Below are 72,089 nucleotides of genomic sequence, written 5' to 3' on the forward strand. Positions count from 1 at the left end.
ACACAGAAATGAACAATTTCAATGCAAAATGAACTTGTCATTGTCAGGTTTCCATTGCAAATATGCATACATTAATGTTAATAGCCTATTTTAGACTGCCTCTTGTTTGGAAGGTTTCTTTTCATCAATTTGAATGCAATTTTTGAGGAAAAATAAATTGTTATTCCGCCATTATTGTTATCACTGTATATAAATTGCCATTATAGTTTTTATCTTCCTCTAGCATCTATCACTTATTTTCTCCATCTGTGACCTGAAGCCCATGCAATTACTCAAGGTATTGAATAATAAAATGTGTGAGTGCATGCTACAAAGCAATATTTTTAAAAGTACATTGTACACATGTTATATGAAGACCTAACGATGTTTCTTTCATTAAAAGATCCCTGCCTGGATTATGATATTCTGTTTTGTATATTAGCAGAAGTTTGTGTAGAATTGTGAAAAGAACACATTTCTGTTTAGAACACTGTGTGTAGAATATTACATTACATTTAATTGAATACAGTGCCAAGGGAAAGTACTGCAACCACTTAACCAACTATCTTACACTGTAAAAACATTTCCGTAATTTTAACGGTAAAAGACTGTAAAAATACAGTCTTACAAAAACGTACATTGGTTAACGAGTAGTTACCGTAAAATTTACATTAAACATTTTAAAAATATATTTAAAAAGACAATACATGTAGTTTTACGGTAAAATGTTGTAAAAATTAAATTTTTAAGATGTAAAAAGTTAACGGTTACATTTTGTTTAAGAAGAGAGTACATGTACTTTTTACTGTAAATTATTGTTACAATTATGTTAAAAAACAGTAACTGGGCATTCCCAGAATTCCCTGCATGACCCATTACATTTCATTATATTTTATGTGAATATCACTTACCTACATTAGGGTGTTCTGTGTTATATTTGATGTAGTTTAGTTAATGTTTACTGCATTAGTTAAATTTGACATGTGTTACCCTGATGGTGTTTAGTGTTTGTGTGAGTGGCACACTGTCTCTACGTGTTTATTGATCATTGCTCTTGGAAAGGCCACTATTGATGAACTTCATGTCATCGTGTGCCCTCCTGTAATTACTACGGTGATTAACAATACATTATAAAGTGAAAAGCAGATTTTTACAGTTTCAGAAAGTTAATATATTAAGATTATCATTTAATAATATAAATGACGATACTGCACCATAAAATATACTGTAAAAACAACAGTTATAAACTGTAATTTACAGGTTATTCTGTAAAGTTGTTAACATTTTTACTATATTGTTTACATTATTATTCTGGCAACTTAATATATTACATAATTATATAGCTGCCTTTTTTTTTTACTGTGTAGTTTTTAAATGACAAATGCAAATATTTTTAATATGCTAGTATTATATAGCAAATATGTCTAACACTGCCCACACCTAGAAAATAGTCGAAAATCACACCTGGACAGTGTGCGAAGCTGGCTCATAATTAGCCCAGCTGTCAATGCAACAAATGATGTCCCTACAAACTATTGCATTGTGGAATTATGAACGAATGCAAAAAACATCTTTCAGCTTTTAGTTCTGGTTGAATACTTTTTTGTAGCTGTAGACATTTTGAGCTTTTAAAGTAATGGTGCGCTTCTGTTTATTTAAATAGAATATCTCAGAGAACAATATGGGGTTTGTTAGTTGGTAAATAAAAGAAATGGTTTTGAGTTTAGACATTGTATATTGAGCTGAAACACAGGACTGAAGTTATTCTGCCTCTCGTCCTCTCTTGGTTTTAAAGCCTCAGAAAAGCAGCTGAGTCCCTGTTGAATAATAGATTACAGAAAGCAGAGCTTGGCTGCAGTCGGCCATGCTGCTTTTGTATCAGTCAGCTTGTCCGGCACAAAGCCCCTCTCTCTCTCTCTCTCTCTCTCTCTCTCTCTCTCTCTCTCTCTCTCTCTCTGCAGAATCACCTCCTAAACTCATTAAAAGACAACTTCAAACACTCCTCGCTTTCATCTGTCCTCACAATTTAACGGGCATATATGGCTTTAAATAAGCTATGCTTACTGTTTGTGTTCCTGGCTTGTTAAAATTACAGCATGTCTGTTATGCAAAGCTAATACGCGCTAGAGAATGAGCTAAAATCAGTCACTTGTACATAATTTGCTGCTGAATGATAATATGACCACAGAATCTGATAGATGAGAGATTTAAGTGTTATGCCATGCTTCAGAATTGTGTGCAGGAGGTAGTGAAGGAATATTGTGTATATAATAATAATAATGCAGGTTTATTGTGTCCTAGTGAAATACAATGCTCATCAGATTCACCCACAAACTGATTATCTTTTCAAATACAGTGGGGTCCAAAGATCTGATACGACTACTGGAAATGCTTCTAATTGCAGTTTTTATTTTTTATTAATCTGTTGATTTTCGTACGGGTAATACAAAAAAACAGAGAGAAGTGGCAAATGTCTGTCTTACCATATTACGATTTCAGACAAAACAACAACAACAACAAAATATTAATAATAATAATAAAAAAATACATATATATATATATATATATATATATATATATATATATACAGTATATATATATATATATATATATATATATATATATATATATACACAACAGTTAGTTCCGGTCCTTGAATCTGATTGGACGAGAGATGTTCAGTGAGTACAGATGGTCTCACACCATCAGCACTCCGACGATTCACTGTGTGTATCACTCCGCTTGTGTTCATGCCATTCTAAACTAAAGTGTAAGAGTAGTGCAGATGTGTTAAGAGCCATCTGTCTCTTTAGATGTAATTTTGTGACATTACATATTTGCCAGCAGGTGACAGCAAAAGACCATTTTTGTGTGTAATATGAGCCAGTTGGTGATGTGAAGTGAGTCAGCGTCAGTCAGTGTTTATTTTCAACAGCGCCCTGTGATCATTCATATTACTACTACACAGGGTTGGGAGGGTTACTTTTGAAATGTATTCCACTACAGATTACAGAATACATGCTGCAAAATGTAATTTGTAACGTATTCCGTTAGATTACTCAAGGTCAGTAACGTATTCTAAATACTTTGGATTACTTCTTCTTACTGGCCTGGGTAGCTCAGTGGTAAAATACGCTGGCTACCACCCCTGGAGTTCACTAGTTCGAATCCCAGGGCGTGCTGAGTGACTCCAGCCAGGTCTCCTAAGCAACCAAATTGGCCCGGTTGCTAGGGAGGGTAGAGTCACATGGGGTAACCTCCTCGTGGTCACTATAATGTGGTTTGTTCTCGGTGGGGCACATGGTGAATTGAGCGTGGTTGCCGCGGTGGATGGCGTGAAGCCTCCACACGTGCTATGTCTCCGTGGCAACGCGCTCAACAAGCCACATGATAAGATGCGCGGGTTGACGGTCTTAGACGCCGAGGCAACTGGGATTCGTCCTCCGCCACCCGGACTGAGGCAAATCACTATGTGACCACGAGGACTTAGAGCGCATTGGGAATTGGGCATTCCATTCCAAATTGGGAGAAAAAGGGGAAAAAACCCAAAAAATAAATAAATAAAAAAATAACACGTTCTCTGAAAAACCTAAATATCTTATGCAGTGTTGTTTCTAAAACAAGATAAATCAAACTGATCTTGTTTTAAGGATTTTTTTTTATATTTTTACAGGAAAACAATTAAAAAAATATTATCAAGAATATGATTTTTGCCCTAATATCAAAGGTCTTACTAGAAAAAATAAATTATGATCCAACGTGAATTTTCTTGATAAAAAAATATGATCATGCCTGGTAATGTGCATGTTAAATAACTTTATTTTAACTTATAACTTTGTTTTAAAATTTTAATTTTTAATCTTATAATTACATTTTAAAGATTTAATCCCACATTTTCAATGTTGACTCAGACTAGTGGACCCTGCTGTATATTTGGTTATATTTACCAATGTGCTTTTGGTGGTGCCAGACAGACGTGGTTCACTAGACCTTGATAGATCCTCTGTGTAATGATTCAAAGCCTGTATCACACTCAATTGCATCACAGTGTTCTTTCTTAACCAGGCAGCCTAAGGATAATAACCAGCAATCAGCCTGGCAAGAAAAAAAAAAAAAAAAAAAGAAAAGATCTGTGTAATCCTCACAGATTGCACAGTAATTCGCAGTCATTAATTTGGCATTCAGTGGGTATAATATCCAGGGAAATTACAGGATGAAATCTCTCTAGAAGCAACATGTTGAGGCACCAAGTATATGTGAACATTTTATGTTAGCTAATAAAATGTAAAAGCTATTTTTAGACATTTTTTAGGATATGAATATAAATGGTTTCTTTTTTTTTTTTAAATGTTGAACCATAATTAATGCAAAAATAATAACATTTCATTTGATAAAGTCAAGTTAAGTCAGACGAAAATGCAGCATGCATTTCATGGTAATCTATTGCAGCATTCAAAATGCAATCAAAAACAGCTGTATTTCACATAGAATTTATTTTTAACATGTAACAAAAATAAACATTGAAACTCACATGCCAACAACATATTTCTGTTTTGCATGCAACCAACACAGGTTTTCAGTATTTTCACAGTTCACTTTTGTTCATCTCAATCATTTGCAAAGCCTTAAGGAATATGACATCTTTTCCTGAAGGGCAGGAGGAATCAACTATCAAGGACAGTTGTGAACATGAATAGAAAAAATTCTACTGTTTGATTATCAGTCCACTTTTAATACATTTCTCATGAGAACCATTTCACATTTTCATTTCAGATCTATCTTTGTTTTTGTTTACCATGTAACACTTGATATGCAATCAAGTGAAATGTGTTATGTTTGTATTTATCATATTTATTCAGTGCTTTTACACCATTTCAAAATGTTCAATTTGAAATTACAAAGTAATAAGCAATTGTAACAATGTTGTAACAGTGGTTCCATCCACATCTAAATAAAATAACAGCAAAAGATCACAGTGATATTAATTTAGCCTGATCTCTTGAAATTTACGTGACAATGGCAACCTTTCTGTAAACCAAAATTATGTGCTTAATGACATGTTTGGCTGCAGTTTCCCAGTGAAATGTCCAGCGGAGGGTGCCAAAAGTGAGTAAAATTATGTTGTAATCAGATGAGGTTTTTAAGGTAAATATAAGATGGATGTTTTAATGAATAAAACATACCTCCTTAACCTAAAACTTTAACCTAAATCTTACAAATAGTGTCTTAAAAATTAAATGAGGGGTGAACAAAACAGACAACCATACCTTAAACCAACACCTAGTGATAGTGTTTAAAAAGCAAATTCAACATGAAAAGCACAATTACTGATCAACCATTTCATATCATGTCTCTTCTATGACACTTTTGCTTCACTTTCATTTTGAGCGTCCTTGGCAGGGCTCAAGGCTGGGTTTCTGAGTCCAAAGTACAACACTCTATCAGGTGAGCAACCACAAAGGTTATCACATTGTAATAAGTGTGTAAATGTAGGTGGGTCTGTTTTAGAAGCATTAAAATGTATCGTTTTTCAAATGATCCGTTAGAGTAAAAGTATTTTGATATAACAGCATAGCAGTGTGTGAGTAATACAGCAAAAAAAGTGTTTATAAAATCCTAAACAGCCATAGTGCCCGTGATTTGTGTGAAAGTGAATAAAACGCATAGGTGTTGTAGCGCCTCTAGTGTTCATTTCACCAGGAAACTGCATCAAAACCTAGAAAGTGGCATGCAAAACTCGGTTTGCAAAAATGTAGTTAAAGTAATGTTCGTTCTATGAGACTAGGTTGATTAATTTATACAGTACATTCAACAAATCAATGCTCAGTTATGCCATTTACTACAGTATGTCAAGCATAGGAATTATATTGGTTCTGCACCTTACTGAAACTATTTAGCTTTATATTTATGTAGTTTCTTGTAGCACCTTTGTAAAAGTGAACTTCCTACATTGTGCAATATGACAGCACACAGGTTGGTTGATAACTATAACAAGATCTGAGCATTACAAACACAAGTCTGACATTGAAATGTTAGTTCACCTGAATTTCCTGCACATACTCACAGTTTTGTCAGAAATCCCATTATCATTTTCTCTGAGATAAAGGGAACAGCTATCTGTAGTGTATTAATATTATGGGTCCTTGTAATTATTATTATTATTATTATTATTATTATTATTTAAGAAACTAGCACTTTGATGTGTTTTGAAACTGTGCTGTAAACAACTGAATTAATTTCAATAGAAATGTTGATTGGCAATGACAAAGTACCCCACATAAAAACATTGGGTAACAATATGTGAGGTTTTTTTTTTTTGTACAAACATACAAAAGTTTTCAGTGTCCTTGTTGCTCAGGGCGCCCTCCCTTAATCACAACATCACGCCTCTTATTTTTAATTGGCTATTGGGTTCTGATTTGGCTCCACACTGTGGGTGGAGTCTGTGTTCTGATTGGTTACTTCACTATGACTTGATTCTGGCATGTGCATGCTGTCTGCACCCTCTCCTGTCTCCAGAATGAAATTACACTCAGAGGCCCTCCGTGTTTGCTGATAGGACAGACAGAGCTCATCCCACTTTTTTCGGTTGGCATCTATTCCATCTACCATTGGGTGAAGCTTCCTATTCAATTTCACAAGAGCCTATAAAATACATTTATAATAATCATTGAAAAGTTTATTAGCTGAAATTTTATTTCTTTCTTACTTTATTCCACTGGTTTACCTCATACAACGGCTTACAAATCCCATCAATCCATTCCAACTGAAGTACAGGAAGCTCATCTTTACGATTACGGTCAAAAATGGCCTGAATGAGACAGGAGGGCATACATTTTTTTTTTTACTTAAATCTTAAGTTACTTTTAAAGACTCTAAAAGCACCTTTCATATCAATGATATTGGGACGACCTATAAGAGTGAGAGAGTACTTACTGCTGGTGTCAATTTCAGCTCTGATCTCTCCCTGTCACCCTGTTCAAAGAATTCACTTGTCACCAGTTGAGCAACCTGGAGTTAGAAACAGAGAGATGTAACATTATAACATTATGATTTGATGCCAACAACAAAATTAGTGATGAAACAGACAACTACTGTGTTTTACTGTGTCTAACCTGTTTTGAAATTTCCCATGGTCGAGTCACTGCACCCAAGTCACACGCAGTCATCAGCATAGATCTGGTATATTACATTGGTAATTTTTAGTATATTGCTAATACTTCGACCATTTACAGGAGCTCCTGGCATTTTACAATTTTACTCAATCAATGATCATGCATTTCTGCTTTTCGATCTACATAAATATGCTCACCTAAACATGTCTCTTTGTTCTTCATTACTCCAGATGAACTGTCCAGAGAGAACATACTCAAAGAACTTGGTTCTTCTCCTTTGATGTATCACAGAATATAAAGTTAACAAGAATGGAGAATAGAATTAAGACCTTGAAAACCAGTCAAATCTGTACATTAAGAGTTGTCTCACAGCCTTCAAGTTCATTTTATTTCATGTTTTTTTATGTATCTTTGGGAAGATCTCTTTGTTCAGGATCTGAGCAAAAGCCACTCATATCACCTCTTCTGCCTCTGTTCAAAGGGCGCCTCTCTGTGGCTCAAATATGAATTTCATGCACCAGGTGGAAAATGTTTGTTAGCTAGTATGTTTCCTGAGCGCAGCTACCACTTCTGAGCTTGTGGAGTGATTTATGACTATGTAAATAAATATGTGTTGTGACAGTAGCACTTACTTGAAGTACAAGGTGAGATCTGTGGATAGAATGGCCTGTTTCAATAGCTGCATCATGTTGCTGTACTCCTTAGAGCACAGATTGGCAAAAATGTTGTGACCCTGTTGAATGAATGAGATTATTTTTTTATATATAATGCAGCTTTTCATAACAAATTATACTATCAGTATAACATGAATATTTTGATTGAAAAAAATACATGAATTTCTGAATTTCCTAGTTTTAATGTAAATATTCTTAGTATTAGTACTTAGTTTTTATTATGTCCCCTTTCTTCTACTGTACTTTTGCATGCAATTGAGCTGGCATGAACACCACAAGTTTGTGCAAAACCTAAATAATGCAGAAACGTGGGGGGTCATGTGACGCCATGCAAGGGGCAGACGTGTGAGCGACGAGCTCTGCACACTTTGCTAAATTTGTAATTGTTTTCATGTTATAATCTGGTGAATTTTGATACACCCAGTCACACATTTGCTCTTTGATGCAAAACATGGCAAAGAAGTCAAAATCCTCGGGCTCTGGAGACATTAAAAGACACTTACGTGTTCAGGATGAAAGCCACGACAGTTGTCCAACATGTCGGTGATGTTGACGAAGATTCTTGCTGACTTGGAGGATCTCGCTGTAATACGTCGATCGATTACAGCGATGGAAACAAAATTCTCTGAGCTAGTTACAAGAGTGACTGATTTTGAGAGATTTTTTTGGAATCTTCGGAGAGGGAATTAACCGCTAATCCGCCCGCGACCAAAGTTGATTTGTAACATCTCCTTGAAAAGCTTGAAGATCTTGAGAATAGAAGCCGCAGGAATAACATTCGAATTGTTGGAATTCCTAAGCATGAGCAGGGCAGAGATATGGTGAAATTCCTAGACAAGTTTTTCCCGAGTCTGCTCGACATAACAGGTCACAAGCTGGAAATCAAGCGAGCTCACAGAGACCCAGCCCACAGATTTGCTGAGGGAGATAGGCCCCGATCGATTCTGGCCAGATTTCTGAGATCATCCGATAAAGATCTTGTGTTGTGCCAGGTGAGGAGCAAAGGGAAGCTTTCTTGGAAGAACCTTAATATTTTCTTGTTCCCAGACTTTGCGAACTCGACAAGAGAGAAATGCGATCGGTTCAAGGAATGTAAGAAACTCTTACATCGGCGGAAGATCACTTTTGCTTTGATGTTTCTGGCCAAACTGAGAATAAAAACGAAGGACGGTTGCAAAGTATTTACATGTCCCAATCAGGCAATGTCTTTTATTGAATCAATGTGTGAGTAAACCATTGGGTGTTTCTCATGTGAGTGGGTCGACTCGCTGTACTTACTCTTGAGGAAGCTGGGCGACATTTTGGTTTCTTTTTTCTTTTTGCGTTGGCTCCGCCGTGCGGCTGGAGCTTGTTTGTGAATAACACTTTTCCTTAAAGAAACTTTTGCATTGACGAAAGATTACTTTTGCATTGAAGTTCCCGGCCAGTTTGAGAGTGGACACTACAGATGACCACAAAATATCTACATGAATACCTAATGCTGATGATCAGGGCTTTTTTATAGATCTTGAAGGGATGTTGCAAACCGCTGGCACCTCTCATGATATAATACTGGGAGTAGACTTTAATCTATTGATGACTCAGTCCTTGATCACAGTGAAGCAAAAGTGTGTAAACCCCCTAGAGCGACACTGACGCTTCACAGGATGTGTAAAAATCTTGGTCTTACGGATATTTGGAGACTTTTGAACCCATCTGGTAGGGACTATACATTTTTTTCATCAGTCCATAAGATTTATTCTAGAATAGATTTTTTTTTATATCCAAATCCCTCATTTCATCTGTTGTGGATTGCACAATTGGAAACATTTTAGTCTCAGATCACGCCATGGTGAGACATTAGATTACATTAGATCTTCCTAAACTGACGATTGAGCAAAAAAACTCTCTTGATTCTGAGATAACCTTGGAGGAGCTTGACGAGGTAATTAAGTCCCTAACTACTGGCAAGGCTCCAGGGCCAGATGGTTTTGCAGCAGAATTTTTTAGATCTTATGCTATAGAACTGGCTCCACTTTTGTTAGAAGTTTATACTGAATAATTAAAGAATGGAAAGCTTCCTCCAACCATGACACAAGCCCGGATCAGTCTGATTCTTAAAAAGGACAAAGATCCAAGCGAGTGTAAAAGTTACCGTCCAATCTCCCTGATCCAACTAGATGTAAAAATATTGTCAAAAATTTTGGCTAACCGATTAAGTAAGGTTATGACATCTCTTATACATATAGATCAGGTGGGATTTATTCGGAGCCGTAACTCTTCTGATAATATTAGGCGTCTCATCAATATCATGTGGTCAGTAGCGAATGATCAATCTCCGATCGCTGCCATCTCACTTGACGCCGAAAAGGTGTCTGATATGGTAGAATGGGATTATCTTTTTAACATTTTGGAAATGTATGGGTTTGGGAGTACATTTATTGGTTGGATTAAGTTACTTTATAGACAAACTGGTGCAGCGGTACAAACAAATGGATTAATTTCAGATTATTTTACTCTGAATTACTCTTTCCCCATTATTGTTCTGTCTTGCCTTGGAACCATTAGCAGCCGCGATAAGAAAGGAGGATGATTTTCCAGGGGTGGTTGCCGGAGGTGTGGCGCATAAGCTTCTGCTTTACACAGATGATATTTTATTATTTGTCTCTGAACCTACTAGATCTATGCCTTGCCTCCACAGAATTATTCATTCCTTTTCCAAGTTCTCAGGATACAAAATCAATTGGTCTAAATCCGAAACTTTGGCTCTGACAGCGTACTGTCCAGTAACGGCTTTCCAGCCGGGCGCCTTCCAGTGGCCCAAACAGGGCATTAAATATTTGGGGATTTTATTCCCAGCAAATTTGTCTGATTTAGCTAGTGTTCATTTTGACCCTTTAATAAAAAGGTTTTTGAGCGATGTGGGCAGGTGGGCTTCATTACATTTATCGATGATTGGGAAGGTTAATGTTATTAATATGAATTGTATTCCAAAATTTAACTACCTGCTACAGTCTCTCCCTGTAGATGTCCCCCTCTCTTATTTCAAGTAATTTGATAGCATAGCGAAGTACTTCATTTGGAATGGTAAACGTCCCAGATTGCATTTTAATAAGTTACATAGGCCGATAGACAAAGGTGGGCTAGGCCTACCCAAGATTTTGTTTTATTACTATGCATCCAGTCTCAGACATTTGGCTCATTGGACACTTTCACCCGAGAGAGCCCCTCCCTGGTTTGTTACTGAACAGGCAGTTCTTGCCCCTATTTTGGCATTACAAAGCATCTCTATCAAACTAATCGGAAAGTTAAGTTACACCCCATTATCTCGCATTTACACTCAGTATGGACTAAAGTGTCCAGATTGTTTAAATTGGACACTTATTTAAATGTTGCCTTGAGCATATGGCAGAACCCAAGATTGTGTATTGGCAAGTCCCCTTTCTGCTGTCCAGAGTGGATTGTGAGGGGGGTTGCTACACTCGGTGACCTATATGAAAGTGGAGTGTTGAGATCGTTTGAAAACTTGGTCCAACATTTTGGGATCCCCAGACCTCAGTTTTATAGGTATTTACAACTGCGCCACCTGCTTTGTACTATTTTTGGGAGTAGCACACACCCCCTTAAGGAGGCAGATGCTTTGGGAGAGGTGATTGCGGCTTTTGGAAAAGGTCATGAGGCATCAGTGTACTACTCCCTGTTAATTCAGAGCATGGGGGATGGAGCCTTAACTCCTCTCAAGTATGGGAGAAAGATTTCAACTTGGCACTGGAGGAAGGAGCGTGGGCTAAGATTCTTAAAAACATTAAGTCTGCACCTATAGATGCAAGGGTGAGTCTTATACAATTCAAAATTTTGCATAGATTTTATTGGACCCCCTCTAGACTGTATAGGCTTGGTCTTAAAGACATACCCACCTGCTGGAGATGCCAATCGGAGGATGGAGACATGGCCCATGTTTTTTGGTGGTGTGTCGAAATCAAGAAATTGTGGTCGAAGGTTCAGAATTTTGTGTGCAACGTGGTGGGCTCTCGGGTTTCGTTTTGCCCCAGACTTTGTGTTCTGGGCGATGGGGCGGTCATCGATGTGGAGGATGGCCATATACAGAACTGGGTTCTGACCTGTGTGATGATTGCCAGGCAGGTTATTTTGAGGGGTTGGAGGTCAGCTGGTGCGCCCCCATATCCGGAGTGGTGCACGGAGGTGGGGAGGATGGCAGCTTATGAGGAGGTGTCATCGGGAAGACGGGGTGGCTTGGATACGTTTATACAGAAATGGGGCAGGTATTTGGAGTTTTGGAGGGCTCTCAGGTGGGTGTGGAGAGAGTAGTGTAATATAGTTAGTATGATTATTATGTGTGTGTATGTATATATGTATGTATGTATATATTTTTTTATATATGTTAATATGTGTGTCTGTTTGATTTTTATTTCTATATATTTACTTATGTTTGACCACAGGGTTGTTTTTTTGGGGGGGAGGCGGGGTCGGGGAGGGGGGGGTTGTGGGGTTTAAATGTTGATTTTATATATATATATGTTTACATTTCATTGTTATTGTATGATTTAATTAAAAAAAATAATTACAAAAAAAAAATTATGCAGAAAAGTAAATATTTGTTCTCCATTTTACGTCACAAGTTTTCTTTGTTAAAATGTTTTCAAAATCCCTAAACTTTTTTATTTCGATATTTAAACTATAAACATTCCAGATTTTCAATAAGGTCCCAGACTTTTGGACCCCACTGTTTCTAATGTCTGAGGTCTAATTGAAGGTTGGGGACAGCACATCTCTCATTCAGAAATTCATTGTAAATATACAAATTCCAGCTAAAATAAAGCCAATCACAAATCTGGGAATCACCCCTGACTATCACTCATAAACAGTGTGTCTTTAAGCACTTAAGAAGCATGTTCAGCCTCTGTGAAAGCAATTTCTTTCTCTCTTTGCTTCAGTGCAGCTGACCCAAGGGGGGAATCTCCTTAACACAGTTAATTGGTGTTGGTTAAAAAAAGCTCAACAGATGTACACAGAAAATCGATACAGAGCTTTGTCATGATTAAACAGCTCAGAGCTAAAGCAGCCACTTAATCAAATGCTGACAGCCATTTGCATTCTTCCATCCACTAAGACATGAAAATGTAAACAGAGATAAATGGGTAAATTCTGCAAATCCATTACGAGAGAGGTGTGGGAGAGGCATAATATTAATCCATTGCTTGGCAATGTTCATTGTGCTTATCTTCAGAACACTGTCTTTAATTCTTCTGATTTTGTTTAACTGCCTCTGAAAAGTACATGAAAAATGTTTCAAGTAAGTAGTGTATGGACAATGGACTGTATAATCTTCATGAAAATACAATTCAGCACCTCTAGTATTTTAGAAGTAAATTTGTGTGATTTAACCCTTTAAGCTCAGATGGATAATAATAATTATCAAAATATTAATAACTACAGCCTTGACCAACACAAAATAGGTATTGTTTTGAAGCTTAGAAGCTCTACCTTACAATGCATGTAGGCATTATGACCAAAACTGAACAAGTGCTTTGAAATTTGCAGACAAATCAGAAGTGTTCCGTTTTGATAATTTATTAAAGATTTTGCACCGTACATATTGTTGTAATAGGTAAACGAATCAAACACATTAAATAGCCATGTGTCATACACTGATCAGCTACAACATTAAAACCACTGACAGGTGGAGTGAATAACATTTATTATCTTGTTACAATGGCACCTGTCAAGGGGTGAGATATATTATGCAGCAAGTGAACAGTCAGTTCTTGAATTGTTGGTAGCAGGAAAAACAGGCAGGCGTAAGGATCTGAGTGACTTTGACAAGGGCCAAATTGTGATGGCTAGACGACTGGGTCAGAGCATCTCCAAAACGGCAGGTCTTATGGGGTGTTCCCGGTCTGCAGTGGATAGTGTCTATCAAAAGTGGTCCAATGAAGGACAACCGGCGAACCGGCGACATGGGTGCCCAAGGCTCATTGATGCGCGTGGGGAGCGAAGGCTAGTCCATCTGGTCCGATCCCACAGAAGAGCTACTGTAGCTCAAATTGCTGAAAAACTTAATGCTGGCCATGACAGAAAAGTGTCAGAACACACATTGCATCGCAGCTTATTGCGTATGGGGTTGCATAGCCCCAGACAGATCAGAGTGCCTATGCTAACCCCTGTCCATGGCTGAAAGCGCCTACAATGGGCATGTGAGTGTCAGAACTGGACTGTGGAGCAATGGAAGAAGGTGGCCTGGTCTGATGAATCACATTTTCTTTTAGATCATGTGGACGGCTGGATACATGTGCGTCGTTTACCTGGGGAAGAGATGGCAGCAGGATGCACCATGGGAAGAAGGCAGGCTTGCAGAGGCAGTGTGATGCTCTGGGCAATGTTCTGCTGGGAAACCTTGAGTCCTGGCATTCATGTGGATGTTACTTTGACATGTACCAACTACCTAAAGATTGTTGCAGACCACGTACACCCCTTCATGGCAATGGTATTCCCTGATGGCAGTTGCCTCTTTCAGCAGGAATGCGCCCTGCCACACTGCAAAAATTGTTCAGGAATGGTTTGAGGAACATGACAAAAAGTTCAAGGTGTTGACTTGGCCTCCAAATTCCCCAGATCTCAATCCGATTGAGGAACAAGGACCAACAAGTCTGATCCATGGAGGCCCCACCTCACAACTTACTGTACTTAAAGGATCTGCTGCTAACGTCTTGGTGCGAGATACCACAGGACACCTTCAGAGGTCTTGTGGAGTCCATGCCTCAATGGGTCAGAGCTGTTTTGGCGGCAGGAGGGGGACCTACATGATATTAAGCAGGTGGTTTTAATGTTGTGGCTGATCTGTGTATGTCATTGGAAAGCTCTCAAAGAGCAGAATAAAACCAGCCTATTTGTTTTACTCAGAGACAAAAATACAGTGAGTAATAGCTAAGTATATGTCTTTGACATTTCTGTTTCATGTGAACAGGTGTTGCTTATGTGACAGGTTTTGCTTATAACTTGACTAAAAATAAACAGAACATAAAATATCAAATACCATTACTTTATTAATGTATTAATAAACAATTTTTTTGGGGTGATTTTTGAGCAGTTTCTTAGGGTGAGAATCTCAAAATGTATCATAATTTACAGCTCACTGCTGTTCTTTTCTGCTCACAGATTACATGAGAAAGGACAAAGCAAACATGTTAGTTCAAAGGTCATTTAAACAAAACTCTGGCATGCTCACCTCACTCTGCAGGATCATGACAGCATGGTTGAAATGATGATGTTCAAGTGTAGCGGATGTACCATACAGCAACGCTAGTGCCGACCCAGACCTGCGAGAATACAACAGAGAAAATCTACAACCAGCATATTATGTTGCTGTACACACACACAAGCTTGTCTGAAAGGCCAACTGATGGGTCGCAAACCAAAAATTGGTAACAAGTCTGTTCTGATAGGGTTGTGATGTTAGACCTACTGTATGCAGTTTATTGTAATATTATTAAATATCAAAATTAAATGTTTATTTACTTTTGCAAAACAAACTTTGGTACTGTACTTTGGTATGAGAACAACTATTGTAATTTACACTGGAAACTCTTGACTCACTTGGCCTGAAATGCATTATTTGTGCCACGATGGTCCAAATCATGGCAGAGGCACCCAACCATAAGAGCCAGAGTCTCTGTATCTGTCAGCACCTCCTGGAAACCAGCAGTCTGGATCACAACAGAGAAGCCCCGAAACATGAATCATGCAATTCAGTGAGTTAATTATGTCTTGAAAGATCATTACTGATTCAAACTGTGTGCGTTTGCAGCCTTTACATGAGAAAATCATTAACACATTAAAGAAGTAATTGATACAGTGTTAATTTGGCACTCAAATCACATATCATGAGTACAGAGAGCCACTTTGATCATCATCTGTGTGTAATGACTCACAGTAATCATAACAAACATGCACTGTGAGACGTTGAAGGCATGCCTCCAGTTGTGGTAGGCAACAGTGCGGTAGTTTTTCCTCACAGTAAGCAGCCAGCGGCATAACACCTGAACAGAAAAATAAGTAAACGCTGTAGTCAGGGATTGACCGGGAATAAAAAACAGCCCATACCAACCTACAGTGGAGAGTCCCCCATAATATGTATCACATACTGTATGCATGTAATTAGCTGTACTAATTAGTTGATGTATAGCTGCATTAAAAAATAGCTATTTTTTTAATCCAATTTATATCTAATAATTTGTATTAGTATATAGTGAAATAGAAAAATGCTATACTGTCTACCATGTTGTTGTCAAATTGCAGATGAAGTTGGCTCTATTATTGCCAATAATAAATTGATTAAGATTAGACAGGACATTTAGTTTTTTTTACTTTACGCCCTAATTGTTATCATAAAAGTCATAAAATGCTCTTGTTGAAAAATTAAAAAAATATTTTTTTTTTGCCTTAAATGTTTGTATATTTATGTGGTATATTAATTTGGTTTCTACAGCAGTCCCACAAGTTGACCGGCCGACCGGAAAATGTCCCTGGGCTCCTTAAGGCCAGTATATTCATAAAACTCAGTATTCAGACCCCACACTGTTCCAGGAACCAACATGCAGCACAGTAATATCTCACAAATCTATAAAACACAGCACTCCCCTCTCCACCACGCATACATAAGCAGCATTTCACTCATGAAATCAGAAGGGTTGGCGTTTCACCCCTGTCTCCAGGTGATTGCCTTACCTCATAATCAATTTTGAATTTCTGCACGACACCAAGCTCCAAAAACATCCGCAGGGAGGCAGTGATCATGGCGTCATTGTCCAGAGAAAAGTCATTAAAGTGGAACTCATCGATCCCGAGCTCACTGCTTAGGGGAATCTTAGCAGCCTGACGGAGGAGAGGGGACAATCTCAGTACCTCCAGTAGCAAGGCAATTAAATACTAGAGCAGGGCCTTATACACTGAGGGCTCAGAAAGAAAGAGTATATTACCCTCTACCGTTTCAATTATTAATACTTCAACTCTCTCAAGTCTGGGACCCACAAACTATACATTTCTGGGAAATGTAGAGGGCTGAGATGTTTCCACACATCTATATCTGTAATGAATGAGTTTAATTTAAAATTTTCATCATTTCTCATTAGAAAAATGTTTTAAACATTATGAATTCATTTTCTACAGATCTGTGAATCTTGGCTTTAAGTGGTGTGGTGTATTTTGCAATACTACAAAATCTAGTTCTGTACTGTCAAGATTTCACTTCACTAGTCATATGATGCAGCAGGTTATGTTTCAGATTTTACATGTCATACTATGCTGATAAGAATAATCATGTTGTTGTTCAAGACTGTTATCTATCTATCTATCTATCTTAACAAGAGAAAAAAATTATTAAAATAAAAAGTTATTAATATAAGAGTTATTTTTACATATTATACATTTATGTTAAATGAATAAATATTGAATTAAAAACATGAATATATATTTACATCTCTGAAGCATCTAATCTAATAAGCACCTAATATGACTTTATTTCCATAATTTATCTCTAGTTTGATTTACCTTCAGCCGATCAACTTCTGCCTTGGAGCATGTAGCATGATAGGACAGCATCTGGGAAAAGACAAAAAACAACAACAGATTATGCACACAAAGTCTTCCATTACCCACATAGACTGTAACCACACCGAGCATGCATACTAAATTATCTGTTCTGGTTTGACACATTATTTGCAGGCAAAAAAAATTTAGATGTCATGTTAATGAGCTCAGTAACGAGAATCAATATCCAATAAGATAAATGACCCACATCTAGAGCCACAGACTGCTTGGCCCAAGTTTTCTTCACCTGGTTATACATCATTGTGTTGTTAATGCCCAGACCACAGAAAATAACAAATGCCTTTAAGGAACAAGGGAAATTAAAATTACTCATGCGAATGATTTACAGTATGAAAACATAACTGGCAGTAGCAGAAGTAAATCTCTAATTCACTTACAAAATATTGATAGGGTCATTTCTTTCCAATGTCAAATATGAAAATAACTCTCTGAACTAAAAGTCATACCTCAAATAGCCTCTGATCTGCATCATTAAATGTCTTCCTGTCCAAACGATTTAGTATCTGGGCAACACCTTATGAAAGAAAGAAGTTGTTTCAATTGTTGTTTTTTAGTGGGTGTGTGTATATGCAATTTAAAAAAATAGTGTGGGAAACTTACCAATAATCTGATGTGTCCGATTCCAGATGGGGACACATAAAACTGATCTGATATGAAAACCAGAAGCTTGGTCTGCCTGAAAATTAAACACATTGCTTACATACATTACATGTGTGTGTGTTTGAGTACACTCAGTTTCATTCAGTTTGTGTGTTTTAATGACATTTCCCTCATTAAAAAAGGCTTATACATAAAGAAATGAATAGTACATAAAAAAATTTATAAAAAAAAAACATAAAATCACGTACACAAACATGAGATGATAACTCCAGTCATATCAGAGTGCACCTTTAAGTGTGGGTTTGAATTTTGTGCATGCAAGGCAATGTGTGTATTTTTTATGTTGAATGTCTGTGTGTTCTGCTCACTTCATTATCAAAGCGGGGATCCTGACAGACGTCACTGATGTTAACAGGAAGCCCAGTAGATGCTACCAACTCAGCAATGCTATTATTGATCAGCCAGTCTGAGCATGACACCTTCTCCATGCTAACTTGGTCAAATGCACACACACACAAACATACACACACACACACACACACACACACACACACACACACATACTGAACATGGTGTACATTAATTTACTTAGCAGCTCACGTTAAATATAGCACAATATTAAAACAAAAGTAACTAGTTTGTCAAATTCTGTCATCATATACTCAGCCTCATGTAGCTCTACAGCCATTTGACTTTATTTCTTGATAATTTTAGTCAGAGACTTAGTCTCAGTCACTATTCAATTTCAGTGTGTGGAAAAAAGATGGGTAGCACTTTCTATGAAGCCCATATTTATAATGCATTGTAAACGCATTATAAATGCATTATACTGAATTCATAATGTCTCATAAAACACCTTATATAATAAGTTATAACTTCTCATAAATAATTAAAACTTCAGTTGTAATACATTATAAGACTTCCCCTATTCATAATTATACTTTAGAGTATAATGCATTATAACACAAGCAACATCCAATTTTAACACAGCAGAAGCTAATAAAGATAATCGTATAAGTGCTGTGTAGTGAAAAAAGTAAAAAGGTTTATAATGTGATCATATTACAAGTGGTCTTTGTATGCTTTAAGTTATAAAAGCAATATCTTCTTATAAACAGCCATAACATAATCTTGTTACAAACAATACATTAAAAGTCAAACTTATATAATGGAAGTTATTAATAAAATAACTCTCCAAATAAGATGCACAAACATTAAAGTTTATTGAATGGAGTCCAGTACAGATTTAGTTGATTCTATTTATTTATTTATTTTAATCTTGGATGTGTTTACACCCAAGGAAATTGGCTACACGTGTGATCAACATACATATTTTACACTGAATGTGTGTTATTTTGTATTTTGTGCATGTCTTATAACCACTTAAAAATATCTTATGGATGTTTATAAGAAGACATTGCTTTTATCACTTTACTTAAAGCATACCTATTATACATATTACAAACATATATATATATATATATATATATATATATATATATATATATATATATATATATATATATATATATATATATATATATATATATATATATATATATATATATATATATATATATAATACATTATAACTTCTGCAGATAAAATTGGATGTTGCTTGTGTTATAATGCATTATACTCTATAGTTAAGGTATAACTATGAATAGGTAAGTATTATAATGTATTATAATTGTGGTTACAATTATTTACGAGAAGTTATAACATCTTATAAGGTGTATTATGAGACATTACTAATGCATTATAAATATGGGCTTCATAGAAAGTGTTACCAAAAGATGCTATGAAAGTGAATGGTGACTGAGACTAAAATTCTTACTAACATCTCCTTTTGTGTTCCACAGAAAAATAAAAGTCATACAGATTTGGAATAAAATTATGATGAGTAAATAATTACAGAATTTTAATTTAGAAACTATCCCTTTAATGGTCTTTAATGGTCTTGTTATTTAATATATCGTAAAGTGAGCTGTGATTTCACAAGTACGATGAGCAGTTCTCACCCAATGTCATGGTCAGCATTGCACAGTGGAGACATCAGCTCAAATGTTTGTGAGAACTTCACCACCTGACAAACATTCAAAAGTAAAGAATTGTAAGATTTTTTTGTACTTTTATTATTTTGTACTTTTTTTAAAGAAAATTTGAGTGGTTTTAGTTGCCTCAATGCCAGGGGTGTTAGGGGTGTTTTAGCACATTGCTATGTGGTTGCTAGGGTATTGCAAGGTGGTTGCTAGTGTGTTCTGGGTGGTTGCTAGAAAGGCTTCTTATGGGCCCAAGTCAGAAGAGCACACCCCCAAGTCTCAATGATATTCTGGTCACTACATATGGTTCGGGTCCCTCCTTCCATGTAAGTCTAATTTTATTTTATTTGTTTTGGTTATGCACCAAATTGTAATACTTACGGTTAGACATTTGTTCAAATCCCTAATCTAAAGAATAAGCAATAGTAATAGTGATGCTTGCCACTAAAAACACCACTAAAAAGACTTCAGTTAAAGACAGCAAGAGGACACTCAGCTTAAATAGTCAAGAAAGGTGGAATGGACAGAGAAAAAAATATTTTAGGATAAGAAAAGACTTAAATCATAATAGAAACGAGGAAACGAGGAGTGATCACAAAGTTTGTGATCTCACAGGAGAGTGGATGTCTTCCAGCAAAAGCACAGAGCAGCGCTCACACTGGAGCAATGTCAGCGCGCGCTGCATGATCTTCCTTACAATCTTCTCCAGGTCCGTCTGCTCCTCAAACAGATCGTTCACCACCTCTAGCAGGGCCTCAAGAAACAACAGCAACAACTTGAAATTTATTCTCATTGCACAGGCCTTCAAACGCCCTTAAGCTTTGATTGGACAGGTTTATTAAATAATTCAAACCTGAGGACCTGAGTATTGTAAACAATCTTGAAAAATCGAGCAACAGTGTCTGAGATGTCTAGATGTTAGAAGTCTAGAGGCAAATTTTGAATATGTCTGAAAAGCTGAGTTTTATTCTGCAATATTCCAGCAGGTCTTGACTCACCCTGCTCCTATCATACTCCTTGCGGGACTCAGAGAAGAGCTTGGCGTTGGAGATTGATATTCCGCAGAATGGTAGATACATTTGTAGCACCTGTGGAGAGAGGTGTGATATTTTGAAAGCTTGAGTCAGAGTGGTACATGATGGTGAGACATTGAGAGACATTGAGAGGAACAACACAAGAAGAACTAGAGGCATCGTTTCAATTCTATAGCTTTACATTAATGTATTTCTAGGGCATTTTTAACAGTGCAGTAGCCTGTGTATCAGTGTCTGCTTTCAAATTATTCTAAAGAGAAACTCTCGATTACTGATTACAATTTATAAAGAGATGTTCTGAAGCAGCAATGAAAGTGAAGGGATGAGATGTGAGGGCAGCCCTCAGACTGTAGTTATACGGATCTTCTTTACTGAAACTTCAGCACTGATTGTAGACTTAATTTACATGAATGTGCTAATTTAACCTACAACACATTAATGACCTGTTTTCAATATAATTATACTCCATTTAAAACTGAATTTAACCCCTTAAACTTTAGTGCATTTTTGGGCTGCTGCCTGCAATTTAAAAGCTCACCATTCACATATACTGTGGACTAATTGCAAAAAATGTGTCTAACTTTTTCAGAACACCCCCGATAAAAAAAGACTCTTTAAAAGGTATTATTTCTTTCCACTAAATGGGAGCAAGTACTAGGATTTTTTTCCCCTCTATCACCTTCCATCACAAAATGCAGATCTGAAATGTAGGTGGCGCTCTAACACATTTTAGGCATCACAGGTGTGCTTGTCCATAGACATTCAGTCTAATTTTCAGTTCATGTACCACCCCCATTGTTCCATCGAATATCTCAGCCTCTGAGAGGACTACATTCTTTTAATTTCTGGCTTTCTGCTTTTTAACTGCTCTGTCCATTAAAGGCAAAAACTCATAAATAAAATGTAAAACTAAAACATTATAAATTTTCTGCTTAATCCATTTTGTAATAATAAAGTTTATTATTTGATTTATTTTTTTTTTAAGTTTGGTTGATTGAAGAAGATGAAAGAAGAGGAAAATGTTTGAGATAAGAATGGTTGAGATAAGATCTTTCTGTTTTGTGGGAAGAACTTGCTTGTCTCTCGTTGAGCAAACATTAAATTCTTAAGTTCCAAAATTTTTTCCAAAATAATAATTTATTACATGACCCAAAATCAGAATCCAATGGGGTTTTTGGTCTGTCAGGTATGTTAGACACCACCTGCATTACATGTGTGTTTATTTCCCTTCTGTGAATCCTCTTAAACTGTGAAAAAGAACATCTTAAGGAAAATAACAGCAACAAAGATCTATCAGATCTACAGTAGCTTTGTATTATGCAATCATTCAGTATGGTACATGCACCAAATGACCTCAAATCAGTTGGGTTTCGCTCCCCAGATTATGAGAGTAAAACCATAAGTATAAATCTTCACACATTAATTTGTTCATTAGAATTTTATCAGCTATTCCAAGACTACTATATGTAACTCATTTAATCGATACATCCAGTAATAACCACAGCAATTATCTTCAAGCTCTAGAGTTTCATAACCATCTAAACATTTGGTACAATACTGTACAGTAGTTCTGGATAATGCAACAGGCTATAAATCCAGCAGATGGAGCACTTTGTTTAGAGTGTATCAGCAGGTAGCGAAGAGGAAAAGAGAACAGAGCTTACCTTCTCATCATCCTCAGTAAAGGGAGTTCCGCTGGGGTTCTTGTTGATAGCCTGCACTACACCGATGACTTCACCGTCACTGTTGCGGATGGCCATGCATAGAATTGACTGAGTCTTATAGCCCGTCAACTTGTCAATTTCATCACTGAATCGATGGTCCTACACATTACACAAGAGGCAAGAAACACCCTGCATTTTACCTGCAATTTTCACTGACCATGGAACTTTTCTGCACCTTTGTGATGGAATTGTAAAAATTAAAACATACTTGAGTCACCATTTTGGTTTTCTCAAACACTACAGTGGCAGAACCCTCTGGAGATCCTCCAGACACCCTTTTAGTTCTCTGAGAAACTTTGATCCCTGCAATAACTCAAAAGAACACTAAAGAACTTTGAAGACAGTCAATGGTTCCTTCAGTACCCCCATCATGAGGGAATGGCTTCAGGGCTCTGACAGTTCCATGAGTACATAAACAGGATATTTGAGGCTCTTTTAAAGGCTGTCTGAAGTATCTCCAGAGGGTTCTGCAGACAAAAGTTATTTCATATCAGTCATATCGCCTACTAAGGAACTGGTTACATGGGTGTGGGTGTTTAAACTGCTTTAATTCAGTCAGTAACCTATAAGATAAAACAAAATTAACTTAAAATTCAGAGTGACTGCCCAGGAAGAGTGGCTACATTCATTGTATTAATGGATCTCCAATGACCATATAGTGTACTGTGCAGAGTCTGGGGAAGGTTTGCCTGTGGCCATATTATAATGATGTGTATGCACGACTGGCTGGTAGCCCACACATGAAGAACAGGGAACAGTCAGCGATGTAACGTGTCTTCCCATGTGGAATGTGAGTTTCTCTAAGGTTTTGTCATAATCAAAATAATCAGACACTGATTCCAAAGCTATAGAGGTTAACAGTGCCCACCCACATTTTCAGTCGTCTGGGTTCTGGAAGTATTTTCCCCATACATTTCTTCCATAGACTTTTAACAATATCCTTCATAAAATAGTTGTAAGCCATGAACCAAACCAACCAGCTCTGAAGTGAATCACAACATTACAAACTTTGATTTGAAGCAAAAAATTATTTGAAAATCAGACAAAAAGACAAAGGTACAAGACTGTGTACTTACGGTCTTTCACGAGGGCATGAACTACAATCCCATTAAGCATTGCAAATGACGTGATAGAATAAAAACAATGTAAATATATAAAACTACTGATTTTAGGTTGTTGATTATAAGTATAGAAACAATATATTTTATGTTTACTGCAAAATAATCCAATATATACAAATATATATGTAGTTTGAGGGTGTAGGGAGACTGCATTTGAATCCCCGCCACCATTTCGGAAGTCCGTTTCACTTCATTAAGTGGGCAAGGAAAGTTTCTGCTCACTGATCTTCAACCGGCTGTGTCTAAAAGGTAACACCACTGCAGATTTTTAGATTTTCCAATAAGAATCGCTTAATAAGTGAGTTCTGGCTGACCGTTATTACCTTTCAGCCATCTGAAGCTCTCACAGTGGAGGGTAATTGTCTTTGAAGGGAATAGGGCATAGGGATGATCATTTCTGAATGGGACGTGTGAAGGATTTTTACTTCCAGAAACAGACTGTTGCAATCTATTGGCTGCAGAAACCCCATACTCAGTCCCCATATTCACTAACACTGGGTTGTTAGATTGGGAAAAAATTTGAAGGCACTTTTAAGTTTCAAAATTACTCAAGTAATTAAACCTACACAAATCGTCTGAATGCAGTAAAGATTTTTAGGATTTTAGAAGTATAACATTCTTATCCTTACAATGTTTTTGTGTCCTGGGTGATACAAATATTTGAGAGGCTGGGGAGAGGAGCAATGAGTGAGCTGGTCACATTTTTGTGAAACATACTGAAAAGATGGTCCCTGCAAATACTGAGGTCATGTGACTTCAAATCAACTTGCTTTCGTTATCTAAAAGGAACATGGCAGCATTGTTTAGAAGGCAGCGTATTTTGAAGCAAATGTTAAATGTTCATGATTTCTATGCTCAAAAATAAATAAATAAAAAATATTTATGCATACAACAAAATTTCATCAAATTCAATCGAGCAATAAACGAAATATTTATGTTTTATTCATTTCATTTATTTACAAATTACACCATTTAATTTTATGAAATTGTGTTATGAAATAGAAATGGATACATTTAAAAATAAGCAAATATTTACGGTATATAATACGGTATTATATATTAAAAAAAACTCAAAAAGTTGGTTCCCCCAACAAAATAACCAAACGGGACCCATACACTAACGTTAATGGGATGATATGTGTTTGCTGAATTTAAAGTTGCAGTAAGGGGATTTATAAACTGTTGGAAAATCTAGGCCTACCTCGTAGGCATTCGGGATGTTGACGGTTTCTCCGTGTTCGGCTACATAGCCAATGATGCCCTTCCCCCACGGAACCTGCACCTCGTTTGAGTTCAGGGTGATCGATGAGGGTCGCACCGTAGTTCCCGAGTGCACGTCAAAAAACTTGGACACGAGCGTCCTCTTATGTGACGGTCCCTCCACGAGAAACAGCGAACACCTGTCTGCGTTCACCATGATGCACACATTGATCAGAATCTTGTAACTGAGGTTTGTCATGTCAAGTTCGTTAGAAATGTCCTTAACCAGCTCGAGGAAGAACTCCCTCTCGTTGGACTCTTTGAGTCGGTATTTGTAGTCGATGGCGCTGGAGGCATATTGAGGCACGTTTACCCTGGACTCGAGCAGGGCGCCGAGGATGTGCGCGGTGGTCGGCGGCAACGAGCTGGCTTTACGCAGCAGCGCGCGCCGTCGCATGCTCGACTGGGAATCGTGAGCCGCGAGACTGACGTGTTCGTCGTAGGTCCGATGCGCCGTAATCGCTTTGGACCGCGCGAAGTTTCTGCGAAGCTCCATGTGGGACGATCTGCGCGTCAGTCCGTCGGGGTTCGTGGGCCAGAACGGATCCTTGGTGACTCTGCGCTTCTCTTCCGCCGGAGAGCTTTTGGACGGCTGGTGCTCTTTGAACCACCTGCCCAATGTGTCACATTTCCCCTTTCTGATGAGATATTCCTCAAAAAGCTCGGGATGGCAATCCAAAAATGCCTCCACGTCGGAAAAATCAAAAGTTGTCATGTCGAGTTAAAACAGTGAGTAAATCGTCTGCTGGAGTCGCCAAACGTTTGAATCTACCGTAATCCTCAACTCACTGTACACACATCCATCCATTTACACCTCACTGTTCTCCAGCCTTCCTCCACACACTCGTCTTTTATGAGGGCCGTAGAGTTGAACAATGAAATAAATAAATATGACTGGTGCCTGATGACGCTGAAGTACATTAAGCAATGTGTTCAGGCAGGTTGGCAGGTAAGACGGAGGTAACTCCTTTGGAAAGGGCCGAGGGCTCGTTTGCAGATCCCCGGCGAGCACTGTTGTCCCAAATAAACTTGAAAGCAAACGAGGTCTTGCAAGTTGTGTTCTGTTCAACGTCAGATATATTGTTCTGAAATGCGCGCAATTGACTATGCATGCTTCTTCCTCTATTTCTAGAAGTTTAATGAATTCCCTTCTTTTGTTTTGTGGATATCTTTTTTGCATGACCTCATCACACCTGCTTAAATGTGTGTGTGTGCGAGAGAGAAAGAGAGCGAGTGGGGGAGAGAGAGAAATTATTTTTAAATCCCTGCCTTATTTCATTAAGCACGAATGAGCTAAAGGCTTTTATGTGGCCCCAGTCTGAAAATCGTGACTGCTTTCATTTGTCATAAAAGAATCCCTTTAATCTAAACGGGTACACAATATGTATTCCAAAAGGATGAATAGCCCATTGTCTCTGTGTGTGCAGAGAACAGTCATTATGAATTTAATATTAAAAAGCTCATCACACAAGTGATAACATTGGTTTACATATTGTTTCCATCCAGAAGCTTAACCCAGCTAATTGAAGACATGTATTTTACTCCTTGGATAGCCCAATGAAACAATCTGCATGCCTTTTCTCATTTTTATTTTCTTTTAAATGTATTTATTTTTTAAGTTAGTATATATATATATATATATATATATATATATATATATATATATATATATATATATATATATATATATATTCCTAAGGAATCTGTAAAGAAACATTCTGGGTTCAATACAAGTGAAACTCAATTGACAGCATTTGTAGTATAAATTTGATTGCCCAAAAAAAATAGAATAATAATAAAAATAAAAAAATTGATTCATCCCTCCTTTTCTTAAAATAAAAAAAAAGAGGCAAAAATTGAGGTTATAGTGACGCATTTACAATGGAAGTAAAAGGTACCAATTTGTGGAGGGTTTCAAGGCAGAAATGTGAAGATTATAATTTCATAAAAGCACTTTAATTCTTCTGCTAAAACTCCTATCATTTGAGCTGTAAAGTTGTTTAAATCGCCATTTACCGGCATTACAGGGTTTTGGTGTAAATTACATCATCATGGCAAAGGAGTGGTATAACTGGATATAACTTTCCACAGAAAAAGTTAGTAAGTGATTTTATCACACTAAAATAATATTTACACACATTTGGTGGCTTTATATTTGAAATAGTGAGTATTTTAATGTTTACGGATTGGCCCCATTCACTTCCATTTTAAGTGCCTCAGTAAAACACAGATTTTTGCTTTTTGTAAAGAAATGGAGGGACCCACGTACAGTAAATACATCAGCTCTGTGTAAAATAGATCAACAAGTGTTTGTAGACCCTTCAAATTTAAAATACAATTTCGGTCACAGATGTAACCAATGCATTAAATGGCTTAAAGGGATAGTTCTCGAACTAGCAGAACCAGCGTCTCCAGCTGCCACTTATCATGCTCTCCCACTGATTCAGCACCGGCCATGCTCCATCACAGCCTGGCCATGCCCTCCTCATCACACTCCTCCCTCACCCGATTCAGGCCGGGGCACCACCGGTCTGACTAAATCCCCCCAGCCCCCCATCTACAGGGGGAGACTCTGCCCTTCCGGACGGTCTGTTAGCCGGTGGTTCACCCCGCCTCCTGTGAACCTGGGGGGAGAGACGAGGGGAGAGGGGAAGGGCGAGCAGAGACACACAGTAAGAGAGAGGAGAGAGAGAACTTGCTCGCCGGCTCCTGGATGCACTGTTGCCCGGTCCGCAACCGCTCCTCCGCCCTCTGACGGACACCAGCTCGCTCCTCCCCTGGCGGACGGCAGTGAGTCCTCCGGCCCCAGGTGGACGGAACCGCTCCTCCCCTTCTCAGCAGACGGCCGCGGTTCCTCCGGCTCTCGGTAGCCAGCAGCGACCCCTCCGTCCCCAGGCAGATGGCCCCAGGCAGATGGCCGCGGCTGCTCCCCTAGCGGATGGCAGCGGTGAGGACTCTGCAACAGCACATCCCTCCACCTTCCTGGGTTTCGGCACCACTATAACAGGTAAAGGATGGGCAAGGAGGAGGTGGGAACCGGCTGAACAGTCAACATAAAGTTTTAATATCAAATGCAACTTAAAACCAACATAAACAAACATGCAGCATGGCCGCGTGCGTCTCTCTCTCGAACCGGCTTCTCCAGCTGCCCCTTATCACACTTTCCCGTTGATCAGCTGATTCAGCACTGGCCGTGCTCCATCACAGCCTGGCCACACCCTTCTTGTCACAGCCATGTAATAGTAATAAATATGACTCCAGTAGGTTAATCCACATCTTCAGAAGCGATATGATACGTGTGGGTGAGAAACAGATCAACATTTAAGCACTTTTTGACTATAAATCTCCACTTTCACTTTAAAATTCTTTCGCATTTTAAAAGTGAAAGTGGAGATTTATAGTAAAAAAGGATTAAAATATTTATCTGTTTCTCACCCAAAGTGATTGCATAGCTTCAGAAGACATAAATTAAACCACTGAGGTCGTTTAGATTACTTTTATGTGGACTTTATGTGATTTTTAAACCTTCAAAGGTCTGGTCACCATTCACTTGCACTGTGAGGACCAACAGAGCTGAGATATTCATCTAAAAAACTTTGTGTTCAGCAGATGAAAGAAAGTCATACACATCTGGGATGGCATGAGGGTAAGTAAATGAGGAGAGAATTATCATATTTTGGTAAACTATCCCTTTAAAGGGGTCATGAAATTATCTTTTTTTTTGTGGTTTTATTATCTTCCCTGAGGTTTACTGATTATGTTAGTAAAGGTTTTTTTTGTGTGTGCGTAATTTAGTATTATATGATCATTTTGCACTCTGTCTCTGGCCCTCTTTCTGAAACGTTTGGTTTTGGCCTAAGCACCTCCTTTAAACTTCAACGTAAACGCCCACTGTTATGATTGGCTAACATCGTGCAGCCCCTCAAATTCAGCCATTTTTTAAGCTCAGTCATTAGAAAATGAATAAGCACCTAAACATTATAAAACTAAATGTCAGGGTTTACACATAATGCACATCCAACATATTGCATCCGAATATATTAAACTGTTCGTCTCAAGCACAACTGTTAACACTCACACCCTGTCTACAACGGATGCGAGAGTCACGTCAAAAGCAATAGAACCCATTATAATCAAATCAAAATCAATCAAAATCAAATCAGTTTTATTGTCACACAGCCATATACACAAGTGCAATGGTGTGTGAAATTCTTGGGTGCAGTTCCGATCAACATAGCAGTCGTGACAGTGATGAGACATATACCAATTTACAATAACATCAAATTAACACAACACAATTTAAACATCTGTTATACACATAATTACACACAACAATATACAAATAATGACATACACTATACAGTATACAATACACACAATATAGATACACATTATTCAATAAAAAAAATAAAAAAAGTATATATAGTAGTATATATAGAATGTACAGTAGGTTGTATTGTACTGTATTGACGGCTGATAGTAAGTTGTTAAGAGAGAATATAATATAATAATAATATAATTTATGACAGTCCAGTGTGAGATATAAGAGTAATAAAGTGCAGTGCTGATGTATTTTTATCGTGGGAGATCAAGAGTTCAAAAGTCTGATTGCTTGGGGGAAGAAGCTATCATGGAGTCGGCTGGTGCGGGTCCTGATGCTGCGATACCGCCTGCCTGATGGTAGCAGTGAGAACAGCCCATGGCTCGGGTGGCTGGAGTCTCTGATGATCCTCCAAGCTTTTTTCACACACCGCCTGGTATATATGTCCTGGAGGGAGGGAAGCTCACCTCCGATGATGTGTCTGGCAGTTCGCACCACACTTTGCAGTGCTTTGCGGTTGTGGGCTGTGCTATTGCCGTACCAGGTGGAGATGCAGCCAGCCAGGATGCTCTCTACAGTGCAGGTGTAGAACCGTGTGAGGATGTGGTGGTTCATTCCAAACTTCCTCAGCCGTCTCAGGAAGAAGAGGCGCTGATGAGCCTTCTTCACAACGACTTCAGTGTGGATGGACCATGTGAGCTCCTCAGTGATGTGGACACCCAGGAACTTGAAGCTGCTGACTCTCTCCACTGGTGCTCCATTGATGGTGACGGGACTGTGTTCTCTGTCTTTTCTTCTGAAGTCCACCACAAGCTCCTTTTTCTTACTGACTTTGAGGGAGAGGTTGTGCTCCTGACACCAGTGTGTCAGAGTGTGCACCTCCTCTCTGTAGGCTGTTTCATCATTGACAGTGATCAGACCTACCACCGTCGTGTCATCTGCAAACTTAATGATGGCATTGGAGCTATGTGTTGCCACACAGGGGGAGATGTTGCTGCCTATTCTAACCATCTGGCGTCTGCTTGACAGGAAGTCCAGGATCCAGCTGCACAGCGAGCTGTTTAAGCCCAGAGCCCGGAGTTTCTCATCTAGCTTGGAGGGCACTATGGTGTTGAATGCTGAGCTGTAGTCTACAAACAACATTCTCATATAAGTGTTCTTTTTTTCCAGGTGGGAGAGAGCAGTGTGTATTGTAGATGCAATGGCATCATCAGTGGAGTGGTTGTTGCGGTAAGCAAACTGCAATGGGTCTAGTGATGGAGGCAGCACAGAGCAGATGTAATCTCTGATTAGTCTCTCAAAGCATTTGCTGATGATGAGGGTTAGAGCAACAGGACGCCAGTCATTTAAGCAAGTTATTTTTGATTGCTTTGGAACAGGCACAATGGTGGATGTTTTAAAGCATGTGGGGACTACAGACAAAGAGAGGGAAAGGTTGAAAATGTCTGTAAAAACACCAGCCAGCTGGTTCGCGCACGCTCTGATGACGCAGCCCGGAATGCCGTCTGGACCTGCGGCTTTGCAGGATATTCACCCGTCAGAAGGATCGGGTTACATCCGCTACAGAGACGGACATTGAACTAACCTCTGTAGCTTCGGCCGCGAGAGCTCTCTCCGCGAGGGCGGTGTTATTTCCCTCAAAACTAGCATAAAAAGTATTTAGCTCAACCGGGAGAGATGCTGTCTACCATGGAAGCATCCGTTGAGCTGCATTGCGTTGCTCCGACAGTAAACAGATGTCCCGTTCCATTTTGCACTGCACACGGTGGCGCTACTACTGCCAACAACATAAATAAATGGTTTAGAAAGTTTGTGTCAACGCGCCTGGTGTAGACAGCCTCAAGCCGTTGCATCATGTCACATCAACAGACGGGCCCAGTGTAAACAGGGTGTGAGCACCATAAACTATCAAACAGTCACGAATAAAACGGTTTACTCATGGTTTTTGCGATCACATCCAAGTGTTTTTAACTGGACGCTTTCAAATAACAGTTCCTTTGCAAAGCTTGAATCGTATTATGACTGGTATGATATGAGCGGAACATACAATCCTCTCTAAAACATCCAGTTTCCAGTATCATACCTTCATGTTTTCATACACCAACAACTAAAAATAGTGCAGATAGGTGAAATAACACAAACATGATGCGTTTGTGCCTAAAACAGCAGGAGGAAGCAGCTGAATGAGCAACTTCTCTTCAGAGATTTATTTAGACACCACACCTTTTCAAAGCCGCCTGAGATATGTATCAAGCAGTCAAAGACGTCTGTCTGTGCATGTTTATGTAGAAAAACATTTGAATTCAGACAAGAACATAAAGGTGTCCTGTGTAAGTCCACTTTGGATGAATCTCCCATTACAGGCCCCATCTCTTTCCTCTTCACTTGTGTGACTGACTGAGCACCAGTGGGCGGGACCAAGGGTGCAATGACGGAAAAATAGGCATTGCATATGCAGATGTATTTGGTCCTTGTGACGTCACAAGTTCCAACAATTCTAACAAGCCATTTTTGCAGCTTGGTTTAAATAAAGGCTCTTTTCTATTAAGGAGGAAGTTTTCAGTTCTGAAACTTATAGCATACTTTTATAGTACAATGACCTCTTATATGTCAAAAGATCAAGGAAAATTTGATTCCTCATGTCATGGCCCCTTTAAGTTAAAATGCTTGAAATATTGTTATTTGTGTTATTTAGACCTGTATGTTCTGTTATGTTCATTTCTTATCTGTGCCTGTTAAAAATTTGTCACTGTATGTCCTCTCTTTCAATAGTTGTCATTTCACTCAGACCCATACAGACCTTCTCCTGAATAAGGCATTGTGTGTTTGTTCCAATATTGTTAATTCCAACTGAACTCTCTCTTTGCTTCTATTTTTCCTGGCAGACAAGGTATGCAACTGCTGATTGGTTCTGACAGAAGACAGAATTTCTTCACAGCTTGTAAACAATTTCTAAGATCTTCCCAGAGAGCATTTAAATGTTTTAATTAACATCAGTCTTTCATCTATGGGTGTGTGAAGCAGATGAGTCTTTTAACCAAGAGTTTCATCAGCTTGCACACAAATTCTGTTAGATTGTAGGGTACAAATGCAACACATGAACCAAGAGATGTTTACTGAAGTATTCATCATTTGTGCGCCATAAAAGAACAGATGACACACGGGTTAACCATTTAAACACATTTGAATTGTTCCTGGTGTGCACTTTAGCATGTACCTGTTGATACTCATTTGTAAGATGAGGCACTGCTACCGTTCTGATGTTTTAAAATGGCCTTAATGGCCCACAGCAGTATATTTTGACACAGGCTTATGAAACCTGCTCTCCATAGTTGAGTGTTAACAAGGAACCAAGGGAGCGGGATCACTGCATTACATTCATAATACAACAGTAGGAAACGTAATACAGCACCCCCTCCAAAGTGGAGAAGGGTAATTGGTCACTGAACATAAGTTTGATGTGTGTGATAAATCCCAGGTTTTCTGGAAACCTTTGACAAGGCGAATCCCAATTAAAGGTGTTATACTGAATATTGCTCAACGCAGCTTTATAAATAAGGCAGGTCAGTGGAAATGCTTGGCAAGCAGTTGGCTGCCTTTCTGTTAGATAGGATCCTGTAAATCGATCGATGTGTTCACTTTTTGTTTTTCCTATGGCGTGTGCATAGCATTTACAAAAGCAACAGTGTAGATGAATTGTATGCCTTATGTAATAGAGCTATTGACATTATTTCCTTGTCACTGAGATAATGTTGTTTATAAAACCAGTGGCAGTGAAGTGCTCCAGCACCACGGACAGCTCCCCCAGCAGTTTTCAATGGAGGGCATTGATGAGTTAGCGTTTCGATAAAGTGGGAATAAATCCATAGAGTAAACCAGTTATTAATCTGAATAAATTTTTTTTTTTAAGTAAAACTTGTGTATATAAATCATTGAGCATGTGAGTTTTTTATAATGTGATTTCAGAATGTTAAGACATTTTGATTATAATTATTTCAGACGCTTTATGACTTTAAACAAAAAAAATAAATTAAGCTGATTTTGTTTTTGGAAATAAGGACATGTTTCATTCAGATTTCATGTTACATTACAATAGAATCAAAATTAAGGCAAAAGTAATGTGAGGTTTTCTCAAATCTTTTCAGGATTTTGAGTGTCCTTTCAAGGTAACACTTTACAATAAGGTTGTATTTGTTAACATTAGTTAATGCATTTATCATTAACTAACAATGAACAATATTTTTTACAGAATGTATCTTATGGGGAATTTATATGTTAATTTTCATTATTAGTTCATGTTAGTTCATAATGCATGTTCACATTTCGTATATCAGTGATATTAATGTATTCAACTTTTAATAAAATAATAAAATAATTTTAATAAATAAAATCATGATAATAAATATAATACTAAATAACAAAAGTGTAGCCTATTAGTAGGCCTATTGATAGAAATTATCATTAACCAAGATTACGGTTGAATTCCTTAAAATTCTTTAGTTAACTATATTAGTTAACATGAACTAACAATAAACAATACTTTTAAAGCACTTATTAATCTTGGTTAATATTAATTTGAACATATGCTAATAATTTTTTTTAAATTTATTTATTAAAAGTTGTATAGGTTTTCATTAGTTAATGGAACAATGAATGATTGTATTTTCATAAATTAACAGTAACCAATATTAATAATTGTTGAAATAAACATAAATAATTGTTTGTTAAAATGTTAACAAATATTGTAAAGTATTACTATAAATTCTGTAAAAGTTTTGTTCATTATTAGTTCATTTTAACTATTGCATGAACTTACAGTGTGTTAACGTATTTAACCTTATTGTAAAGTGTTACCCTTTTCAGTACAGACAAAATAAAAAAATGTCAATGCTCAGTAAGCAAAACTGCATCCGTTTCTTCCAATGAGAGAAATTTGATTACAATGTGAAATTTTATGTTATTTTCAGGTCAACAAAGGCTTGAAGGCAAGTTGAGAAAACATTGTTATGTCCACATACCAACACATGTGTACATTGTTGGCTGATGTACAATAGCTCACTTAACCATAGGATTTGTCCATCCATCCATCCATCTTCTAAAGCCTCTTGTACTATATAGGGCAGCAGGTAGTGCTGGAGCCCCATAGGATTTGTGTGCAATGAAATAAATAGCTACTTTACACTTCACTGTAACCAGAGGCTGTTACACTCTCTGCAGTAATCTAGATCTGTGTGTCTTTGATAGGCTGCTCTGGTTTCAGCCTCTCTATTCAGTTCAAGCTCTGGACTGTGATGACTTTGTGCACTCACAGGCCAAGTGATAGCAGACTACATTCTAAACTCTGATTGCTCTCTAGAGGCTATTGATTTGTTGCATTATTCCTTACGAAAACATTCATTTTGGAATTTACATAATTAGCTTTTAGTGTTACAGTTAAAACCTACCGATGGGAACTAACAGCAGCCTAATTTGTTCAAAGACAACTTTTGCATTATATCTGCAATTTAGAAGTGAGTGTTATAGGTTTAGAGTTCTTGATAGTAGGATTAAGTCTGCTCTTTCAGCAATACAGGGCTAATGAGAATCTCGCATCACCAAATCCCTTCAACACAAAGAAAAGGCTCAGCTGAGCTTCCATAGTGATGCTGTTCAGACTTGGATAAGATGTCACTCTGTGGTCATGTGGCTGTTTGTAGAATCAACAGTCTAAGGATCCATGACTTGCATGCCAGCATCCTTCTGCCCAACATTCACAGTTTTTTTATCCACCAGAGCTGTGAAAGGTAACCTGCCCATATTTCAGTATGTGCCCTAGGGCATTGGCCAGGAGCGCTGTCCTCAGAAAGTTTTTACTTGGCCCATCTCCATTCAAACTCCCTGAGGTCACAAGGTGACCGTGAAGCAGCTCTTTTTTCCATATCCTGCCAAGGTGAGAATGTTCCAGAGAGTTGGATTTGTTGGATGAATGCAAGTATAGGTCTCTACAGAACAATAATGGGTGTTTTCCAATATGTGGGCGTTTTCAAACAGGGATGGGCGTTTGAAAGTAGGGAATCTCAATGTAGAAATCAGTGGACGTTTTCAAACCAGGATAGGTGTTTCTAAACTATCCAGTGAAAGTAGGGAATCTCAGTGATTTAAAAACGCCCACTGATTGAGAAAAGACCATTTTTGTTCTGCAGAGACATAAGTCTTGATGAATGTGTGTAGCCTAAGTTGTGTATATAATGAAGGAGTGTAATTTGTTATCAAATTCTGATGGCATAAGTCTATCAAATAAAAAGAAACTGCAGTGCAATCTGTCCTAAACTAAATTTTTTCACTTTCACACCATTTCATTACCTAAGGAATCATCAGCAAAACTAAAGCCATCAGGCTTACTGAAGTATGGCTTCCAGTTTTCAGATCGAAAGTGTCCCTGTAGTCATTAAGGGCCATCAACACTTCAGCTACGGAGGATCAGTGTAACCTAAGTGAGTAATCAAGACATATCTGATATATATTTAATATTCTGCTGTAAAAATAAGCAGATGAAATCTGTTAAATGCCTTTCAAGGCTTAAGATGTTTATCTTCTTTATTGTCTATCCAGGTCTGTCATCACAGAGCAATATTATGACCTAACCCCAACCAAGAAGCGTAATCTCCGTATGAATGACCAGCTGTAGGTTAAACTTTTTTTTTTCACAGGCTCCTCTTTGTTAGTTCCATGCATTATAAATAAATAAATAATTTTAAAAAATAGCTGGTGCAAATGGGAACACAAACATAATATTGCTGTGAAAAGGGTCCATTAGTGGTGCTTGTTAAGGCTTGCTTTTCTGAGCGATCAAATGTGATCAGATTGTTGCCTGACAGACAATTAAACAGAGACATAAAATCACAGACTTCTATTGGGGGCAGGACCTGAGACAAATCGAGGGTCAATAATATCATTTGGGGGTGGTCTCTATTGACTTGGGCCAGTATGCAACTACCCAGCAACCACCCAGAACACCCTAGCAACCACATGGCAACACACTTAGAACCACTAACCTCACAACATTGACTTTGCAACCATCCACAATACCCTAGCATCATGGTGGCAAGTTTTGCATGGGCAAGTGCTGCTCATATTTTCTTAAGGAATTCTAAATATCTAGTTTTATTAATTTATTAATTTGTTATATTTTGTTTCAAGGCTTCCCAAACCAACAGACATCAACATGTTTTCTTTTTTATATACACTCACTAAGAACTTTATTAGGAACACTATGGTCCTAATAAAGTGCCAGACATGGTCTTCTGCTGTTGTAGCCCATCTGCCTCAAGGTTCGACATGTTGTGCATTCTGAGATGCTATTCTGCTCACTACAATTGTACAGAGTGGTTATCTGAGTTACTGTAGACTTTCTGTCAGCTCAAACCAGTCTGGCCATTCTCCACTGACCTCTCTCATCAACAAAGTGATTCCATCTGAGTAACTGCCACTCACTGGATGTTTTTTGTTTTGGCTAGAGACTGTTGTGTGGGAAAATCCCAGGAGATCAGCAGTTACAGAAATACTCAGACCAGCCCGTCTGGCACCGAAATCACTGAGATAAAACATTTTCCCCATTCTGATGGTTGATGTGAACATTAACTGAAGCTCCTGATCCATATCTGAATGATTGTATGCATTGCACTGCTGACATATGATTGGCTGATTAGATAATCACACGAATAAATAGGTGTACAGGTGTACCTAATAAAGTGCTCAGTGAGTGTATTTTTCACAGTGTGAATAAACTATTTTTACCTCAGAGAGAGTCACACATGCTCTTCTCTTCCTGTCCTCCTCCTTTCATGCTGTTCAGTAACTGAGTGACTCTACAGTCAAAAAGGAGAGTAACAAATACAGGGTCAAGGACAGAAAGAAAGTGCAACCTTTTTTAATGGAACTCCTGAGACTGTGATCTGTTTCTGTATGTTTCTGCAGTGAGAAAAAAGTTGTCATTCCAAGAGAGCATCCATACCAGTCCCACATCTCACGCTATGCCATGTTCCCATCTTACAGATCCCCTGATGAGCCTGACACAGGAGTGAGGGCTGCTTCTAAACTGCCCCTCAATCCTCTTCTGCCCTATAGTGCACCTATAGCAACCAGAAGAAATGCAATGACTTGGCCAGGGCAACATGGTTTCCAGAATGTGAGTTGCATAATATGTTCCAAATGTTCAAAAACATCCAGTAACCTCCAGAAATCATCATTACTATTTAGACATGTTGTTTCCCAACTAACAATTTTTGCTTCCCAGAACGTTCTGGGAATGTTAGTTTGTTGTTATAAAAAGAAAACCTAAAAAAAAATATATATATATATATATATATATATAAAGATGTTCCTAGAATTGTAGGAATTGATTTCCCCCAAAAAAGAACCAAATGGCAACCATACACTAATATTAGGGAAACGGTCTGTGTCGGACAAACTCTATCTATTGAAAGGCAACTACAAAGGTACAGTAGTCAGTGTTCTGTTTTATTCAAACTGTCTGTAATTTTTTTTAATTATTATTATTATTACTCAGCATATTAAGCCATTAAGGGTGTGTTCACATTTGTAGTTTGGTTCTCTTGGTCCTCTTGGTCTGGACCAAAAAAGAAAATGATACATTTAGTCCTGGTTCGCTTAGCGTTCACACTGGTATTTTTAACACCGAACCTAAAGATACAAAACCAAAGGCATCAGGAAAAAGTCACAACCTGACTGGACATATTTTATGACGTATATTTTTTGACGGAACTTGCCGATCATCCAAAACAATGCTGGCTGCTGGGCGAAATTCGCTCGTTATATTTATATATGTATATATGGTGGTATTTTTACCAAATGAGAACAAACGAAGAGATAATAAAATGTGTAAAGGAGTCAAAACAGCACCAGGAATTCCTCCGTTGCAGACACAAACGAAGATATGCTGCAAGGATGGCTGATGGCTGTTATGTTATGAGAACTGTAATGGGCAACATAGCTCCTATGATTAGAAGAACCAGGTATGATTGAGGTCAGTATTAGGCAAATTACTTCCTGTTTTTGGTCCATTTAGACGTCTTTGGTCCATGCTGCGTTCATATATCAGTTGAACCGCACCAGAGTTCGTTTGGAAACGGACCGAGAACCACTATTCAGGCGGTCTCGGTCCGCTTGTTTGGTGCGCACTAAGGTTCGGATGGCAGCGTTCACACTTGTTCAAATGAACCGCACTAACAGAGCAATCGCACCAGAGTTCGTTTTAATCGAACAAAACCTGCCAAGTGTGAACACACCCTAAAAGAGGAGGCTCAAGCGTTCTACCCCATGCTTCCGAAGATAGTGTTCCCAAATGCCTCTCTGCATGACTGGAATACCACCTTGTCTGAGCGTAATGCTAACATGTTGCGCAACTTGGAGAAAGCTCAGTGGCTCACCTCATACCAACTACACTATACAGGTACTGCATGAATGACTGTACCACAACAGGAACATTATTTGAAAGAAAACTGGTCTTTTCCATACAAAGAAAGTTAGTGGCGATTTACATTTTTGAGTTTAAAAAATTAGAGAAAACACCATAAAAGTAGTCCTATTTTCAGCACTATATTCTTCTTAAGCTATCTTCTTGTGCTGAACATTTAAGTCATTATTCGCTGATATTTAAAGAGATAGTTCACCCAAAAATGTAATTGTCTCATCATTTACTCACCCTCATGCCATCCCAGATGTGTATGACTTTCTTTCTTCTACTGAACAAAAAGAGTTTTGGAAGAATATCTCAGCTCTGTAGGTCTGTACAATGCAAGTAAATGGTGACCAGAACTTTGAATGTCCAAAAATCGCATAAATCAGGATAAAAGTAATCCATAAGACTCCAGTGGTTAAATTCATATCTTCAGAAGCGATATGATAGTTGTGGGTGAGAAACAGATCAATATTTAAGTCCATATTTTCCATTTTACCATACATTCTCCTCCCTGCCCAGTAGGTGGTGATATGCACAAAGAATGTCAATCACCAAAAACAAAAGAAGAAGTGAAAGTGGAGATTTATAGTAAATCATTATTTAAATATTGATCTGTTACTCACCCACACCTATTATATCACTTCTGAAGATATGGATTTAGCTATGGGAGTCACATGGATTACTTTTATGCCACCTTTATGTGCTTTTTTGTACTTTCAAAATTCTGGCCACCATTCACTTGCATTGTACAGACCTACAGAGCTGAAATATTCTTCTAAAAATCATTGTTTGTGTTCAACAGAAGAAAGAAAGTCATTAACTTTTTCACATTTTATGAAGAAAAAAAAAAGTTGGACATTTTTGGATATCTTCTTTTGTATTCCACATCAGAAAGTAAATGGTGACAGATGGTGTCATTTTGGAGATAACCAACTTTTGTTTCCAATGACTTATTTGCCAAGTACATATATCAAACAGTTTTAGCACTTTATTTTCACTAATTAAGCCATAAGGTACAAGAGACCATGCTATAATGTGAATATAGTCACAGCTAAAGGACGTTGTTAGGCATGACGCACAGCTGAGCTTTTATAAAACAGTTGCTACATAATAAAAAATATTCAGGATACATTCTTTCATGAACACTACTAAAGAAATTAATTAAATATATAGTTCGTATTTATTTATTTAGGGACAATACACATTCATTCACATCATGTGGATGTAAATGTGCCAGATCTGCTTCCCCTTTAACATTTTAATGTTTTTAATGACATGAAAATTAGATTTGAGAGTTACTTTAGAGCAATTTTCAGTATATTTCTCACAAAAAGCTATTGTATGTCTTAAGAATCTACATTTTAAAATTTGTGCATTTCAGTTTCATAACAAAATTCCATCAAATTGAATTGAGAGATCTTTAACAAAATAAAAAAAATAAAAAACTACACATTTTAAGTTTTACCATTATTTTTTTTTTTAAATAACACAATTCAATTTGATGGAATTTTGTTATAAAATTCTTATAATATGAGCTTAAATAATTTTTGAGTGTAGTGCTGAATATAGGATTGCTTTTATGGTGCTTTTTTGTCCTTATTGAGATTGTCAGTACAACTTTTGTTGTATGTAAGAGAGCAACTTGAACATTCTGCCTAACATCCCATTTGTGTTTGACTTTCTTATTTCTTTGAAACACGAAAGGAGATGTTAGGCAGAATGTTCAGTCTCAGACACCATTCACTTTCATTGTTTGGAAAAAAAAAAGATTCAATGAAAATGAATGGGGACTAAGGCTATACTGTATTCTTTCATGTTCTACGGAAGAAAGTCATATGGGTTTAAACATGAGGGTGAATAAAAGATGACAGAACTTTCATTTTTGTCTGAACTTACCCTTTAAGTGCCATCTTTCCAGTGGAATATATAGTCCTAGAGAGTAAACAATAACAAAATGTGTTGCCTATGGGTGCTGTGCAGATTTGTAGCACAGTTGGAACACTGTATTGACCAATCAGCACCTAGCACTGGAAGTGTTCTCTATATAATACTGTTTAAATGTTACTGTTTAAATATGATAACTGCAGTCCAGGATTTAACCTCTTCTATGTTTTATGTGACAGAGGGAGCAATCCTTTCCTACTTTTGCTCCTTCTCAGCCAATGGAAGATTTTGGATTTTTCAAAATCAATGCCCTCTGAAAAGCACCTACGTTCCATCCTCGTGTCCTCCTACCACCTCTGTCCCTTCATGGGCAGCAGACCTGGGTCTAACCGCACCCCGTACACTCTCCCCTTTGGCTGTGGAGGTCAGACGAGATGACACCACTGTTCCACAAAGATCCACAGAGACTCTACCAACAGATTACATATCTGTTGATGCATACATAAAAGAAATGGTGAACAGCTCCAACACAGGGCATATTTTACAGCACACTTTCCATTCTGCACTGCACGGAAAGGAGAATCTTCAAACAATGGAATCCCAACTTAAAGTCTACATGTAATCAAAATTGACCCTATTTACTTTGTTAGCGCACATTACTAGTCTAGTGGTGAACAATTCATTTGTGCAAGTTAATCCACAGAAAAAAAAAAAGAGTTTGTTTTCATAATCTTCAATCAAAATCTGAAAATTAGCTTCGCCTCTGGAATGATATTCCTTCTCTGATGACGTCAGTTTGACGGCTTGGACAGAACATCCTTTAACCATTCCCCTCCAACCGCCAGTCTGCTTTGAGCTTTGACAGCGAGTAAAAAATATGCATAACAAACAGAGATGGCGAAGAGGTGCGTTTTAGATTGTGGCTCTCCCAAAACCCTTTTCCCAGTCCCCCAAATACCCTGGTTGCAGGCCCAATGGCTTGATTTTTTGCATTTCAAAGAAGGAGGGATATCAGAGAGGTCGCGGTTGTGTTCGAAGCATTTCACCCACGAATGTTTAAAAATTGGACAGAACACGAAATGGGGTTTGTAAAATATATATCCTTAACAGATATGGCTGTCCCATCAGTGTACACCATTGGTACCTCACAATGTTTTAAAAATTAGTGTTACCATTGGGAAACATCGAGATGCTCTCGAGGGTGAACTTGCTCCTGAGCCTTCATGTCCAGGTCACCGTTAATACTCTCAGCTGGTAGTGGCTCATACATATAAGGCCTGATCCCCGCAATACAATGATCCTTTGTGTGCTCCTGCTTCTTGTCCTCCTCCGCCTGTGTAACGCTGGGTTCAAGGAGAGGAAGAGAGGAGATGCAGGAGTGGATACTTTCAATCTTTTAATAATAGATGCAGGAGTGGAACAAACACTGGAGTGGAATAAACTATAAAGCTAAACATCACAAAATAACAACACAATGTAACACTTCAAGGACTGAAAAAAGAATGGACAAAACTAGAGGGTATTATATACAAAAGGAACTAATGAGGGAATGGAAGACAGGTGAAGATGATGAGAAACAGATGGAAGTAATGAGGGCAGTTCACTATGGGAGATGTAGTCCGGGGGAACACTTCAAAATAAGAGTCCTAGGAAAAACATGAGGAAGACAGACTGTGACATTACCCCCAGGCGACTCCTGGTGCCTAATGGTAGAGGCGGCCACAGGGCAGGGACTGGGTCAGGAGGATGAGCCGCTGGTGGAGGAGTCTCTGGGGGGGCGGGCGGAACTGCTGGAGGAGGATTCTCTAGGGGAGGATTCGCTGGAGGAGGAGTCATGAGGGTGGAGCCGTGGAAGACTCTGAGGGTGGAGCTGTGGGAGGATCGAGGGGTGGAGCCATGGAAGGCGGACCTGTGAGAGACTTGAGGGGCGGAGCCAGGGAACTTGGTGCCCAGAGAGTAGCCGACGGCTCAAAGGGCCAGGGTGGAGCCAGAGGTTCGGAGGACCGAGGTAGCGCCGGTGGCTCGGAGGACTGAGGAGGAGCTGGGTGATCTGAGGACAGAGGCAGAGCTGGTGGGACTGAGGACCAAGGTGGAGCCATAGGGAAGCCAGAGTCAGGGAAGGCTCGAGGGGCGGAGTACATTACATTATCTGATACATTTACATTTAGCTGACGCTTTTATCCAAAGCGACTTACAGTGCCCTGATTACAGGGACAATCTCCCTGGAGCAACCTGGAGTTAAGTGCCTTGCTCAAGGACACAATGGTGGTGGCTGTGGGGATTGGACCAACAACCTTCCGCTTACCAGTTCAGTGCTTTAGTCCACTACACCACCACCACTCCTGGAAGGCGGAGTCATTGGAGGCAGAGTCAGGGAAGGCGGAGCCATGGAAGGCATGGGCACTGGCTCGTTAACTGTGGCAGGCATGGGCACTTGTTTGTATACCGTGGCAGGTATGGGCACTGGCTCATATACCATGGCAGGCATGGGCACTGGCTCGATAACCGTGGCAGGTATGGGCACAGGCTCGTATACCATGGCAGGCATGGGCACTTGCTCGTATACTGTGTCAGGCATGGGCACTGGCTCGTATACCGTGGCAGGCATGGGCACTGGCTCGTTAACCGTGGAAGGCATGGGCACAGGCTCCTATACCTTGGCAGGTGCAGGCACTGGTTGTGGCCTGGGGTTCCCGCCATAATTCACAGTATACGGGGGAAATGCAACCTCCGTGGTTGCTACCGCTGACTGCGGCAGGGAATTTACCACCGGAGCTTGGAGAGGACGAGCTCCCCCCAAAAAAATTATTCATGGGAATTGTATGGAGTTATCTTGGAGACAGGGGCCATGGAATGCTTGGAGAAAGGGGCTGTGGAAGGCTTGGAGACAGGGGCTGTGGAAGGCGTGGAGACAGGGGCCGTGGAAGGCGTGGAGACGGGCCACTTCAAAATAAGAGTCCTAGGAAATCATGAGGAAGACAGACTGTGACAGCCTGCTGCAAACAAATTTCTTCCACATCGAATGCGATTGCTGGCGGTGTGTCAGGCGACGAGTAGTCCTCCACAACTGCACAGTAAAAAAAAATCCTGTTAAATTTATGGTAAAAACTGGCAGCTCTGGTTGCCAGAAATTCACTATAAAAATACAATAACCACATTTCAGGCTTTACGGGATGTAATTTTGATGCCTGTATATTTTACGGTGCATTATCGTCGTTTATATTATTAAATGATAAACTTGATATTAACCTTCTGAAACTGTAAAAATCTGCTTTTTACTTTATAATGTATTGTTAATCACCTTAGTAATTATAGAACATGATGACATGAAGTTCATAAAAATTTGGGGGCTGATCACATTTATGTGGCTATTATGGGTCACGGTCATAGTACCACCAACTTGCAGCAGGAAGTAATGCAATTTTAACAGACTTTGAAATAGCCCTCTTGTGTTTACATGAATTACTTCAAAATTCTTTAGAATAATGCCAAGACACTGCTGGTGAAAAATTGTAAAGGGATATTTGATATCTTAAATAGTGTTGTCATGGCAACACATTAATTGTTATTATTCCTTTCTTCCAATATTTGGGTGTACACTTCAGCTTTTAGTGCTTGGGCCATAATAATAATAATCCTTAGAAGAACAATAGGGTCTCCACACTTTCATTGCTTGGGCCCTAATAATAATAATAATAATAATAATAATCCTTAGAAGAACAATAGGGTCTCCACACTTTCAGTGCTTGGGCCTTAATAATAATAATCCTTAGAAGAACAATAGGGTCTCCACACTTTCAGTGCTTGGGCCCTAAAAATGGATGAGGTACAGGGGGTGGAATGAGGTCCTGGGTCACTAAAGACCTGCATTAAAAGGTTAATAAACATGCCACTCCAAAAACACACGGGCGTCAAGATTTTCACCAAAACTTATTGTATGCCTTAAGAAGTCACATGTACTACTTTTACAATACCTTTTTTTTTCTTCTTTTTTTTTTAAGCTTTAAAGTGAATCACTATCAACTGTCATTGTGTTGAAAAGCTGTTTTAAAGGTGCACTCGGTCAATTTGTTTTTTAAATATGTCCAAGTGGCTTACATTGGCTTACACTGACACCTAGTGGCATGGATGCTGCATAATTCAAACACAGTAGTTTTCAGTTACCGATGCTATTGTAGAAATTCATTATGCACAGTAAACCAGGATTAATTTAATCCATGTATGAAAGTTTCCAATAACAGGGCAGTTACTGAGATTAAGCGAGTATTATTCAGATGGTCATGTGATACTAACATGGCAGCCCCATGAGGCGCCCCTGCTCCATGTAGAATAAAAGAGCTTTTAAGGTTTCATCTCACATGAGTGGCCATGATTTTATAGGCTACATATGTTTCAAAATTACCATTTATTCCTTTAGAAGTAAAACTTTTTAAATGAGGAAAAAAGTACTGAGTGAACCTTTAATATGAATTAAAACAGCTCCTTTTGTCTTCTGCATAAGAAAGAAAGTCATAAAGGTTTGGAACAGCATGAGGGTGAGTCAATTATGACAAAATTTTCTTTTTTGGTGAACTTTTCCTTTAAATGTTTTTCATATCTTAAGAAGTCAAATACATTTATGGTTCACTGACAGTGATTCTTTCAGCATTTATGAGAAATTACCGAGTTACATCTGACAAGAAAACATTCTGTGTGGTACATTGCCATGTGAAGGTCACTCAGCCACAACCACAGAAAATAACTGAAATGTACTTTTTATAAACTTCTAGCAATGGTTGAAATACAGATAGCAGTCATTCTTCAGCTCTGTGAATGCAGAGGTGGCCCAGACACTGGGAGAATGAAAGGATGCTCATAGGATGTACCCAAATGCTCAAGGACAACCAGTGGGCTGACTTGCTTTTCACTTGTTTGAAAGAGGTTCAGAGGGAAAAGAAATTTCCAAGAGAAACAGACAAAAAAGTCTTACTCAGAATTCTCTTCTGGCTGAACTGGCAGGCCTACAGATAAACCAGAGCTACAAAATCATTTAATAGATATCACACTCACAAAGAGCAGATTCTAGCTGCTAAATTTTTAGCTTAGCATAAGTAGAAAAAAATGATATTCAATAAAGACATTTCCATGAGTTTTTAATATTTTATGAATTTCCTGACTTTCAGGAAACCTGTTTGAAAACAGTGTTTAGTGACACTAGTGGTGCAGAAATTACAAACTTCAGATTTAAGTTTCTGTTTTATGAAAGTTATGGAAACAATGTTATGGAAAAAGAGTAAAAGTGTCCCAAAAACAAAGCTGTTTAGGATTTAGAATGAATTAAGAGAATGTTTTTATTTGCAGAGTCTTTTAATTTGAGAATTGTAAAATAACACTGTATAAACACACCACACACACTCCATATAATTCCACAACCATTCTGCTTCATCTCTGTTCTCATCATCAGTTATGAATGTACTATGAGTTGAAACCACAGAACGTATGCTTTCTTCCAGTGTAATGGTTGTCATGCAGGTCAGCCAGTGAGCCCCTGAGGGACTCATGGAAGTGTCTGTGAGCTTCACTTTTGCTGAAAGAGTCCTTGAGCTCAAGAAGGGTGGAATGTGTCCTGTTATCCAGGAGTTTCAAAATGTCTTGGCTTTTTGATAAATATTCATTCCCTTTTATGTTTACCTGAATTGCTTCAAAAAGTTTTAGAATAATGTCAAGACAGTTCTGCCTGACAGTTATCACCTTTCACCTCTCTGAAGCTCTCACAGTGGAGGGTAATTGTCTTCAAAGGAAATAATTCATAGGGGATTTTAAGGGAAACCAAAAGGGATTATGATGTTTTATTTATAAACTCCTTAAATAACACTTTATGGTTATTTTCCGCAACTCCTTTAATTTATATAAGGGAAACTTTAGGGCATTCTTAAGGGAAAATTACACTTAAGGTGCTTTATGCAACCATGCCCAAGTATTTTAAATGTTCATATGTGACATTGTTTCTGCAACAGCCCCAGAGCTCTGATGCTCAGTGTATACGTCAGCGTCCGAATACTCACTCATTTCGTTCACTCACTGCTGAGATATAGTGTACTCACTGCCATTCACTATGTAGGAAATAGTGAATGAGTGAATGGTTTCGGACACAGCGATTGATTTTAATAGCATAAAAATTAATTAGTATCAATATTTTATTGAAATTACACATTCTGATTACATGATAACATAAAAATAGAGGATCAGTTAGGGTTTTTCCCCATTTACCCCCTATTTTCGATGTTTGGATAAAGTGGTTGAGTCCATTTTCATCAGTGGACCCTCATGATAGGCTCGTTTGAGATGCCAAATGCCTCTCCTTGAAAGTAGACAAGAGCAGGCTTGTGCAGTCTGGGGAGGAGTGAAATAAGAGCTGTCAAGTCGGACAGTTCTCACTTCTCGTAGTGGATCAGCCGCTATGAGATCAAAGGCAGATATCGTGTGATTCACGTTCAAGTGCTTTGTTGTTGATAAAGTGGATGCAATTTAAAATCTGTTGCTTTTAAATGAAAATAAATATGATGAACAAAACACTCAATGTACCTGTTATTTAATTCCCCCCATAAGACATGTCTTTCCATAAATTTCTAGTTTAATAAAGACACATATTTTAGATATTTCTGTAATGTGATACCAATCACATATCCCATACAGAGATTGCACTGTCAGAATGTTGGGAATATTCACATATAATTTATACACATAAAAACATGATATTAGAGATAGAAAATCAAACATTTTAAAAGAGAACAAAACATTACCGTTGTTTAAGCCAATTAGCATTAAGCTGTGTCATCAGAAAGTCATTTCCCATCGTGCTTGCAGTTTGCACAGCTCGGAAAAGTGTGCCTGCTACAATTTCGGCCACCTCGCTCTCGTGGGAGTATTTTTGACATACGTGGTCATGATATCACAGCAAGTCAGACAGATTTCTAACCAGCATGCACCTGTTGGTGATCACCGGTGATCGGTTCCTCGCAGAACTTGCTCACCTCAAATGAGCCTAATGAAACGCATGATATTTTTTCTTCAAAAGAGCCTAATGAAATGCATGCTGTTTTTTCTTCAATTACTGGATTGGATCATAAGCAGAGAACATGAAACATAAGTAGCCTACTGTGGCTCACATGTCAATGTTTGAAAAATGCACTCTTTTAACATTTTAAAATATGTTTTTCACTGTATGTTCTAATTGCAAAATAGACTGCAGAAGATGAAAGTTGAGTTTTAAGCTTTAATTTGATACCAAGTATGTGAACACTGATGAAGATTTTTATATAAAACAAAGCATTTGTTTTTTAGCCACACTCACCCACCTGTTGGCCAGTGACAGTTAACAGGTTTGAAATGGGCGTGTAAGGCCTCTGTAGCACCCCCATTTTCAACTACAGTCACTAAAATCAGTACATATATAGTTCTCACCAAGCCGGACAACTTTCATAATATAGTCATTACCTCCGCCCAACAGGAAGTCGGCCATTTTGGATATTCTGAAAATCGCATGCTCTGAACTTTTAAATCCTCCTCCAAGAGGATTCATGTGACTGGCACCAAATTTATGCAACATCATGCCAAGACGTTGTAGATGCTAAATTGTGAACAGATTTTTATATTTTGAACTGTGTTGCCATAGCGAGGCATTAAATTAATGGTGAACAGTGGGAAAGAGGAAGAGTCTTATATCTTCTGTGTGCATTGTGTGATTTAGATCAAAATTGAGATGAATGTTTAGTATTGGGGGCTAATCACATGGATTTGACTATTTTGGGTTACGGTCATAGCGCTACCACCTGGAAGCAGGAACTGTGGCTCTTACAACACACTTTAAAATAGCCCTCTTATATTTACTCAAATTGCTTCAAAATTGTTTAGAATAATGTCAAATGCCAAATGCATAAATCCACCTTGCATTGTTTTCCGAAAGCCACCGGTTGGACTGCTTGCAGCAATTATTATTATTATTTTTTTTTATAACTGCTTGATTTCCAAAAGTGTTTAGGGTCATTAAAGACCCTAGATATGTAATAGTGTACGGGTTTTTGTTTGTTTGCGCTTTTATACATATTTTATATGATTAAATAATCTAAGTTTACTATCACAGGATATCTATTTTTTTGTTTATTGCAAGAGAAATTATTAATATATTCATACAAATGACTGCTATATCACGTTGATTTTCTGTGTGACAATGGTGAATACATATTATACATGCTATTTCTTACTCAAGGTGGTGTTTATGTGTCACTGATAGACTTGATTTACATTTGACATTGTTATTTGATGAAGAATCAATGTGGAAGTAAACTATAGCAAGAACAACACATGAACAGTATGATTTGGCTATTGTCATTTGGGTGTACTATTGAAATTCTGTATATTGTTCGTCTATTTAGACTAAAAAAGTGCCTGAGAAAATTAAAATATGTAGCTTTTGTGTAAATTATGTTTTGAAAATGAAAATGTTTTGAAATTTTGACCATCTGGGCATTTTGTAGATCCATTTGTTATAGATATACATGGCGAGTAGGCTATGTAATGTTTGGCGAAACACCCATGCATTTTAGGGTTACACTGTTTTTAGAGCTAAACAATTTCTCATTTAGATATATAACAATCACTGACATTGATTAGTGGTTGATCAATATAGGTATTTCAATGACTGATTCTTTCTTCAGAGATTAAATATATAGTGAACTACTGTATACCATCAAAAGTTTAGAAGTTGATCTTCACTGTATATCCAGACTGAATCTGAGACACATACTACATGTGCATTCGTTTTGTAATGTGGCTCATCCTTGAAATATTTTGTATAAAACAACATGTTACACACATACACATCTCGACCTGTTTAGAGGTCAGGCATTCAGGCACAAGCTGTTTTATAGGGTCTTTGGGATAGTTGTGTTCTTATTCCTAAATTTAAAATGCCCTTTTAAGATAAGGCTGGATTTGAACATACTCTGAATTCATCTTATATCTCCTACTTTTTCTCACTCGTTTCCAAGGTGACAGTGAAGGCCATTGCTTACAACAGACTACACAAATTCTCAAACAGCACTAGATGGCAGCCTTGTCTTTCTTTTAGACAAACTGACCCAAAGCCTCGAGGAGTTTTTAATTATTTGAATTGTGCACTGCTAGTTTGCATACAGATGACTACAAAATGTAGTGTCATCTAATATTCTGTAAATATACATATTGTAAAACATACTGATAGTCTTAGTAACCACATTATACCTTGTTGGGTGCTGGTGAATGCAAACTATAAGAGGAATCCTGCCTGATTACTGTTTGCATTTAATATCCGGTGAAAGCCCACACATCTCCAGTCACGCACAAACCCACTTGACTTGAATGAATACTCTGTCCTCTAACACACATAAACACAAGCACTCTCAATGATGAGGGTGTGTGTGTAATACCCCAGAAATGTGCTAAAAATATGCACTGCTTGGCAAACACACCCCCATAATACACAGCATGTCCGACTATGACTAACAGTAACCACAACTCCTGTCCACTGTTTCTGCTTTAACTTCCATTACAAACAACACAAACCTGATAAGAGATAGTGCAGCCCACTGAAATGTTTGTGGTGTCAAACGGCTTGAATGCTCTTGAACTCCACTGAATGCTTTGCAATTAATTTGGTTAATAATCTGATAAGTCATTCTCTCTGAAACTTGTCCATATCTTCTTATTGGTGTTGTCATGGTGACAACCTGGACATACTTTATGTGCCTGGAAGTTGCTAGTGCTTCGAATAACTAAGAGGATATGACATGTATTTCTAATTAAGATTTTTTTTTTTTTTTAACTTCTGAAACATTATGGAATGCAGAACAATCACAGACATAAACGAGCAAAAGTAAATTCCACACCTTGATTACTGGTTGAAATAGCAGAATTCTGTTGACTGCTTTACAAGTGCTAATAAGACCCTATAACCCTTTTATTGCCAATGAATTGTGTTAGAAGCTCTTTGTTTTTTCCTTTTTTTTTTTTTTTTTTGACTATGGTTTATATGTCAAAACGGACAGCAAACTCTTGAAAATACCCAGAATGTTCTCTTAAAGTAAAAAAACAAACAAACAAACAAACAAAAAAAAATACAAACAGATGGACCATCTCCATCACATTGTGGTCAAGTTACTGTCCAGGGGAAGATAAAATCAGGACATTTTGTTTTTAAAAAATCGGTAATGTAGCCCAACAGCTACACGATTTGTTCCTTAGAACATCTACATTTATAATGTTTATAAAACCAGTGATGCGGCGACGTAACGGAAGGTATTGTCGACCCTGTATAGACACACCTCTTAAAAGTGGTAATTCCCACGCTGATTGGTTAACGTCACTTTCAGTTGCGTCTCTGAACCGCTCGCGGAACCCACGCGCACAGCACAGTAGAACCGTTCATTTGTAGAGAAAGCGCGAGGGCAGCGCATCCTCCAATGCGTGTGTGATTCACCTCTGAAATTTGTCATAAAGTACTGAATTAATTTGTTTTATTTATTTTTGACGAGTAAAAGCTGTTTGTTTCGATGTTTAAATGTATCCCGCGTTATTGTTTCGAGGTCTGTTACGTTAATACATGCTGTAAACTTAACATGGAAACATCGTCCAAAGACTAATTTATTTTGTGTATTGTGTTTTTCCTCGCTCAATACGTCCAGTCGTCGATAAGATGCCCTGCGGATACATTTCGCAGTTTTGAATTGTCCTCCGGAAGTGGAGATCAGTACACCGTCAGTGACTTCAGTTTAAAAGGTAAGTTAAAACTTCCTCTGTACTTGCTACTGTAGGGAACTAAGTGCCTTTCCTTATGATTTTTATCGGTCTTGCATGACATGCATGATTGCAAGTAATGTAACTACCTAGTCGAAGCAGTGTAATAACTCTGTAATATCTGATGCATTTAGTAAACTATTTTGAGCTTGGGCTGTTTGGCTCGGGGCGTAGACGACACGAATACATGCAATTTTAACCAAAACTTCCCTTTGAGATCTGAAGTCTTTTAATACTTCTTCAGATTGCTTTGCGTATATAATGTTATTTTAATTTTGAGGGTGGTTGTCATGTATAGTTTATACGACTCATGACTCATTTTGATGGCTACTGTCTTTTATTTCATCTTTTAGCACATGCAAAGGTATTAGTTGAGTAAGCATGAGGAGGCATGTTTTAGTATCATGGTCTCTCTCTCTCTCTCTCTCTCTCTCTCTCTCTCTCTCTCTCTCTCTCTTAATCCTTTTAGAAGCAAATAACTTCATTAAAGTTGCAGTAGGAAATTTGGTCGTTGCACTTCAGCTTGAATTAAATAGCAAGCACACTAAAGGACAGGAGCAACTTACATGCTTACATTTAACTACCTCAGTAAAAAGACCTGCAATAGACTTGACCTTTGCAGTAAAGATGATGAAAGTGATGATGATGGTTTGATAAGAACAAGTAAGGCTTGAGTGTCTGTTGAAGGTGTGAGTATGTGAGCTAATGTGACAAGATGCACTGCATGTATTCGAAATATATTCTTTTGTCGTTTCCCTGTCACCATGGTAACAGATTGTGAAATTTGTGCCCTGTGTACACTGGCAGCCAAAAGTTTGGAATAATGTACAGATTTTGCTGTTTCGGAAGGAAATTGGTACATTAATTCACCAAAGTGTCATTCAACTGATCACAAAGTATAGTCAGGACATTACTGATGTAAAAAAACAGCACCATCACTATTTGAAAAAAGTCATTTTTGATCAAATCTAGACAGGCCCCATTTCCAGCAGCCATCACTCCAACACCTTATCCTTGAGTAATCATGCTAAATTGCTAATTTGGTTCTAGAAAATCTCTTGCCATTATATCAAACACAGGTGAAAGCTATTTGGTTCATTAAATGAAACTTAACATTGTCTTTGTGTTTGTTTTTGAGTTGCCACAGTATGCAATAGACTGGCATGTCTTAAGGTCAATATTAGGTCAAAAATGGCAAAAAAAGAAACGGCTTTCTCTAGAAACTCGTCAGTCAATCATTGTTTTGAGGAATGAAGGCTATACAATGCTTGAAACTGCCAAATAAACTGAAGATTTCATTCAAAGGTGTACACTACAGTCTTCAAAGACACAGGACAACTGGCTCTAACAAGGACAGAAAGAGATGTATGGGCCAGATGTACAACTAAACAAGAGGATAAGTACATCAGAGTCTCTAGTTTGAGAAATAGACGCCTCACATGTCCTCAGCTGACAGCTTCATTGAATTCTACCCGCTCAACACCAGTTTCATGTACAACAGTAAAGAGAAGACTCAGGGGTGCAGGCCTTATGGGAAGAACTGCAAAGAAAAAGCCACTTTTGAAACAGAAAAATAAAAAGAAAAGGTTAGAGTGGGCAAAGAAACACAGATAATTGGAAAAGACTGTTATGGATCTTAACCTCATTGAGCTTTTGTGGGATCAGCTAGACTGTAAGGTGTGTGAGAAGTGCCTGACAAGACAGCCACATCTATGGCAAGTGCTACAGGAAGCGTGGGGTGAAATGTCACCTGAGTATCTGGACAAACTGACAGCTAGAATGTCAAGGATCTGCAAAGCTGTCATTGCTGCACGTGGAGGATTTTTTGATGAGAAATCTTTGAAGTAGTTTAAGAAGTTCTGGAAAAGTTTTTAACTGTAATAGTAATTTTTCATGTTATTAATGTCCTGACAATACATTGTGATCAGTTCAATGCCACTTTGTAGAATAAAAGTACCAATTTCTTTCCATAAGAGCAAAATCTGAATATTATTCCAAACTTTTGGCCACCAGTGTATGTACAGAACTAGTCCCAACCAGAACTGTGTGCCAGTGAAATACAGTTGTTTATTATTGTTACCATCATCATGAGCTGCCTTAGTATTGGGGGAGGACACTAGCTTTTATCGCCCTCCACACTCATTGAGAGAAGGAGGGATAAGGAGGATGCATTCTCCCTGTCTCTCACTGTCACTTTCTATAAACAATACTCTAAGAAATGCAGAGCTCCAGAGTCCAGACAAGATAAGATACAGTACCTTGTAATTCCGGAAACAGAACTGTTGAACAAGACATGGGATTTCTAAAACATTATTTTACAAAAGTATCCCGCCATAAAAGTCAATGTGTAATGAAAACCTGATATTTTCTTCTTGATGTATGCCACACAAATTCATGCTGAGTCTAGGGCTGCCCCCGACCAAAGATTTTCCTAGTCGACTAGTTATCGCATGTTTATGATATTAATTTAATTACTTAAATATATATTTTTTGGAGGGCATCAGAAAATGGTTTGAGTTCCAGGGCTGAGAAAGAATGTTTTAAGTAACATTGCTAACACTGTTCTACATTACAGAGAAATACTAAACCGTAATAATGAGCCTTTAAAATATAAATTTTACAAGCGCACGGACGAAGCGAGCCGCATTGACACCGGCAAAAGTGGTAATGATTCTGAATGTGCCGGAAAAACCAGCAAGGAGACTGTCTGAACATTTTGTTCATTTATAGAGAGAAATGCACATTAGGGTTGTGCCGACAGACGATGATCTCGGGATTCGACGATGGTCAGAGTGATCGCCAATAGCAGATGCCTTTGACGATGTCAAGACGATATATGGCTCGTATTTGTATTATTGTATTAAATTATTATTATTAGGCTATTATTATCAAATTAATATTACAAATAATTTGCCCGTAGATACACAGACATGCGCTTGAAGAAAAACACGTTATTATATTATTAAGAACAGATGACAGAAAAGCCGTCTATGCGCATGTATGACACGCTGTTTGTACGGAGGCGTGCAGTCTCATGGAACACGCGCATGTAAAAGGTTCTCACTCTTTCTTTGTTTCTGTCTTTTGAATTTTTTTTTTTTTTTTGCAAGAACAATATCGTCTATGAGTGCTGCACATGACCTCAGACATCTCAGCTCAGGAGGTGCTTTGAGTTCAGTTCACTTTATTTTCACAGAGCAGTTTATTGTGACCACAACTCTGCAGCCTATACATCTGTGATTAAAACATAAAATACTACAAAAACACGTTCACCTCGAACCATGATTTATATTTCAGTGATTATTATCATCATCATTATTATTATTATTTTTACATTTTAATTGTTTTTATGTCTTCATTTGTGTAAGTAATTTTCCGCCTGCATGTTTAGACGGATACTTGCCTGACGGTAAATGGAAGGTTACTTATATACACTACCGGTCAAATGTTTTGAAACACTTGACTGAAATGTTTCTCATGATCTTAAAAATCTTTTGATCTGAAGGCGTATGCTTAAATGTTTGAAATTAGTTTTGTAGACAAAAATATAATTGTGACAACATATTAATTTATTTCATTATAAAACTAAAATTTAATTTAAAAAAAATTTATGTTTTTGAAATTGATGACTTGGACCAAATAATAAAGAAAAGCAGCCAATAAGTGCCCAACACAGATGGGAACTCCTTCAATACTGTTTAAAAAGCATCCCAGGGTGATACCTCAAGAAGTTGGTTGAGAAAATGTCAAGAGTACATGTCTGCAAATTCTAGGCAAAGGGTGACTACTTTGAAGATGCTAAAATATAACACAGTTTTGATTTATTTTGGATTTTGTTTAGTCACAACATAATTCCCATAGTTCCATTTATGTTATTCCATAGTTTTGATGACTTTACTATTATTCTAAAATGTGAAAAAAAATTATAATAAAGAATGAGTAAGTGTTTCAAAACTTTTGACCAGTAGTGTATATATTATTTTTTTGATCACTTCATTATTTTAATTGCATTTTCGTTTTGTTTGGAGTGCAATTTGAATTTAGAAATGTATTTGATTTAAGTTGATCATTTTTTAAAATAAATGAATTTAATTTTCAATGCAAAATCACTAAAGCAAGAATATTCACCGATCCCTCAGCTGGGGGTTGCTTAACTGGATATTAATTGCATATTTTAATTGCACTTATTTTTTTCTGATTCATTTGAAGTTTTTGTTCAAATAAATAAAAATAAAGTTCAAAGTTTGAAATCAAGGTGTCTTGCTTTATTGTGTAGGCTTAACCCTAACCCTGCTTAACGAAAATTACCCCATAGTACCATCTAGAGTCCAACTTGTTTTTTTTTTTCTGCGACCAACCATCCAATCAAAACTTGGTTGACCAAGACTCTTCTCATCGACTAACGTTTGGTTGTCTATTAGGGGGCAGCCCTAGCTGAGTCAGAATGATTGTGTTTGTAAATTTCCTTAGCCCTTGTCAGCGTTTCAAAACAGGATTGGATGGAATAGGGTGTCAAATTGCGTTTTGCGTAGCTTGAACTGCAGTTGTCATGATTTTTGCAGTGAGGTGTGAAAAAGGCTTGCTTCTTATGGGGCTTTTCCACTGCACAGTACAGCTCGACTCGACTCGACTCTGCTCGCTTTTTGGGGGTTTTCCACTGTGGATAGTACCTGGTACTTTATTTAGTACCACCTCGGTTGAGGTTCCAAGCGAGCTGAGCCGATACTAAATGTGATTTCAAAACCCTGCAGATCACTGATTAGTCAGAGAGAATCGTCACTACCAGCGTAACTGGATTTGCAACACGGGACATCAACCCGCTAGTTTTAAAGTTAGCAACAGCGACAGCAATATCATTTGTTCACGCAACTTTCAAATTGTACAAAGAAATGGCTAGTGCAAAACCACGCCGTGGTCAATAAACGAGGTGCAGACGTTCCTCTCATTAGCGATGAACGTAACGACATGAAACGAAAAAGTCTTTCAGGAATTGTCTCAGCTGTTGGCTGCACACGGCTACCACCGGACCTACCAACAGTGTAGGGAAAAGTTAAAAAAACTTAAGAGACTACAGAACCGTCAAGGACCACAACAGCTGGAGTGGTTCAAACAGAAGAAAGTGGAAGTGGTTCAATCAAATGGACGCTATCTATGGCAATGGACCGGCGAGCAATGGGAGGGAGAGTGCCCTGGACTTGGCGTTGTTGGAGTCCACGATGGAGGATGGTACGTTTTGTTACGTTAACTCTATATTCTGCTTGAAAGCTTCACTTTATTTAGTTGACCAGCTACTTGAAAGCTTGCTTCTAAAACAACCAGGCCAATTTAACTGTTACACTTGTGTAACATCACCATGCAACAACTGCTTTATGCAGCACAATGAGCTAGTAGCTAATAGGGATGTGCGCTACGACTAATTTGACTGTCGTTTAAACTGAAGTTTTGTAACCGACTAGTCGACTAGTCTAAAGAGAAACCAATCTTCAGAAAACAGTAAAAAAAAAAAAGTGTTTATGCGACCTATTTAAAATACTTAATCTATTCCAAATCCGATGCTAAATTCCACTGAAAAGGGGCATTTGTATCTGTGACGTCCTCGCCTTGAATTATGATCATTGTACATTAAATATAGAACATGACATGCATTCACTGAATCAACGTTAGCGAATATTTAACAGGCATAGTTATTGAAAACAATTGAATGAATAGTGCAGGATCAATGGAACAACCATTAAAAGCCTGTTCTAAACGGAAATCACCAAGTAAAAGTTACTTCACATATTAAAACAGTCAGGATATTGTTGAAAATAATTAACAGGTAGACTAAGCCAAATCTATGAGAGAGAAAAAAATGCTCTGAAAAGTTGCACGTATTTCACGACGTGCAGTCGTGCATTAACCATTGATCAAATATGACAGCTGTTCGTTAAAGAACGTTAACCAATAACAGTTACGATGTAAAAAAAAAAAGTAGCTATAGGAAAGAAAAAAAGGCCTGTGATGTAGCCTACAATAAACCTAATGTATTCTAAACATGACTTGTACACAGAATAAAATATAGTTTAACCCATTCAGCAGTTGGCACCTTGTTGAAAATAGCCTTCTTAATCAGCAGACTAAAAAATGGCATACCTAGCCTAAAACAGTTATTTTCTAGTCTACTTACTCAAAAGCATAATTTTTTGGAGGAGCAAAATTAACCCGTCGACATGGTCTGGTGAAAGACGGGACTTGACTCACCTGAGGCATCTATCCTGCGCTTGAAAAAGCCCGCTCAGTGGAAAAATAACGTACAAGCATGCACAGATTTAAAGAAGACTCAAATGTGAAAACATCCATAGGGACTTTCAAAAGTTTGGAAAGCTGATTCCCGCACCACCGAAGTGATTTCATTACTACTTTGCTGAGTTTACTTATCTAGCGAGAGGACATTTTCCTGCGCGCACCGCGAGTGAAAGAGGGAAGAAGCACGCGCAGCCTGAGGTGAAATTAAACTCTGTATCTGCTCCAGAAATCCTCTTTTTTGAATAATATTTGTATTATTAATTCTATTTAAAATATGTAATATTAATATGACAGTAATTTAAGTGCAGCCTCTGTAAAAATATAAAGCCAAACGTAAATGTGTAAAAATGATGATCAGTTTAATGGGGGGAAATATTAACCGACTAGTAATTCCAGTGTTGACTAGCAGCATTAGAACCGTTTAGTTGACTAGTCGACTAGTCTCTCACATCCCTAGTAGCTAACAGCTAGCGGTCTCGTTATTGTTTATGTTCAGTAATGTTTGTGTTGCGTTTAAGATGATGTCACGGCAGTTGAGGCGGCGCAACTATGATGATCAGCCTATAATCCCACCCACGTTGAGGTGGCACTAAACTGCAGTGGAAAAGCAAGCTCAGAAAAGTAAAGCGAGCAGAGTCGAGTCGAACCGTAACGTGCAGTGGAAAAGCGCCATTAGAACCTGGAATGAAAATTAACCTGACAGGCTGCAGATGTCTTCAACAGCATTGTTTTGTCTCCCTCGTGTGTCTCAGGTGCTGCTGGCATGCGTGATCAGCATTTCCATGTGAACACTGATTGTTTCCATGGGAACGCTGATCATGCCACTAATTAGCGTGCTGACAGCACCTGTTCTCCATTGATTCTCTGCCTACTTAAACCCTTCATTGTGTCATGATCTTTGCTAGATTGTTGTTGTGTGTTCAAGTAGCAAATCTCACTCTGTCTGCCTCAGTTGGTCCTGTCTCGTGTATCGGTGTTGGTTGCCCTTCTCTGCCCGTGTGTCTGGAGTGCGGTTACCTTCCAGTTTGCTGCTGTGCTTGTCCTTCTGCCCACACGTTCTTCAACGGAGGATTCCTCACGGATCTGCTCTCTATACTGCTACGACGCACACATTCCTACCCTGCTGTGTTCTAATTTATTGTCAGTAAATCCTGTGAACTGTTCCTCTGCTCTTGGGTCTCTTGCTTTCTGGCAGAACAGTCTAGCCACGATGGACCCAGTGGAAGAATCTACTCTTCGCTCCGCCCTTTTTCTTTACTGAGCTTTACTGAGATGTCAGCAGGATCAGATCTCATCTTCTAACCAGGCTCTTGAGATGATGGCGTCGAAGCTCGCTGAGCTCAACTCTGTTGTCCAACAACTCCGCCTGCCTCCCGATACCGGTCCCACGCAGGAAGCGCCCTCACGGGCTCCGGCAGTTCCCCACATTTCTGGATGCTCTGAGCCTCATCTCAATCCTCAAGCCCCGTTCTCAGGTGAGGCGTGTTCTTGCTGCACCTTCCTTTCACAGTGTTCCTTGTACTTCTCGTTGCAGCCCTCTGTTTTCCCATCAGAGACAATGAAGGTGGCATGCGTCATCACGCTCCTCACCGGAAGGGCTGGTTAATGTGGAACTGCCATGAAGGATATCCCTGTTGCGCTTCATTCCAAGCATTCTTCGCGGAGCTCCGCCGAGTGTTCGATCGCTCGGCTCAGGGAAACCGGCAGGTCACGGACTATGCCATCGAGTTCCGCACCCTCGCCGCATCTTGTGATTGGAATGATCGTGCGCAGTGGGACCGGTTTCTGCATGGGCTATCCGACAACATCCAGGATGAAAACTATGCCTTGAACCTGCCTCTCCGCTTCGATGACCTGGTGGACCTAGCCATCTGAGTGGATCAGCGCCTGACCCTGTGTCACCACCGTCGCTGTTCTCCACCTGCCCGGGCGGCTGACTGCGATACATTCGGAACAGTTATCCTTCTACCTGGTCCAATCTCCATCGGCACCGGTAGTGTTGGGACATCCTTGGTTGGTCATGCACAACCCACACATAGACTGGTCAACCAGTACTGTTCTTGCTTGGAGTTCGTATTGTTTGTCTCACTGTCTTAACTCTGCTGTCATCCCTGTCCAGTCTTGTGTTTTGTTTCAGGATGAATCGGCAGATTTCTCAAGAGTATCATTGGCATACCATGACTTGAGGGCGGTGTTCAGCCGGTCCCGTGCCGTGACCCTTCCTCGTCATCGCCTGTACGACTGTGCTATTGATTTGCTCCCTGGCACTTCTCCTCCACAAGGAGGGCTGTTTTCGCTCTCTGCTCCTGAGAGGGTTTTGTCTGTCTAGATGATATTCTGATCTTCTCCCAGAATATCCAGGACCATATCCAGCACATCAGGAAGGTGCTTCAGGGACTGCTAGAGAATCGGCTGTACGTTAAAGCGGATAAGTGCTCTTTTCATGAACAGTCGGTTCTGTTCCTGGGGTTCATCGTTTTGTCCGAGGGAGTGCACATGGACCCCGCCAAGGTCAGAGCCTTCTCCGATTGGACAACCCCAGATTCCCGCAAGGCTTTGCAGAGGTTTCTGGGGTTCGCTAATTTTTATCGTAGGTTTATTCGTAACTACAGCCAACTCGCCGCACCTTTTACAGATCTCACCTCCACCCTCACTGACTTTTGTTGGTCTCCGTGGGCCAACTGTGTCCTTCTGCCCACACATTCTTCAATGGAGGATTCCTCACGGATCTGCTCTTACACTGCCACAACACACACACGCCTACGAACACACTCTTCATGGAGGATTCCTCACAGATCTGCTCTCTACATGACCACGACGCACACACATCTACAAATACACTCACCACTTCCTGCTGAAGTCAGTGCCGGGTTCCCCACGCTTCGCCCTACTGAGTTCTAATTTATTGTCAAGAAATCCTGTGAACTGTTCTTCTGCTCTTGGGTCTCTTGCTTTTTGGCAGCAAGGGAATGGTGACCAAAACTTTGAAGCTCCAAAAAGCACATAAAGGCAGCATAAAAATCATTCAAATGACTCCAGTGGTTTAATCTGTATCTACAGAAGCGATTCAGTCGGTTTTGGGTGAGAACAAACCAAAAATGTAATTTTTAAAAAAAAAAGTTTTATCTTGACATCAGCGTTCTCCTTGGCGATCATGATTTGAAGCTTGATTACACTTCCTATAGTGCCATCTAGCGCTCTGTTTATGCGTCAAGCACAAGGAAGTGAAATCAAGATTTAAATCATGATCGTGGCTAGAGACTGCACCATTGCAGAGATGTACAGTGCAAATGTTTTTACATTTTGGTCTGTTCTTACCCAAAACCTTATGGATTATTTTTATACTGACTGTAATGATGAGTCATCAGAGTTGAGATCCATGTGCAGCTTTAATAATAAGAAATGTAGTAATACAGACAGGCAGGGGTTCATTCACCAGCAACAGTGATGTCCAAGGTCATATAGAGGGGTGGTCAATAAACAGGCAAGAGGTCAGGGCAGGCGGCAGACAAACACAGGTTCACTCCAGGAAATCAAGGCAGTAATAGTAGGCAGGCAGCTACGGGTCAAAACAGGGTAAACAGTCCAGGATCATACACAGGAAAAGTAATAAACTCAGGGAACACTTAGAAATGTCAGCCAGGGCAAAACAAGACTTCGCAATGAGAGAGAGTGAGAGTGAGACTTAAATAGCTGAGTAGATTGGAAACAGGTGAACAGGTATTCATTGCCAGGTATGGGGATTATGGGAAATGGAGTCCAGAGAGTTAAAGTCAATACCTGGGTGATGGAGCCCTCTGGTGGTGAGCGGGAGGAACTACAGAGGCGTGATTCGTAACACTGACTTTTTATACCGACTTTTGATTACTGGCAAGGCTATAATCAAATTATAGATACTAATGATTTCTCACTGGAACAGTTTTAGAGCTTGTAATGGATATATTTTTCTTAATTTTGAACATATCTCCTCTGTGTGTGATGCTCTCTTTGTTTTTACTGGTTCCCAATATGTCACAATGACCTTGAGTGACACCAGAACTATTCATTACTGTTTTAATTCAAATAAATGGTAGCAGTTCACAAAAAATATAATTTTAATGTAACTTTACTGTGTGAGGCATACAGTCATACAGTGTAACTGCAGCATAACGTTCACAAAATGTGTGGGAAAGGGCACTTTAAAAAAATCGGTATCTGTGTCTGCCAATCTCAGTGTCAAAAAAGCAGTGATTGGTATCAGCCTCAAAATTCCTGATCGTAGCACCACTAAATAGGAGAATGAATGTATTTTTGTACTTTATATACTTTATATGTTGAGATCAGAGTCATGTGCCATAGTGAAAGTTTTTATTTGAAATATATTTCTCTCCTCCACCACTCACAACAAAAGTGCTTCCCGGCATTATGTGGTGCTTTTGACCAGTTTATCCTACAATTGTCTGAATATTAAGGCAGCCCCATGTTCCACCTCATGAAAAACATTGTGATTAATAATTAAAAATACTTAAAAATGTTATTTACAAATTGTCAATTGAAAATCTAGGTGGTCTTATCGTGGCTCTAAGCATTCTACTTGTACTCCACTTGCAAGGGAGACAGTCCTTGCTTCTTCTAAATGTCTTTACTAGCCCTTTCAAATAAAAAATAACTTTGAAAAGAAAGCTCCATATCATTCATTCTAACTTCTATTTCTGTGCTTGGTATATCCCAGTCTGGGCAAATCTAAATGGTGCATTAGAGAGGTTGTAATTTCCTTTTCCATCAATATTGTATTATGGTGCCATTATGTTGCACTTTCCATTTTACTTCCAATATCTTCTCATCTTTCCACTGTGCGGCCCTGCTCTCAGCTCTCCGGTCAGTGGCTGTGAGTATGATAGGCACTGCATGTTTTGTGCAGTTTATTGTTCAACTGAACTGTTCATGGAGACTGATGATCTAAAGATAAATGACAAAGAGAATAAAGTTTGTGGATAAAAAGTTGTCATGGACAATATGGATGTCCGTGGTTGCTTTGACTAGTCGACTAATCTGTTTTTAATGGAGCCCTGTATACAGTAATTAGGCTGGTTTTGGGTTCACCTGAGTTGACCCCATCATCGGGTGGAGCATTACATAAGACGCATACTTGTGTTCAAAAACAGCTAGACAGAGAGCAAAGAAATGTGATTATTTTAACTTGATAAGGTGTCTTTGCTTTAGGGTTACTCAAAAAACAGCATGAGACGCAACTGTAGTGCAGTTCTGTATGGCTGTAGCATTGGTGCTTTAAAGGGCATGAATTTAAAGACACAATTTTCCATGTGGGTTTTACTTTGTAAACCATATCTAACAGCTAAAGCACAGCACACTGTCAGCATGAAAATTACAGTGAAAGTTCACTCAGAAATGAAAATTCTGTCATCATTATCTGACCATCATAACTTTCTTTTTTTCCATGGAACACGAAAGGAGATATTAGGCAGAATGTTATAGAGGTCTGCATTCCGTGGAACTCCCGCAGGACCCTCAGGACCAGATAAGATTTATTGTGCCGCTGGATTACGTTTCCGAGTTGAAGGCGGTAGCGGACAGTAGGTCCATGAGTTGAGTGCAGGAGCGGACGGTCAGAGAAGAGCCTTAAAAATCAGATGTGGATATCTATTTTTATATTAGTCTAATTATTCATGAATGCAAAAAAAAAAAATAAAAAAATGTTTTTAATTAATTGATAACAATAAACAGAAAATCCAACATGAAAATGTGCACACAACATGTGCATCAAATTATCCAATATTAGAGCAGGCTATAGTCAATGGCACTTTACAAGAATGGCTGAGCAAAGCATGGACACACTGTGTCATCAAAAGATGTGAAACTGGGACAGGAAGATGGTCAATTTAAGTGTTAAGAAACCAACATCAGGCAAGGCAGATGGGCACCAAGTCACGCGTCATCTGATAATAGCAATAACAGGACAATAAAACGTTATTTGTGTACACTTGTTGTCTATTTGTATGGCTTTTGCCCTGTGTGGAAAACAAATGCGGGGTTGCGGGAAGAGAGCGGGTGAATATGGAGTAAAATTCAGTGGGAGCGTTGGTGCGGGATAGAAATTTGCAGGAGCAGGATGGAAAAAAAACAGTCCCGCACAGACCTCTAGTATGTTAGTCTCAATCACCATTCACTTGTGTGAATGGTGATTTCATCTTTTTTCATAAAATGAAAGTAAATGGTGACTCAGGATGTCACTTCCCATTTGTTTTTCTCAGAAGAAAGGAAATTATATGGATTTGGAACAACATGAGGGTGAGCAAATAATGACAGAAATGAGATTTTTGGGTGAACTATCCCTTCAAAGTATCCATACAAAAAATATTACTACTACTGTAAAAAAAATATTCTCAAAAAAATTTGATAAACCAGTACTTTACTAATTGACTATTTAGTTGTTGGATGACTAGTCCACCATTGTGTAAGTTCTGTAAGGATGAAAGATGTTGGTGTTGCTTGTACCTGCACTCTAGTCCAACTGCACCTATGCAGATAATCTTCCTCAGTATGGGGCTGCACATTGCTATGTCCCTTAACATGCAAATGCACACTTTATTTTCACACCAGGATAACAGCCTGAGCTCAGGACCATTTTATGAAAGCGCACACTGTTGCCATAGTCACAGTGTGAGGTTGAATGAGCTAAGTTTGATAAGAGACCTCAGGAGGTGGAAACTGGTTTGATTCTGGAATGCTTTTATTTGTTTCTTTTGGGAAATTCTCTGCAGTTTCAAGTAACTGTGTTGGAAATAGCTGGGGTTTGACACACTGTCAGGCAAGTAGGGCTTTGAGAGCAGATGTTGTCATAGCTCAAGCGTGTAGGTAGTGCCAGATGTTGCCTCTGTCTGCCTCCCTCATCCATAAAAGATGTGATTTCTAAACCAAAACAGGTAGGTGATGTTAAAGTCTCAAACAAGGGTTTAACTTTCAGTATATTCATATGTTGTTTATTCAAAGCATGCTGTGTTGCTTAGAATGCATTCTTAAAGCTTAACCTGACATCTTTAATGTCATCCCACATTGACAAGATAACATTACTGATTAGATTCTCCAGTAAAGCCCCTCTCCTCATAGTTTGAATGATTTAGGGGGAAAAAAGCTCAGAGAAACTTGAATTGCAGAATTTTTAAGCCTTGACATGATGACATAATGTTTCATTTTATCTGTTCAAAATGTCTCCTTTGTTGACAGCTGACATCAATAGGTGCATTAGGTTGCAAGAGTAAAAATCCCATTAATGTTCTCCATAGAGAAACTGATTTTGAACGATAATGTATAAACCTTTCAAGACAGACCTTTCAAGACATACCTATACAAATGAAAGGGGGAATTGTCACAATGAAATGCATCTCCTTCTCTGTCAGTTTTGAGGTCTGGCTTTACCTGTTTTGTTTTGTTTTTTTTTTTTTTTTTTTCTGAATTCCATATCAACAATTTATTTCAATTTTATCATCAAAATGTTGCATAAATAAATGCATTCATTAAAACTTTAATCAAATTAAAACAACAATTAATTTTCAACATAATATTGTATTATTTTATCAACAGTTAATTTCAATTTTATCATCAAAATGGTGCATAAATAAATGCATTCATTAAAACTTTAATCAAATTAAAACTTAAATGAAATATAATATTGTATTATTTTTTTATCATATGAAGTGCTTTTATACTGTCATGTATTCCCTGTCTGTGCTTAGACTTTTATGTTGAAATTCTTGTTTAGTTCCCTGTTCCTGTTTCCTGTTAGTTTTGTAGTCCTTTGTAGTTTCTTTTCATGATTGGTTTTCCCCGATTGTTTCCCCAGGTGTTCCTCGTTCCCTTGTTTTCCCTTCTGTATTTAAGCCCTTGTTTCCTCTGGTTTCTTTATCAGTCTTCACATGTTTTGCTTTATGCTTGGTTCCCTGTGTTTTGTTTCTTTATATTCTGAGTTTCTTTGTTTTATTAAAGCTGCGTTTAGATCCTCATTCCTCACCTGCCTCGTTACATATACAGAACCTCACAGCGGTCTAGTTTTTGTCAAATAGAGTGCTGCATAATAGAGCATCACAGATGTGAGATATTGTTTAAATATAATACAATTAATATTGTTTTATTATTAGTAGTAGTAGTAGTATTAAAGTGTATATTACATAACTATACAGTAGTGGTCAATTTCTGTCTTCACATTTTTCCTTTAAAATTGAGCTTTTATTTTGGCGGAACTTTCATTTTAAAGTGTTTCTGTGTTGTTATGACTGTAACTTCTCAGTCCAGAAAAGATGGTCGCTACGTGACTCAAAGTGATTATTAAACTGCAAAAGGCTGCAAACAGAATGTGCGATTCTCTTGATGGTGTTTTCCTTGTATGAGTCAAAGAGCTCTAAAAGGTATGAACACTCTATGTCTTCACAACACAGGCTCCACAGATTGACAAACAGCGTGCTGCTCATGCAAACTATATTTTTATCTCATTTATTCTCAGCTTTTGCGGTTAAATAATCTCACTAGGACATAATGTGATTTTAATTTGTGGGCTGAATATTTGCGGAATGACATTCGTCCATCAGATGGTATCGGTTTTTGGTATATCTGAGCATTTTTACTAGCACGAGTACAAGTACATGAGCATGGTATCGGACCCAATTCCGATAACAGTAATGGTATCGGTACATCCCTAATAAAGAGCAGTACTCTTGACTTTTCAAAAGTTTTTTCTAGGGCTGAATCATTCCAATCCAGTACTACAATTTTTCGAACTTCTCAGAGAATCATTTAAAGGTGTACAAAGTAATAATACGACTATATTCGGATTCAAATACTTGTGTACTGCTTATTGCATACTGCAAACGTATTGTATAAGTATGTGAAGTGTTATGCAAATTTTCACATTAGTATTCTACACTGATGTCACAAGGCATGAGTTAAGTTCGTCAAAAGTTTGTGTTTTTAACTTTAGTTGATCTTATATATAGAATATAGAATAAAACAGTTTTTTCTAGGCCAAATATGTAACTGGAGTCTTCATATTCAGGGTCCGAAATTAACACCTGCCAAGCGGCAAATGTGGGTAAGTTTTCTGTTTGGCTGTTTAATTTCGCTGTCATACGCCACTCTGGCAGGCGCTTTTTTGTCAGTTTGTGTCAGCTTGTAAAATAATGTAACATGTTCCGGTTTTGTTATCAAGGGGGTTCTGTAGGTCTTCAGTCAGTAAAGTGCAAGGGCCTGATGTATAAACGTTGGCATTGAAATGTACGCAACTTTCCACGCACATAACGTGATGTATAAAAATAAACTTGCCGTAAATATGTGTGCACCGTCCGGACACTCTTGACTGTGCGTACGCACTCTTTAGCTGGTGTGTGTGAATTGGTGACTCCAGCTGTACAAGTAATGAACTGAACAGACTGATTATAAACTCAGATTTTCATTTAATTCACATTTAGAATAAAAAGGTATGTTGTTAAGCTCTTGAAACTGAAGTAATCATTATCAAGCCAATAGTCGCCTATATTATTTTTATGTAACTAACTGAAAAGGCATTCAAATTTAAGCTGTAAAAAGGAAATATTGGTTTGGGGTGCACTGCCTTTGGAGAACTTTCCTTTGTCATCATAGAGAAGGAACATACAGTAACTAAAAATGACAGCGAATATTTCTTAGTTTGAGGTATTTTCTGTTCTATTACAATCATGTACTGAGATAAGTACAGCATTTGAATAAAGATTATCTGTAATGCGATACACACTTGACTCTGACTGACGTTAAATGGCTCAGTAAAGTGGACAGTAGCTATAAGACAGGCACTGCTGGCCACATTCAGTAGTCGACTGGACAATTGGAGAGATGTGTCATCAGAAACAGTATTGTACAGCTGCAAACAGGTACAGCAATGCACATAAAATGCACATCAAATATGCTGCCTGCTCCACTTCATCCTGACCCTCATCGCAATGAAACCCCGATCTAGTCTAATAAAAACATTATGAAAAGTACATTTGCCGTTCAGCTGTTTTTTGAATGTAAAATACTAGTCAAATATAAAATCTTAGTAATCCAATGAAATCAGACAATGCTGCACAAAGAATTTTAATAATTTTCGTTTTGTTTCCAGTACTAAATATATAACTTCTCAATAAAAACACCCTTAAAACGATTTAAAAGGTTTTCTGAGAAGCAAAATTGCTTAGGTTAGATTTATGTCTGCAAAGATAAAAAATTTTGCAAAGGGATATTCAAGATATATTCTTTGAAAACAAGTTAATATCTTAATAATGTTTCTTCATGGTGCAGCATCTAACTTTTGGGCACATGTGACATTTACAGTCTTATCTCTTATAATACAGTTTCTCGTACCGTTAAACGCAGTAATCACGTGTCTGGATGGTGAAATGCATATGGAAATTGTATGCAGATGAGGATATGCATAGTAAAAAAAGGCATTGTACACTCCATATATGGTTATTTTGGGGAGGAGACAGGGTGGAGAATGAATCATGTGCATGTACACACAATCTTCCGCTAGCTGGGAACTATGCGCAGGTTCTGCGTACGTACGGTTTTATAAATCGGAATTTTTTTGTGCGTACGCAAAATCTGCCTTTTGTGCGTACGCACACTTTAAGGATGAAATCTACGCAAAGTTTTATACATGAGGCCCCAGGTATTTACATAGAACGGCTCTAATTAGCTAGTCCTGTTGCTCATCGAAAGTCTCAGTTAGCAGTAGGGATACTGTGCTCATGTCACAGTCTGTCTCCCTCGTGTTTCCTAGGACTCTTATTTGGAAGTGTTTCCCCTGGACTACATTACCCAGTATGCACTGCCCTCATCACTGCCATCTGTTCCTCATTGTTCTCACCTGTTTTCCATTCCCTCATTAGCTTTTGTTTGTATAAATACCTTTAGTTTTTGCATTCCTTTGTCAGTTCTTGTTTGTTGTTGTTTTGTGTTCCTGTTTGTTGTTTCACTGTCATCATTTTTATTAAAGCCTGCAAATAGATCCTACGTCTCCTGTCTCATCTCAGCAACCATTCGTCACAGAAGAACTGACCTAACATGGATCTAGCGGCTGTCCGAATTCTGCTTCTCAAGCAAGGGGACTGTCCAGTTGAGGATCACGTCTGTGATTTCTTAGAACTAGCGAATTTAGTGCACTATCCAGACCGCTCTCTGGTGGTTTTCTTCCGGACTGGTCTGAATAGTGCACTGAAGGAACTGATGCCTCCGGCTGATCCTCACTGGACGCTTGGTGAATATGTTGAGAAGGCTCTGGAACTTTGCGGTTCCCCTTTCACAGTGGATTATGGTGGGAACCCTGGGTCAAAACCTGCATCTTCGGCTCCTTGCTCCAAGCCTTCCATGGCTCTTTGCTCCAAGCCTTCCACGGCTCTTTGATCCAAGCCTTACACGGCTCCTTGCTCCACCTTCTCCCCAGTCTCTGCCCATGCTCACAACCCCGGAGGTCGCTCCCCAGTCTCTGCCCGTGCTCACGACCCCGGAGGTCGTTCCCCAGTCTCTGCCCGTGCTCACGACCCTGGAGGTCGTTCCCCAGTGGCTGCCAGCTCTCGTTGAGCCTCCCACGGCACCGCCTTCCATGGCTTCGCCCCTTGAGCCTCCCATGGCTCCGCCTGCCTTCGTGGAGCCTCTCCTGGCTCTGCCCTCAGAGTCTTCCAGTGGCTCCGCCCGCTCCCCCAGAGACTCCTCTTCCAGTGGTTCCACCCACTCCCCCAGAGACTCCTCTTCCAGTGGCTCCGCCCGCTCCCCCAGAGACTCCTGTTCCAGCGGCTCCGCCCGCTCCCCCAGAGACTCCTCTTCCAGTGGTTCCGCCCGCTCCCCCAGAGACTCCTCTTCCAGCGGTTCCGCCCACTGACCCAATCCCTGCCTTCTGGCCGCCTTCCAGGCTTCCTGACCCAGTCCCGACCCTGTGGCCTCCTGACCCAGTCCCGGCCCTGTGGCCGCCTCCCAGGCCTCCTGACCCAGTCCTGGCCCTGTGGCCGCCTCCCAGGCCTCCTGACCCAGTCCCGGCCCTGTGGCCACCTCCCAGACCTCCTGACCCAGTCTTGGCCCTTTGGCCACCTCCAAGACCTCCTGACCCAGTCCCTGCCCTGAGGCCGCCTCCCAGACCTCCTGACCCAGTCTCTACCCTGAGGCGGCTCCCCCAGACCTCCAGACCCAATCCTTACCCTGGGGTCTCCTCCGTGGCCAACTGGTCATCTTCCGGGTCCCCTTCCTCACCTGTCTATTCCTGCCCTCCTCAGCCATCTTTGGGGCACCAGGAGTCACACCTTAAAGGGGGGGGTTATGTCACAGTCTGTCTCCCTCGTGTTTCCTAGGACTCTTATTTTGAAGTGTTTCCCCCGGATTACATTACCCAGTATGCACTGCCCTCATCACTGCCATCTGTTCCTCATTGTTCTCATCTGTTTTCTATTCCCTCATTAGCTTTTGTTTGTATAAATACCCTTTAGTTTTTGCATTCCTTTGTGAGTTCATGTTTGTTGTTGTTTTGAGTTCCCATTTGTTTCACTGTCATTTATATTAAAGCCTGCAAATAGATCCTACGTCTCCTGTCTCATCTCAGCAACCATTCGTCACAGCTCATGTACTTGTACTCGTAATCAGACAAATGCTCCGATACAGTCTGACGTACGAATATCATTCCGTAAAAATTCAGCCCACAAATTAAAATCACGTTATCTCCTAGTTTGATTATTAAACCACAAAGACTGAGATTTAACGAGATAAATGTATCTCGTTAAATGATACCATAAATGATACATGCCATTTCCCATGTCGTATATGTTGCATGTACTGTGTGCTCATCAAATGTATCGCCTATAAATGTGTGGAGCTGGTGTTGTGCTGATGCCTGCTGCTCTTACGAGCTCCTTGTCTCACACTTGTGCGCTCTGTTTCAGAGTGCTAATTTACTTCATACAGACTACATATATATTTATACAGCAGTTGTTTACAGTTAATTAATTACTTTGAGTCACATAGTGACTGGCTTTTCCAGAGGTGAAACTTCTGTTAAAACACACAAAAATGGAAAGGGCTTCAAAGCAAAAGCTCAATTGAAATGGAAAAAAGTACAACAGAAATATATCACTACTGTATAGTTAAGTAGTATTCACTGTAATACTACTACTAATAATAAATAAATAGTAATTGTATAGTATTCAAGCAATATCTCACTGTGATGCTCTGTTATGCAGCACTTTATTTGACAAAGATAATTGAATTTTGGGTAACGCTGTGAGGTTCTGTATAAAAGCACTTCATTTCATAAAAGTAATACAGTATTATGATGAAAATTAATTGTTACATAAATTCATTTATTTAGACACAATTTTGATGATAAAATTGAAATAAACTCTTGATATGGATTTGAAAATAAAACAAAAAAACAGGTATCAGTATTGGTGAGTACTGAAAAGGCAGTCTATCTGGCAATAAAACAATACAATTCTTTAAAAAGCAGTTCACTTTTAAACATGCTTACGGTATTGTTTCTCGTCTCTCATGTTTGTAAAATCCACTTGTAAAATGCAAATAAAAAAAAAAATGGCCGGTAAGAAATCTGACTGGTTGGTAAATATTTTCATTTACCAGCCACCTTGGCTGGTGGGTTAAAAGTTAATTTCGGACCCTGTTCATATTGTAAAAGTACATAATTTTAAAAAGGGATGCACAATATATCGGCCAATATATTTTTGGTCGATAACCGGGAAAATCTAATTAGTATTATCGCGCCGATAATGGAATTACTGTCGATATTTTCGCAGATAATTTGTTACGGTTTATTTGCTTGCGGCTGAGAATCTCTGACTGCCTGCAGCGTCCTTCCTTCAGGCAGAGACTCAGGCAGCCCCAAGCGACAGTATGCATGCCCATACACAGCGTCTCTGTGTGAGTGAGAGCAGGCGAGAGTCAAGCTGATGTCAGTCTGTGTGGATTATTTAAACATTTCTGCACCTTGTTACGTTGTTTTGGGGCTGGTTTTACTTCAGGATCCTCTGCTTTATAAGTAACGACATGCCATTTCCCATATTCTGTTTGTTTCATGAGGCAATAAACGAAAACGCAACAAAAACATGTATGTATGTTACTTGGGGGCGATAATTTTCGCTTAATACTTAAAGCTGCACTACGTAACTT

General features: G+C 38.7%; 1 protein-coding gene across 1 annotated transcript; it reads right to left on the reverse strand.

Moving 5' to 3' along the window:
- Nucleotides 1-6,375: 6,375 nt before the first annotated feature.
- On the reverse strand, nucleotides 6,376-25,870 carry LOC127454152 (dual 3',5'-cyclic-AMP and -GMP phosphodiesterase 11A-like). The gene is made up of 20 exons (XM_051721145.1): nucleotides 25,097-25,870; nucleotides 22,715-22,873; nucleotides 21,015-21,104; nucleotides 20,630-20,770; nucleotides 19,996-20,060; nucleotides 18,343-18,463; nucleotides 17,975-18,050; nucleotides 17,821-17,888; nucleotides 17,562-17,654; nucleotides 17,315-17,365; nucleotides 16,493-16,639; nucleotides 15,697-15,804; nucleotides 15,362-15,471; nucleotides 14,994-15,084; nucleotides 7,727-7,827; nucleotides 7,292-7,369; nucleotides 7,095-7,158; nucleotides 6,916-6,990; nucleotides 6,707-6,790; nucleotides 6,376-6,624 (listed from the first exon to the last, which is right to left on the reverse strand). Exons 1-20 carry the CDS (start codon nucleotides 25,868-25,870, stop codon nucleotides 6,376-6,378), a joined length of 2,745 nt encoding a protein of 914 aa, XP_051577105.1.
- Nucleotides 25,871-72,089: the final 46,219 nt, after the last annotated feature.

This window comes from Myxocyprinus asiaticus, chromosome 16 (assembly GCF_019703515.2).
Source record: "Myxocyprinus asiaticus isolate MX2 ecotype Aquarium Trade chromosome 16, UBuf_Myxa_2, whole genome shotgun sequence".
In the NCBI taxonomy this organism is placed as follows: domain Eukaryota; kingdom Metazoa; phylum Chordata; class Actinopteri; order Cypriniformes; family Catostomidae; genus Myxocyprinus; species Myxocyprinus asiaticus.

What these genes read in the sequence shown, in the direction of transcription:
- LOC127454152 (XM_051721145.1), bottom strand. Translation starts at nt 25,870, where the DNA reads ATGACAACTTTTGATTTTTCCGACGTGGAGGCATTTTTGGATTGCCAT. An exon ending in TTACTGAGGATGATGAGAAG is followed by an intron (nt 21,105 to 22,714) that starts GTAAGCTCTGTT and finishes CTCTCTCCACAG; the next exon opens with GTGCTACAAATGTATCTACC. An exon ending in TCGGACACATCAGATTATTG is followed by an intron (nt 17,889 to 17,974) that starts GTAAGTTTCCCA and finishes TTCTTTCATAAG; the next exon opens with GTGTTGCCCAGATACTAAAT.